Here is a 67055-nt window from a genome sequence, read left to right on the forward strand (position 1 = left end):
AAATTTCTCCAGTTGTTCCTCCGACTGCTTCGGTAGAGTACCAAACGTCAGAGAAATGGAGAAGGGATTAAAGCCTCCATTTGGACTATCTTCATGCGATTCATTTTTCTCCCTCCAAGAACATTATCTCGCAAATCCCAACGGTCAAAGCGTGCGCAATTGCATTTCGAACAACATATCCAAAATTCACAACAATCCAACGGTTGACGAAACCGGGATCGTAGTTTTACCAAGACAGCTCTGGGTTTCTGCGAGAAAGGAAAGGCTACAATGCGAGGGGTATTTCTCTTAGCTCAGACATGTCGGTGAACGAGTCCGAGATAGTCGTTTTTCTGAGATAGGTTTGGTGGGCTGCGGGAAAAAGAAAGGGTTTTGAGAGGAGAAGGAAAAAAAACGAAAATGAGGGAAAGAAGAGGCACCGTCAGTGTGAAAACTGACCTAACGCTATTTATAACTAGGTTTACTCTATTTATTTATTTATTATTTTATACAAGCAAACTTTATTTTATTCTCTATCAAACAAATAAATAAAATACCCTTTTTATTTTCTCTCAAATCATTATTTTAATTAATAATTATATCTCCTTATTTATTTATTTACAAAATCTCATCATTTTTTTTAAACTCTATTTATTTATAAATAACAATCCTTTTTAATCTAGTTTACGAAAATTGGGATGTTACAGAAGTTAACTGGAAATCTACCACAATTTAAATATTGAGCAGTGGAAGAAACAATAATGATATGAGAAAACATTTTTCATAGACTTCATCTTTAGCTTCTTTTAATTATTCTCTATATAAGGCCGTAACTACATATCACTTAACAATTAATTCAGTTGGCATTACATTCTTCAAATTTCATATCCAAAATCCTTTCCATACAAGTTTGAGCTGATCGATCGCCATGTTTAATTGTAGGTTCTGCCTCTTTTTTGTGGTGACTATTTCATGCATATATTTATGCATTGGGTATTCCCATTCAAAGAAGTGTGCGGAGACAGACAAGCAAGCTCTTCTCAAGTTAAGAGATGGTTTCATTCATGGAAGGCAGATTCTATCTTCTTGGAAAGGTGAAGATTGTTGCAAAAAAGAATCTCATGCAACAATTTAACTGGTCATGTAACCACATTGGTGTCGTTAAATACTCCTGCATCATTGGGAGGTAAGATACATTCTTCAATATGTGAACTTCAGCATCTCACTTTCTTAGATCTCAGTGATAATGATTTACAAGGAGAGATCCCAAAATGCATTGGCTCACTTGGTAAATTGATAGAGTTGAAACTTGCATTGAATGAACTTGTTGGTTCCATTCCTCATACTCTAGCAAACCTTTCCAATTTGAAAAAACTAGACCTTCAGGATAATTATTTGGATGCAAATGACCATGAATGGCTTTCTCACCTTTCTAATTTGAGATACCTTGGTCTCTCAAATATCAATCTTAGTAGAGTTGTTGATTGGCCATCATCAATAAGTAAAATCCCTTCTCTTTTGGAGCTTTATTTAGATCACTGTGCGCTACCTCAAGTCAATCCTAAATCTTTTTCCCACTTGAATTTTTCCACCTCTCTACATATCCTTAGTCTTTCGGAAAATGAATTAAACTCTTCAATTCTGTCATGGGTGCTTAATGTTAGCAAAGTCCTCACATCTCTTGATCTCTCATTAAATTCTTTGCATACTGTTTCAAATGTCTTTGCAAACATGATTTCTCTTCAATTTCTAAATCTCAAAGATAATGAACTTGATGGTAGAATAATAAAAAAATTTCGCACTTTGTGTCAATTGAAGCAATTGATCCTTTGTAACAATAAATTGTCTGGCCAACTCCATGACTACTTACCAGAAATTTGTTCTGCACAACAAAATTTAGAGTCGTTGAATCTCAGCTTCAACCCATTCAATAGTGGCCCACTTCATGATTTTTCAAGGTTTTGATCCTTGAAGACACTATCACTTCAAAATACTAATATTGTTGGGCCATTATTATTTGATCTCTTGCCCCATCTTGAAGCTTGGATCTTTGTTTAAACCATTTGAATGGATGATTGCCTGTGTTCGATGTCACTAAATTTGTCTCATTGTTTTATTTGGATCTTTCCCACAATCAATTGATCAGGACACTTTCATATACTATTGGGCAACTTTCTAATCTCAAGTATTTGTTTCTCTCTTCATGTCACGACCCACCCTTGGATCATGATCAGCGCACAGACTATAATTTCCTTAGTCTGTCTAGCCTACCCTATATTAAATAATTTGTAAAAGAACACATAATATATCTAGACAAATATATATATATATATATATATATATATATATATATATAATATCCCATTGCATCCATTTAATATCAAGGTCTCAAGTCACAACACAGACCCTTAACATATTATCCAGGATATCTACTAATAACATTGTTGATTATAAATATTAATCATCAAAGTATCTCTAAACATCTTAAGTACATCATTAATATACCTATAAGAGAGAATCATTTAAATTTCAAAATAAATAAATTCTCTCTAAATTTATTATTATCTTTATCCCTATAGCTGCATTATACTAGAGTCACAAACAAAATATTCATCAGATACAATGGAGGCCTACCAAAAGATAATCAAATTCCTGGGTAAGTCAACAAATCCCAAGAAGTCAGTTACTCCACTATTTGTGTATCTGAGAAAATAAAATAAAACAATGGGATAAGTCACAAAGACTTAGTGAGAGCATAAAATACAAAGCGAACAGGAAGGAGAGCACAACATAGCACGAGTCTTTACATCCAACGAAATTTAAAATGACATTAAATAAATAAATAAAAAAATACACTTGCTTTTAGAAATCAATATATTCAAAGAAATATAATTTTAGAACTACTGATAAACTGGTATTCAAGAATAATAATTTTATAATCAAACTTTCATTCCACTATGTGTCCATATACCAGATTATTTCTTCGTTGTGGTGAACGGTAATTATAAAACTATGGCATTTAGCTCGTAAACTGCATTATCTCTTCCTTGCAACGAACGGAAAATATAAATATACTATGAGTAATTGTCTCATAGACTACATTATCTCCTCGTTGTAGCAAACGACAAATATAAATATACTATGAGAAATTGATTCATAATGCTACATTATCTCTTCGTTGTAACAAACGACAAATATAAATATACTATGAGAAATTGACTCATAGGCTATATTATCTCTTCGTTGTAGCAAACGACAATTAATCAAGAACTCACAATAAATAAAATAAACAAAGAATCCAACATTCATCCTTATGTATCATATCAAAATCTCAAAATAAATTTCAAGATCACAAAAGAATATATATATTTTGGAGTTTATTTGTTTCTCCTAAAAGAACTTAAAAAAATGTCGCTAAGTAGATTAGCTATTCACAATAAATAACACAATCAATGTCTTCCAATGTTGTTAGGAGGATCAACCACAGTATCTAAGCATTTAAGATAAGAGAACAAGAGATTAGAGAAAATCTCCAATTTTAAAAAACCTAAGATTTTGAGGAAACCACGATAATCTCTAATACTTAGTTTCTAACCCTCTTCACACAACTCATAACTAATCAGTGCTATAAAATACTCATCTAATACAATGAGTTATAAATTTTTACCTTAAAGAAATCAAATAAAAAAATTTAAGGAAATTAGTGGTGTTTTCTTTTTTTTCAATCACCTTCTTGTGCTTGGGAATGATACAAGGATGCAATAAGCTTGATAAATTTTGGAACAATGAAAAAAGATGAATGAAAGATTGAGAGATGAAAAATTGAAAAGAAAAGATAAGGTTTGAGTGATGGGGGGTGGGTTATTGAAAAAGAAGAAGAAATTTGAAAAATGGGGGAGGAGTCTCGGGGGTAATTATAAACTGATGGAGGGGGTGGGTTTTTTTTTTTTTTTCCTCTTAAGTGAAACGGTGCGTTTCACTTCAAATAAGTTGAATGGGATCATTAGTGAAGCGCACCTATTAAGCCTCTCTGAATTGGATGTATTGGATGTGAGTCGAAATTGACTTTCATTTAACTTGAATCCAAATTAGGTGTCACCTTTCCATCTGCAGGCATTGTATGCATCATGATGTATTTTGGGGCCGCAATTTCCAACCCGGCTTAAATATCAAAGGAAACTTGAGGTGTTTCAAATCTTTAATACTAGTATTGTTGTTTTGATTCCTGAATGGTTTTGGGACATATCTACTAGTTTGTCATACTTAAATGTTTCACAATAAACTTAGTGGAGTCTTACCAAAATCATTACAAAGTATAAAAGGAGAGGACCCAAGCATATGGGATTTTAGTTTCAACAATTTGTTTGGTCCACTGCCTCCTTTTCCTCAAAAACTATATGGTCTATTTCTCTCAAATAATATGCTCTCAGGGTTTGTACCTTCCTTTTGAACAATGGCCCCAAAGCGTTTAACTTATCTTCACCTGTCTAGTAACTTACTAGCAGGATCACTTCAAAATTTTTGGTAGAAATTTCAAAGTTTGAAAGTTCTGAATTTGGCAAACAGCAATTTATCTGGGAGAATACCCAAGTCATTTGGAACTTTACAACAAATTCTTTAACATTGGTGATCCTGTGATATATCAAGTAGCTTGGTATAAGAAAGACATGATATATGTGATAACCAGGTGTTGAGTGGTGTTATATTGGGCAAACATGTGGTTAAAGGTTAACTAAGCTTAAAAGATAGTACACCTTAAACTTATGATATGAGACATGGTTAAAGTATTGCAGAAGAGAAAAGGATATGAGTCTGATCTAAAACGCTATCTGACTGAAGCAAAACAACTTTTCAGACTGAGCCAAAATAGCTATCAGAGTATAATATTTCATTTTTTCGTAAATAAATTAAAAAAAATTAGTTAAAAAAATAGAGTTTTAAAAAATGGTGAGGTTTTTATAATTAAATAAAAAAAATAACTGTATTAAAATAATGATTTGAAGAAAAAAAAATTAATTTATTCATTTGATAGAAAATAAAATAGAGTTTTTTTTTTATAAAATAATAAAAATAAATAAATAGAGAAAATAGTAGGTTGTAAGTAGCCTAACTATAAAGAGAGACATGTTAGGTCAATTTTACGATAGGGCTATACGCCTCCTCTCTTCTCAATCTTGTTTTCTCTTTTCCCCTCCTACAATCCTCTCTTTTTCATGCATACACATAAACATGTCTTAATAAAACGATGATCTCAGACTCGTAATAAAATGACGCACTCAGACTCGTTAACCGTTGGATCGTCGTAATATTTCAGCACCAGATTCGCGACTCATTTTTTAGCATTCTCACCGTGGAAAATTGTGAAAAAATGTCAAAGCTAAGAGAAATGTCCTTCACATCGTAGTTTTCTCTTTTCCCACAGAGACTCAAAACTTGTCCAGTAAAACTATGATCCCGAACTCGCTAACCGTTGGATTGTCGTGAAATTTAGACACCTGATTTACGATTCAATTCCGCACATCCTAACCATTGGGATTTGCGAAATACTATTCATGGAGAGAGAAAAGTGAATCGCACAAAGACAGTACAAAATGAAGGCTTCAATCTCTTCTCCTCTAACGTTTGGAAACCTTATCAGAGAAACCAGAGGAAAAGCTTGAAGAATGTCAGTGAATCATTAGAGATGCCACTATCACTGCCAGAACACACGTGAGCCCGCTGCTTAGAGGTAATTGATTAGTTTATCGTAATTGAAGTTAGAATGAACATGTGTAGGAATCCTTAGGGGATCAAATTGATGTGTATTTTTGGATGTTTATTGTATTGAAATTCTTTTTGTATGATTATGTGAAATTATTTGAGGGGTTTTACTCCCCGTGAATTGAGAAATATTTTTGTATAATTTGTTTGTGTTTTTTTATAAGATTAACGTGATAAATAATTATATTGAGATCAAGAAATTATGATTGAAAGTGATAAATTAAATATGTGATTAATTGTGAGATAACATGTTGCTTTGAAATTATAATATTGTTATTGAGATTGAGTATAAGTGCAAAGTTAAACACGTGTTAATTTGTGAGATACACGTAAATATGTGATGGTGGATTATGACATTATGAGATGTGAAATTGTTAACATGAGATTTAGTTGTGAATAAGTGTGTGGTTAACACTTGATGTGAAAATACTTGTGTTGTGAGCTTTGAATTATACAATAATCCGACCAGTGTTTACCTTGAGAAAAGTGTTTATGCACAGTGTTAAAGGGAAAGTGTAAGATTCCTAGTTAGGAACCTAAAGTGTTAAATTGTAGCGTAATGTGTTAAATATGTTTGAAACACAAGTGTGAGATCGTGGATATTGTATAATTCATGAGCAATATCTGCTTATAATATTGTTGAAATCAAGTATAAGTACAAATTTGAACATGTGTTAATTTGTAAGATATACGTAAACATGTGATGGTGGATTATGACATTATGAGATGTGAAATTGTGAACATGAAATTTAGTTGTGAATAAGTGTGTGGTTAACACTTGATGTGAAAATACTTGTGTTGTGAGCTGTGAATTATACAATAACCCGACCAATGTTTACCTTGAGAAAAATATTTATGCGCAGTGTTAAAGGAAAAATGTAGGATTCCTAGTTACGAACCTAAAGTGTTAAATTGTAGCACAATGTGTTAAACGTGTTTGAAACATGAGTGTGAGATCATGGATATTGTATAATTCATGAGCAGTGTCTGCTTATAATATTGTTGAAATCGAGTATAGGTACAAAGTTGAACATGTGTTAATTTGTGAGATATACGTAAACATGTGATGGTGGATTGTGATATTATGAGATGTTAAATTATGGACATGAGATTTGGTTGTGAATAAGTGTGTGTTTAACACTTGATATGCTAATACTTGTGTTGTGAGTTGTGAGTTATACAATAACTCAACCAGTGTTTACCTAGAGAAAAGTGTTTATGCGCAATGTTAAACGGAAAGTGTAGGTTTCCTTGTTAGGAACCAATGTTAAATTGTAGCGCAATGTGTTAAACGTGTTTGAAACACGAGTGTGAGGTCATGGGTATTATATAATTCCTGAGCAGTGTTTGTGTGTAAAAAAATGTTTTAGGGGTTGGACTTGAATCATGAAGGTAAGGTCGTAACGGATTCATCAAAGTCTAGATCTTGGGGGTAAAGACACTCGGTTTGAGTGCTCCTTTAAGCCTATGTTGATCCTATATGGTTGGAGCATTCTCGCAAAACAGAGTGACCCTGACTGGTCACCTTATGATCTAACTTAGTGAGAGTGACCTGACATACCCATTGTGTGGTGTGTCTTGTTATGTACTCCTAAGCGCCCAAGGGATGGTAACGGATTCTTCGAAGTCTAGGCCTTGGGGGTAAAGACACTCGATTTGAGTGCTTCTTTAAGCCTATGTTGATCCCATATGGTTGGAGCATTCTCGCAAAACAGAGTGACCCTGACTGGTCACCTTATGATCTAACTTAGTGAGAGTGACCTGACATACTCATTGTGTGGTGTGTCTTGTTATGTACTCCTAAGCGCCCCAGGGAAGGTTTTTCATTAACATGGTACCACATTGCATATAGGCTTGAGTCTTAGTATAATCGTTGCATAACGCTTACTAATTTTTTATTATGAAATTAATGAGTGTTATTACGTCTTGACCCAAGTGTATGATTCATGTGTAATGTGATTTGTGATTGAAAAATGAATTTTAAATGATAAAGTGATGAAATGACATGAGTTGTATTTAGTTAAACTATGTTATAAATACTTCTAAAATTTATTTGTATTACGTCTTTGTTTATTTGTATTTTTCTAAAAATGTGATAACTCACTCCCTGTGTGTTATTTGTGTTTGGATCCTATGATGATCTCGAACCTTGTGTTTGTGGAAGCAGTTGACTAGATGGATGACATTAAAGAGCCACGTGTTAGAGGACGTTGAGGCACAATGCTCTGATAGGATATGACATTGGGGATGAGTTTTTATTTTAATTGCATGATGTTATTTTATTTTATTTTACTTCACTCACTTAACACAATATTTTTGTAAACTTTGACGGCCTTACTTCGAGCCGAATATGTATTTTTATAAGTTTTATTTGATAATAGTGAAGTGAATGTAAACCTTTTACCCATGTGAATTTGTTTATCAGTATTTTTATATGTTTTATTTATATATATATGTGTGTGTGGAGGTAGAGGGTGTCACACTGAGCAACAATCTTATAGGACTATGCTATCAGATTAGACATAAACATGTAAATTACGAATTATAAACTAGAATTCTCACAACAAAGAGAGCAAAACTGACTTGTTGTATTTCAGTAATGATATATTTCGAGAGAGATACAATGAAAACTTATATAGACAAACAGAAAGGCCACTCATTGGGAAAAACAAAAAGCACTCGTTACAAAGCTATGAAGCAAGCAACATGAAGCTGCAGTTGTGTACAAGCAACTTTTAAACCAACTTTACACGCAACCCAAAAGAAAATATATTAATATTAAAAACAAAGGAAAAATCTCAAATTCTAACAAACATATTCCATCAATATGGGCACAATTCAAAGTCTTGTTTGAGGATGTTACATCAACAAATTAGAAAGAGGACTAGACTATTGCAACACACAACGAAAATGAACCAAATCTTGTTCACCACAAGATCAGATTCAATCTAATGATGCTTCACCACATGACATCTAAAATAACTTGAACTTTTGAATTTTTCTCATGTTATTGATTGCTTAATTCAAATGCTTGTAGCTTACAAATTTCTAGATTCTTTTTTGGAGGTGTGAGGAGCATTGAAAGTGGTGCAACATCTTGTCCCTTGCAGCAAGGCTTCTAATGTAATTAACCAATGGAGCATAAATATGCAAAGATTTCACTCCATAGAAACACCATTTGAACAACTAACTTGGAGTCGAGTTCACAAGTGATGTTGAAGATTAATCCAGAAAAGTGTAGATGTATAATTGGTAGTCCATTATCTAGAGAGTTCTACACCTATGGAGATGTTGTAGTGTGTAGAAACTTCTTGAAAGATGTAGAAAAATATCTTATTATCTAAAGTCATAGAAACACCTAGAACATTATATAAATGGATGGTAGATGATAGATGAGTCTAGAAGACTATAGGAATAAGTAGTATAGAAGTGTGTAGAAATCACCTATGTAACCTATATAAAGGCATAAGTTGTAGCAAGCCATGTAATGTAAGTCAAGAAGTTAATAAGCACAATTCAAGTTAAGGTGTCAATTTTCTGAAAACTCATCCTCTTCCTACTCCCATCATTTCTATCATACATTTCTACCATATCCTTCCATAGAAAAAGGCATAACCACGTCCCATATCCTAACAGTGGTATCAGAGCAGTGTTGATCCTATGGCCTTTGCTACATCACCTAGCCCACCAACCTTCAACTATAACCAAACCTTAGTTCCCATATTTAATGGGGAAGCATATGATTATTGGAGCATCCAAATGCAAACTCTATTCATCTCACAAGACTTATGGGATGTTATAGAGAATGGCTATCCAGTCCCAGAAAGCCCAGAAGAATTGGCTACGAGGACAACAACAAAGCAAAAGGAGTACAAGCAAAACAAGCAACATGATGCTAAGGCTCTGCTATTCATCCAACAAGGAGTTAGTAGAGATATCTTTCCGAGAATCATGCAAGCAAAAAATGCAAAGGAGGCGTGGGAGACTCTGAAAAATGAATTTAAAGGCACCCATGCTAAGGCTCTGCTATTCTTTGTGGAAGGATTTTGATACATTAATAATGCGGGAAGATGAATCTATACAATCTTTCTTCTCTCGTGTCTCTAATATCTTCAATCAAATTAGAAGTTACGGGGACACGATTGAAGACAAGAAAATAATACTAAAAATATTAAGAAGTCTTCCCGTAAAATATGATCATATTGTGGCTGCCATAGAAGAATCAAAAGATTTATCTAAACTCACTCTAGTAGAATTAATGGGCTCTTTAGAAGCTCATGAAGCTAGAATGAAAAGATTTGAGCAGCCACTAGAGCAAGCATTCCAATCTAAAATTAATATCTCTAAAAATGATGGAGATAAGAAAAATAACCACGGTAAATTTCCTCAAAAAAGAGGAGGAGCGTTTACTTATCGTGGTAAAAGGAGCGGAAAGCAATGGAGTAATAATGCTTCAAGCTCCTATTGCAAATTATGCAAGAAAAATAATCATGATACAAATGATTGTCGGTACAAATGCAAAAAGTGCAAAAGGAACCTACACTACGAAAAAGATTATTTTTACCAACAAAAAGAAGAAGCAAATTTTCTAGAAAATAAAGAATCCCTTGATCATACTTTGTACTCCGCTTTATCTTCTCAAGAATCAAGGGATGTATGGTATGTTGATAGTGGTTGTTCAAACCACATGACAAAAAACAAAAGTTGCTTTGTGCAACTAGATGAGACAATAAAATCCAAAGTTACACTTGGTGATGGAAATGTTCAAACAATTGAAGGAAAAGGCACCATTGCTGTTAAAACTCAAAATGGTAGCCAAAAATATATCCATGATGTTTTTTATGTGTCAGGTCTTACTCAAAATCTTCTAAGTGTTGGTCAACTTATTCATAAAAATTATAAAGTCATCTTTGATGATGATAAGTGTAATATCATTGATAAAAGAAAGGGCCAAATTATTTCTATCAAAATGGCTCATAATAAAGTATTTCCTCTATTTATGCCATTTAGGCAAAACAATGCATTGAAATGTGAGAATATGGATGAGTCCATACTGTGGCACTTGAGGTATGGTCATCTAAACTTAATGGCCTCAAATTATTAAAACAAAAAAATATGGTGCTTGGGCTTCCTTTTTTTCATCTAACCTTAAAGTTTGTGAAGGCTGCATTTATGGCAAGATGCACAGGTTACCATTTCCAAAAACATCTTGGAGAGCTAAAGCTCCACTTCAATTGGTGCTTGCTGATATCTGGGGACCATCAAGTACCCCCAACTTTGGTGGAAGAAGATATTTTCTCCTCTTCGTTGATGACTACACTCGAATGATGTGAGTGTACTTCATCCAACAAAAATCAGATGCATTCTCTTGCTTCAAGGAGTTCAAGGTCCTAGTGGAAAAGCAAAGTGGGCATTCCCTCAAAATCTTGAGAACAGATCGCGAGGGAGAATTCAATGGGCACATATTCATCAATTTTTGCAATGATCATGGCATCAAAAAGGAGCTGACTGTTCGTCACACTCCACAACAGAATGGTGTTGCTGAAAGGAAAAACAGAACCATTGTGAAAATGGCTCGATCGATGCTACAACACAAGAACCTGCCAAATAATCTATGGGCGGAAGCTGTTAGCACAGCAGTATACATCCTCAATCGTTCTCCAACTAAAGCAGTCTTAAATATGACGCCATATGAAGCATGGTTCAACAGAAAACCAACAGTTGATCATTTTAAAGTTTTTGGATATGTTGCTTATTCACACATTCCAAAGGAGAACCAAGAAAAGCTCGATGAAAAAGGAGAAAAGTGCATCTTTGTCGGCTATAGTGACCAATCTAAAGGTCACCGATTATTCAAACCAGATTCAATGTAGCTGATCATTTCAAGAGATGTCATCTTTGACGAAGGAGCAAGCTGGCAATGGAGTATTGAAGTCAATGAGACGCAAGAAGTAACCAATCTAAGCCCTTACACACTGCCACCATCATCAACACAGCATGACCAACAGCTGAAGCTACAAGTCTACCAGCTAGATGTAAAATCATCTTTCTTGAATAGAGAGATTGAAGAAGAAGTCTACGTGGAGCAACCACAAGAATACAAATTTCAAGGAGAAGAAGACAAAGTATATCGCTTGAAAAAGGCGCTTTATGGTGTCAAACAAGTTGCCCGAGCATGGAACAACAAAATAGACAAATACCTCGTCGAGCATAGATTCCTCAAAAGTCCAAGTGAGTTGTCACTATATGTGAAGATGCAAGGTAATCATTTCTTGATTTTGTGCCTATACGTAGATGATTTAATCTACACCAGCAACAATTCACAGATGATGGAAGAATTCAAAAAGGCTATGATGCAAGAGTATGAAATGACCGATCTTGGACTCATGAGATATTTTCTCGGCATGCAAGTCAAGCAAAGACCTGGACAAATATTTATCTCGCAAGAAAAATATGCGGATGACTTACTAAAGAAGTTCAACATGCAAGATTCCAAACCACTTGCCACACCTATGGCGATGAACGAAAAGCTTTCAAAAGATGATAAACAAAACAAAGTTGATGCAACAGTTTATAGAAGCCTAGTCGGTTCACTAATCTACTTAACCAACTCAAGGCCAGACATCGTACATGCAGTTAGCATCATGTCTAGATTCATGAGTAACCCAAGCAAAGCACACTTTGCAGCAGCCAAGAGAATCCTAAGATATGTCAAAGGCACAAAGGATTTTGGCATTTTGTATGAGCCAGATAGAGACTTTAACTTGACAGGTTATACAGATAGCGGCTGGGCAGGAAGCACAGATGAAAGAAAAAGCACAAGTGGATATGTGTTTCTTCTAGGCAACAAAGCAATATCATGGGTGTCAAAGAAGAAAACAAAAATTGCTCTATCATCAGCAGAAGCAGAATACATGGCTGCAACAAGCGCTGCGTGTGAAGCGACATGGCTCAGAAAAATTCTACAAGACGTAGAACAAAACTCCAACAGTTATTCATTGTGATAATATGTCAACTATTGCAATGACTAAGAATCCAATATTCCACAGTCGTACAAAGCACATTGAGATTAGATACTACTTCATCAGAGAGCTAGTGGAACATGGAGAAATCAAAATGGAGTTCTGCAAGACTGAAGAACAATTAACAGACATCTTCACCAAGCCAATTGCAACAGAGAAGTTCATCAAATTCAGAGACATGCTTGGAGTTCAAGACTTTTCTAGATTAAGGGGGAGCGTTGAAGATTAATCTAGAAAAGTGTAGATGTATAATTAGTGGTCCATTATCTAGAGAGTTCTACACCTAAGGAGATGTTGTAGTGTGTAGAAACTTCTTGAAGGATGTAGAAAAATATCTTATTATCTAAAGTCATAGAAGCACCTAGAACATTAAAGAGATGGATGGTAGATGATAGATGAGTCTAGAAGACTTTAGGACTACGTAGTATAGAAGTGTGTAGAAATCACCTATGTAACCTATATAAAGGCATAAGTTGTAGCAAGTCATGTAATGTAAGTCAAGAAGCTAATAAGCACAATTCAAGTTAAGGTGTCAATTATCTGAAAGCTCATCCTCTTCCTACTCTCATCATTTCTACCATATCCTTCCATAGAAAAAAGGCATAATCACGTCCCATATCCTAACAAGTGATGTGTCTAAGGATTGTGAAGAACTAGATGTTACTGTCGGTGAAGAACTAGATGCTACTATTGACAACACTTTTCTCCATCCATCCTCCTCTGTTGCCTCTGTGGCGGCAACACCTCACTCCAAAAAAACAAGCAAACTGATAAACTGCCACAAACCGAAATAGTAAAAGTATAAATTACTGTCCACATACTTCACATATTACCAGCAAATGCTATTGCTAGACTAATACTACCTTTGTCCTTATATATAATCTGGGAAGAGTAGTATAAATTATTGACAAATTTAATGTTATTAAACAAATTAACTATTTTTCTTAAAAGGTGTGAATTAATTGAAAGGGTCCTATAATGGAGGAGGTAGTATCAAAATCAACACAAGACTCCATTGAAATGAAAAACACTCATGGCATAAATAAAAATTCCTCAATCATAATGATCACGCCATTAGTGAAAAAATTAATTAATAATTAACCTTAGAATATTGTTGCAGAGTGAAAGATTAGAAAAGAAAACATGGGAAGTTTATGTAGAAATGTAGTGTAGAGAATAGTTATATAAAAGGTGTTTTTGGAAATAAAAATTTCAAACAAGGATAGGGGTATGTTTGGTAAGTAGTAAAAATAGCAATGGTCAAAACTGAATAAACAAAATTGAGGTAAAACCTTCGTAATTAGATTGGTCATTGGTCCAAACTCCAATATCAGTATGCTTCCAGTTGCACTGCATTCAGCCATGAGAATTAAGCTTTCCTATTTGGTGAGTTATATGGCCCTTTTCCTTGCATTGCACAATATAATAAAATTTCACTTTTTGTGAGGGTGATTGAAATGATTTCTGGTTTGTACATTCATTTCTATGATCATCGTGTTATTCAAGGTAAGTCTGTGATTGAACTGAAGTGGAATACAACATTTTATTTTCTTCCTTAGTTATTGTTTTTCATTTGTAATTGCTTGTTGTGCAAGTTTTAACTAGTTCTAACTAATGGCTTATTTTTCTGCCTAAAATATATGTTTCATGGGAAAATAAAATAAAGTGAGGACCCCTAATCAACAGTCATTTATAATCCACTAAATACTATCTGAAAGAAAGTTTTGATTTTTCTAGCAAATTAATGAATGGGTATCTGGGTATTGCTCCATTTCTTAAAGAAACTCGATCTGACAGGCCAACATATAAGCTGATTTTGATTATTGGGATCAGAATGGGAAAGATGTATTCTTTTATGGTTTGTCTTATGTCTCTATAACTTTGGGCCATTGTGTTGTTATGATATTTTGGCGTTTGGTACTTGGATTTTTTATTGTCATACTCTGAACTATCTCTGCCAAAGGTGTCACATTAGACAAGTATGTGCACTATCCTAGTGAATTTAACCTTAGCATTATCACATTTCCAAAGAGTAAAAGTTGACATGCTATATAAACATCACATACTGATACTGATATTGATTTTTGGATTAGTGACAGTTCTTTTGGATTATGTGATCTGATTTAGTTGTTGATGGTTCTTGCACTCTCCTTATTTTGTTAAGGTCTACTTTTTCCTTTCCTTGATTCTCTTCCGTAGCATCTTAATATCCACTAAACTTAATGATTATGAGCAGAGACATCATTGCTTGCTTTTTAATAGTGTCATTTTTTAATTTTAATACTTCTTTTGCTTGCAACTTAAAAAAAAGTTTGTGGCTTATAAAGCTTACTGTTCTAGAGATCCAAGATGGAACCAAAATGCTTGTTGTGCATTAATTTTTTTACTGGTTTCCTCAAGAATTCTAAGTTTTCCTAATATAAAATTCATCAAGTTATTTAAATATGACCTTATTTGTCGTACCATTCAATACTACACAGGATAAAATAAATGATTACAGATAGGATTGTCTTTTTGCTTTTTCTTTTCTTTTCTTTTTTAAATATTCATCCAAATAAGGAAAAATGATTAATTAATGTACTTTGTTACAAGAAGATGGTAAGAAGAAGCAAAACTATTATATATAGGGGACACTTTAAGCAAGAATAGGGATGTCATAATGCACACACATGACCTTTTTATAGTCTTGCCTCAGTTTAAGTTTAGATGAAGTGAAGATCTGGTAACTATCTAACTTCAATAAAACTGAAGTGTGTTGACTTTGAAAGGTGACATGGCTTTTTGAGAAAGATGTCAATGGTGTTGCCCATCAACTAGGAAGGGTGACATCATCTTTACCTAAGTCTCTATACTAATTATCATATAATCCCAAGTATTGAACATTTACTCATTAATAAAATGATATATCTAGTAAAAAAACTTTGAGAGAGATTAATTGCTACTCTAAGATCTCTAGATCCCAATCACTATTGTTATTATGAAATACTCTATTCATGAGTACCTAATCCCCATTCCAGAGTGATGCTTTTTTCGTTTCAAGTGGACAGAGTTTGAAAGTTTATTATTGGTTGGAAAGTTGATGCTTTTCTCATTTCTAGTGGACAAGGTTTGAAAGTTTCTAACTGGTTGGAAAGTCAACACTAAATCTTTTACAGGACAAGTTACCTTGGCTCTAGTGTTATTAAAATTTTGAATGAATACATTTTTATTTATACTATCTTAAATGGACATTGACCAACATAAAAGTAACCACTATAGGAAGCCATTCTCCAGAGAATGCAGATCATCCATAATCAAGTTTCACCTTTGATATTGTGTCATTTTCCATCTTTTTCCTAACTCTTTCAACTCACAACTCATTCATTCAAAGGAAAACAAAGAATGCAACATAAAAACTATATTAAACCTTAAGGCTTGTGTCATACCCTAATTTCGTCCGGGGATTATTATTTGATGATATACAACCTTTGATTGGCCGCTTCGAGACACTTGGCGTCCTTTGTTGCACAATGAATGAAGTCCCGAGACGTGTCAGAAATCAAAAGGAAGCAGGCTTGCGCAATCCGTGAAATTCCGTAATGTGGCGGAAATCGAAAAAAAGTGTTTTTGCGCAATTTGTGAGTTTCCGTAACTTCTTCGAAAGCTAAAAAAGAGTAAATACATAATCCGTAAGGATTCGTAACCTTGCGGAAGGAAAATAAGTATCGTTACGAAATTCGTAAAGTTTCGTAACGTTACGGAAAAAGAATTACCAAAAAAAATAGAAGGGGTGCACTTAGTAAAAAAAGGGGGTACAAATAGCAATCTGGCCCACTTGGGCCTTCCAGATCCTTCCTCCAGAAGGCTGTTGCTTCTGGAGGAAGCAACCTTGCTCGCCTGGGCGAGCTGGGTGGCAAGCTCCTCCCCTATTTTGCTATAAATAGGGGGAGGAGTGAAGAAGAAAAGGGTTCAGCCTTCTTGGCACTTCGTATTCTCTTAAATTTGCTGAGGAAAATTGTTTCCGTGAAGAAAATCCAAGCCGAGGCGCTTCCGTAACGTTTCTGTGAGTAATTACGCGAAGATTCTCGACCGTTCTTCAAGATTCATCGTTCGTTCTTCGTTTTCTTCAATCTTCAACGGGTAAGTACCTCAAACCGAGCTTTTCAATTCATTCTATGTACCCGTGGTGGTCCACATTTTGTTTCATGTATTTTTATTCTCGTTTTCATTTGCTTTTTATACCCCCTTTTGACGTGCTTAAGCCATTTATTTAAGTCATTTCTCGCTTAATCTAAAAATAAAATAAATTTCCACCGATCGTTTGAATTGTATCATCCGTTAATTTCGGTTAAAATGAATTCCGACCGTTCGGTCGTGCCGTAACCACGTTGGAAATAAAAAAAAAGGTAAAATAATAATATAATAATCAAAAAATACCTTTTAGTAAAGTAAAGCGAAAAATCAAATCAGACGTTTTCTCTTTGGGATTTCTCATTCTTAATTGAATTGACTAATAACTAAAGTGAAACTAAGGCTAAAATCAACTCGCCTAGTCAAGCTCGTCCACAAAAATAGGGTTTGAAAGTTTATCATTTCAGTTTCTTACCAAGTAAAAAGGATCATTTTTAAGGTCCAACGCCTTAAAAATGATCACAAATTCAAGTAAAAAGAATCGCTTGATTCACTCTTAAGGAAGAACTACGTAGGTCTGATTTCCTCTTTGATGGAGGGTACGTAGGAGCAAAAACCCCGCTTTTGTCGACCTCAAAAAACAAAAAGAAATAAAAGTTAAGGTAACACAATTTCCACAATTCTAAAAAATAGGCTGTTGTCCTTTGAGACAAACGTGAGAGGTGCTAATACCTTCCTCAAGCGTAAATACAACTCCCGAACTTAGAATTTTCATTTTGACCGGTTTCCTTCGGTTTTCCCGACGTTTTCCACAAATAAACGTTGGTGGCGACTCCGCACATCTTTCCTCCTTTGGAAAGCGCACCCGTGAGCCTCGCCCTCGCTCGCCCGCAAAAGGGCACGTTGCGACAGCTTGTTTTATATTTTGAATGGTGAGTCCACTAACAAATCATGGCCTTAACAATACACAATAAGTTTGATAATAGTGTAACAGAAGCAAGCATAACAAGAATAATTCTAAATACTGTACAGTCCAAAAACTAGAAAAAAGAATAGTGTTACTTTATTTTACAAAAGTTTTAAAATACAGTTCCGAATTCCTATTAGAGGTGCATGCTACTGTAATCATGGCCTTAACAGTTACATTTCTCATCACTGTAATTTAAAACCTTCAATTCAAAGAGCATAACAAATCAGGGCCTAGCCATTCATCTCATCCTAATAGCCAGACAAAAGAAAAAACAATACACAATAAGTTTGATAATATTATGACAGAAGCAAGCATAACAAGAATAATTCTAAATACTGTACAGTCCAAAAAAATTTAAAATAGAAAGTTTTTATTTGAATTTGTATTGAAATAGCAGTGGAAATTATAGACTCCTAGTCACATTTTTAAAACCTAAACTACGTGTTCTAGTTAAACATGTAACTTGGTGAAAAAGAGGTTACGGGACCCTTGTTCATAGCATTATATAAAATTAAAACCCACTGCAACTGCAACACAATGAAGACATTACTACTTGATGCAGTACCCACAGGAAAAGCATATTTGAGAAGAAAAAAAAGAAAGGGGAAAAATAGAAAAAATGATGAAAGCCTAAAATGAAGAATCATCATCCCCATTAAAAAAATCAGTAGAACATAGAAGACCCATGGACTCATGAAGCAAAAAAAGGGGAAAAAAGGAGACATGAAAGAAATCTCACCGAGAGATTGTCAATCGGAAATGGTGTGGTGCTGGTAGTGGTGCGGCGGAGCAATGGTGGTGGTGTGGCAGAGCAGGATCGATGGAGTGAGGTGTGAGGGAATGGTTTGTGTGAGAGAAGAAACATAGAGACAAGAAATGGAGAGACGAAGGGTTGGCTGTCTATGGAGGAAAGAAAAAAATAAAGAGAGTGAGGAGTATGGGAAAAACCCGTGTTTTCTACTGAAAATGTTGAAACCGAAAAAATATTGTTTTCATTTTTTGGTTAGTTTGGGAAAATATTTTCAGTGAAAATATTTTCAAAAATTCAACCAAACGCATTTTTATTCCTATTTTCTGTTTTCAGTGAAAATGAAAACAGAAAACAGGCAAACCAAACACCCCTTTAATATCCACTAAACTGAATGATTATGAGCAGAGACATTATTTCTTGCTTTTTAATAGTGTCGTTTTTTAATTTTAATACTTCTTTTGCTTGCAACTTAAAAAAAAGTTTTTGGCTTATAAAGCTTATTGTTCTAGAGATCCAAGATGGAACCAAAATGCTTGTTGTGCATTAATTTTTTTACCGGTTTCCTCAAGAATTCTAAACTGTCCTGATATAAAATTCATCAAGTTATTAAACTGTCCTGATTCGTTAACTGTTGGATCGACTCGAGAATTTTACTGGAGATCCCTAATACATAAATCTACATTTTGACCGTTGGGATCTGCTAGAAAATGTCCAGAACCCACTATGTACTACCCTTTCCACAACCAGCAATACACAACATTTTCTGCACAAGCACAATTTTCTACTGCACAAAATTTGACAGCTTTTTGCTGCACAAATTGGGCAGATTTCGAAATCACTCTTGCCCTCATCCAATTTTGCCCAAATTGGATCCTACAAGTCCTAAATCATGTATAAACCACATCTAAACCAAAGGCAAGCTTTAGACCAAGGCAATTCAAAATCTAGGTATCTAAAACCCCTCAATTTAGTGGATTTTCAAGGGTTAAGAAGTGAAAATGAGAATGGGGTAATTTTGGAGCAAGCTCTCATCTCACACAAGTCTATAACATTAATCTAAACTTGCTCAAACTGGTTTTACGACTAAAACTCCACCGAATCAAAATTTGACCCCTCTACACCCAATTTACCCTAGAAATGGCTCTTGCTTTCACCTTAGTCACTCATTTTTCTCCTTTGCTTAGGCCAAGCTTTCCCACAAGTCCTAAATGACATTTTAAACTAGGATTAACTCACTTTAACCTCTAATTACCACTAAATCCAGATTTAGCTTTTCAAACCCTCAAAGCCTCACGCTTTTTCACTCATATCACTACCATTCTCACTTTTAACCCTAGGTTAGCTCTACCCTCCATCTCTATCAGTTTTCTACCAACGATTTTAGCACACAAGCATCACAAAACATCATTATAAAACCCTAGAACAGAATGGGTATATTTAGCTCACATCAAACATGACAAGTTTAGCAAGCTTTCAACAAATTCCTTCACAAATAACTGCCATAAGGCATAAACCTAGTAGAACTACCCATCATATCTCCCAAAACCCAATACCCACAAAAATTTATGTGAGAAGAAGTCTACCCAAACTTGAAATTCGAAGTCCCACAACGTAGAGGTGCGCTTCACGACTCCGAAAATGGCTTCCTTTTGCGATTTGGAGCAGAAATGGTGAGTAAAGTTTGGAGCTTTGATGGAGGCTTCAGGAGAGGAAGAAGGGGAGAAAAAGCAACGTGAGGGAGAGGGAAAAGCTTCTGAACTTTTGGCTGAGTGAGGAGAGAGAACGTGGCTTTTTAGTTTAAAAAGGCTTCCTTTTTTTTTTTTTTTAAAAGGGTATGCCACATGTCTCCTTTTGAGTGGAGCAAAAAGGGGCCCACTTTTTCTCTTGATGTGACTCATACTCAGCCACAAGAAGAGAAAAATCTGACCTTTTGAAATGCTAAAATCCTGCATCGGTTTGCGTGTCGTTTCTCTGGTTCCAGTCCCTCGCGTTTCTCTGCATCCGTCGGGGCCAGTTTTTGAAAGTAAGCAATATATATCAAAACATTCAGAATGAAACCCCGAGTGTGGTTCAGAGGTTGGTTTTGTTAAATTTTAAGTTGCACGCAAAACAATAATTTTTTTAGACTAATTAATTGAGAATTAATCTATAACTATCTAGTTATGGATTTTTCTTCGTTAATTAGCCTAACCCGTGTATCTTTCCCCCAATATACCTACTTCTACCAGGAGTATATATGTATATATATACACTAAATAATACTTATATATATAATCATTCAAAATGCATCCTTTACAAAATTTCGGATAGAAATTTCCAGGATGTCACAATATTCCCACCCTTTAAGGAATTTCGTCCCCGAAATTAACTACTCTATGAACAAACTTGGGTACAATTCTCTCACCCTATCCTCTAACTCCCAGGTTGAATCACCCTCGTCGGGTCCCCACTGCACTTTCACCAACGCGATCTCCTTCCCTCTCAGCGACTTCATTCTTCGATCAGTAACCTTCCGAGGTTGTGCTTTATAGGTGAGGTTATCCTTCACCTATACCTCATCCACTGCAAGTATATGGGATGGATCCGGGTTGTATCGTCTCAGTTGAGAGACATGAAACACAGGGTGCAAGTTCGATAAACTCGGGGGTAAGGCGATTTGATAAGCTACAGGCCCAACCTTCTTCAAAATCTGATACGGACCTAGATACTTGGGCGTCAACTTCCTAGATCTGCCATGCACATGGTCAGTCATGACAAAAAATCAATTGAGGAATACTTGCGCAAAATCAAAGGCTATGTTGATGAATTAGCTGGCGTGGGCATTCCGATTCATCACGAGGAGTATGTTGATCCGCTCCTCGAAGGATTACCGTCAGATTATGCGCCAATCATCTTTGTTATCAAGAGTAAGAAGCGTACTCCCTACATTGTAGAAATTGAAGCTCTTCTTTATGGCCATGAGACTCGTCTTACATGCTACAATCGAGATGCTTAAACAACCAATTATGCATCACTAAACTACACTCAAGGCTACTCGAATCCAAACACCTACAAAATCGGTGGTTATCGAGACTCATCTGGCCGTGGCGGTTGTCGTGGTACCTTTTCTAATCGAGGTACTGGACGTGGGGGTGGTGGCTTTAGTAGAGGCCGCAATGGTGGTCATTTTGCTAACTTCCAGTGCCAAATTTGTCTCAAATATGGGCACACTGCAAATGTTTTCCATTTCAGGACTGATGTTAGCTTTCAACCGCATAAGTCCCTTTCTCTTTTTTATCCTACTACAATGTTGCTCATTCCTTATTCAAGTGAGCCACCTAGAACCTCCAACACTTGGGTTAATCCCAATTCTAAGTCAATAGGCTCAGGTCATAATCAACCCAATGCCATGCTCACAAACTTAGCCTCTCATAGGACTGCTTCAGCTGGTTCTACTTGGATACCAGATTCTGGAGCTAGCTTTCATGTTACTGGTGATTCTTAAAACATTAAGCAGTTCACTCATTTTGATGGCCCAGATCAGATCTTTATAAGTAATGGTAAGTATCTCCAAAACTGGTTCCTCAACCTTTATTTCTCCTATTGATATTGGTATAACTTTTAAACTTCATAAATTGTTACATGTCCTTTCTATTTCAAAAAATCTGTTAAGTGTGAGTCAATATGCCAAAGATAACTGGAGTCTCAATTTCATTCTCTCTCTCACTTTCACTCAGTTTATCGACAAAGGATTTTCAAGTGTTAGAAAGAAGGAAAAGGGATTGGAGTCTCAATTTCACTGTCTTTGTGTGAGGCAAATTTGTCTCTCTGCAGATATTATTTTGTAAATCCGAATGGTAGGAATCTTCAAAATTGAGTTCTGAAGGCGGTATCAAAATTTTAGGATGATCCAACGGTTAATAGGTCTGGGATCATAGTTTTACTGGAATAAGTTTAAGTATATGCGGGAAAGATAGAGTTTTGGGAGAAGAAGAATGGAGAATGAATTTGGGAGGAAGAGAGAGCGTAGAAACATATCTTAAATATAAAAACTGATCATCTCTAGTTATAAGCCTATTATTTACTCTTTTGTTTTAATTTTATTATTTTATAAAAATGAACTTTGTTTTACTTTTTCATTAAATAAATAACCAATTAAAACATCCATTTATTTTCTAAAACATCATTTTACTCTATTTATTTTTTAATACTATGAAACCCTTATTTTAATTAAAAAAAACTTTTTTCTCTATTCTATTTAATTTCTAAAAACTCTTTTAATTTTAAAATTAAACTCTTCTTATTTATTTTACAAAAAATGAGGTGTTACAGAAATCATGCATCACGAGCGATATTAGTCTTTTTAACTTAATGAGTTAGGGGACACCTATGGTCTCTGATCTAGGACAAAAAACAAAAGCATCTACAAATAACATTAAAAACAAGCAAGTATAATATTGATTCATCCAAACTTAAGTCATAAATAAATAACACTACAATGATAATCATTCAACGCATTGATTCTTAGAGTTAATGTTTTAATTGCTTAACAAAAAATCTAAATAAACTTGGACATCATTGTTTTTCACAGCAAAAACTTGTTCGTGAATAATAATCCGTGAATGCTAATTAGTAAGTGTACTGAGTCACACAAGTAATATAAAACGGTAAGAACCGAGTATCGAATCACATGAAACTTGTTTCATTTAGAAAATGTGCATTCAATAAGTAAACATTTGTGTAAAACAAGCATTAATCTAAAGGGGTTTTTGTCTACAATTCTAATTAACTACAAATTTAAAATATCTAAAAGCGAGAGGTAAAACCAGTTAAGTAAAAGCGTTGGGTCATTCTACTGAACCTACTTTGATGTTACTAAATATTTTTTTTCTATTTAATGTTGTTTTAGTGTTCTTATGCTGAAAACAACTACCCAAACCAAGATCCCTCGAGTGAATGAGCCTAACTCTATTTAAACTTCGTCCTTAATCCCTCAACAAACTTGGTTTAAACGAGTTGCATTAAGGTTACAACATAATATAAACTAAATCACTACACTTCGTCCCCAGACATACATTTCTCTAGCCTGCTCTATCCAGTTCTAAGGTTTTAAAGCACTTCCCAGTACTAAAAATCCTAACTTTACATACAAATGGGTGATCAAGCCACAAGCATGCAAGAAATAAGTGTAGATAGAAGCAATGAACACCTAAAAACAACTTTAAATAAATAGTTAGAGAATATTACATCAAATGTTCAGCAAAAATCCCCAACAAGAGGTTTAGTCTTCCATTGCAAGCTAGTAACTTTTAGCACAAAGGATAGATTTTTGAAGAAAAACTAAGGTTACAAATGGATGAGGATGTCTCCTCCATCCCTAGAACCCTAAAATCACTCGTAAAACCTAAACTCTCTTAAAGGCTGGAGCTTTGCTCTGTTTTTCGTCTCTCTGGGTGTGTCTCTTCATTTTCCTCCCTCTGTATATGATGTCGCTCTATTTTTATACCAACTTAAGTGTTTCAAAGGCTCCTTGACGTTTCAGATTTTGAAGGCTCGCTCAGCGTCATTTTCTCGCTAAGCACGAGTTAGTGAATTCTCGCTTAGTGAGCTGGGCGCGCTGAGCGCGAGAAGGGACAAACGACTCGTTGGGCAAGCTTGCGGCGCGCTGGGCGCGGGCATCTGAGACAGATCCTCTTCTAGGGTTTCCCCATGCGCTAAGCGGGCTGAGTGCCTTGTTTAGTGGATGTCACTCGCTAAGTGCATATGCCTAGCTTAGCGAGACACCAACTGCTAGATCTTCTCTTCATTTGGCCTGAAACTGAAGTTGATTCACAATAATTCACAAAAATGGGAGTATCTGTTGAGAAAAATCAAACTAAACATGAAAATATGTACAAATCCTACCAAAAGAACCATAAATTGAGGAAAAGATGCTAATTTCATATAACCATTCAATACAAAAGTTAGTTGTAAATGACGACTAACAATCATGTGATGATGATATTTTCCCAGACTTGTCAACTAAGTCATAAATTTATACATACAAGTAAATAATAGTTAAATATTGTTAAATAAAGTGAAGCAAATTTAATATAAGATACATATAATATCATCCGGCTACACAAAACAATATTCAAGATTTACAAGTCAATCCAAAACCAAAATGTTATTTGGAAGCATATGGATAATATTGACCTCAACATAAAAGTGCTTACATGAAATAAAATCAATATGAGATATCCTTAGTCCAATAACCTTAATTACAACATCAACACTTGAATTGAAAAGCATGAACTGTAGAGTTAAAATACAATTTGAATTAGAAAAATATAATTATTTTTGTTTATAGAAAAATATATGTATAATATAAATTATTTACTTAAGTAACATATATTAATTATATATATATATATATATATATATATGACATGTGTGGGGAAGGGTGGGTAATATAATACACTTAGCCACACTTATTCTCACAAAAATTTGCAGGTAAATACCCAGTCTCATTCTCAGTCCTAATAAGTGATTAATTATCCTCTCCACTTACGAATTATTTTGTGGATACCTATAATATTTGGATCCATTTTGTCATCCCTAGATGTATAAGATTTCTTGCTTTTTGTTCGATGTTATTTTCTTCTTTGTTCCTTCTTGTTGTAAGCTACGGATACCAGTGTAGCATATGTGAAGGAGTTTTTAGCATATGTTTCCATGGGAAAACTTGCCCATTCTAAGAAGCCAAACCTTTTGTAAGCTACAATTTATGATAAGGAAACAACCATAAGGAGCAAGTGGGAATGAATTTAGCCTTTCCTTCCATAGATCCACGAGATGCTTTTTATACAAATGGGTTATCCCAAAACGGGATATTACATTGGTATAAAAAACATCTCATGGATCTATCGGAAAAGATTGGTTCATTACTCGCCAATAAATAATTAGCTTTAGCATTGGAAAGTCATGAACTATTCAAAGCCGGTTACTAACCAAAGATCGCCAATAATAAATGAAGATCCGATAAATAAATATGATGGGGGAATAATCATAAAAAACACAACAACAACATTGGAAAGTCATGAACTATTCATAAATGTTTTTACACAATACATATACTCCTTTTAGTCTTAAATATAAGAAAAAAACATGACACACTTACTAAGAAAGTTAGAATTCACCCAAAGGTAAAAACATGACACACTTACTAATTGTATTAATTTCAATTAAAAAGTATTTTTTTTGGCAATTTTCATTCATTGAAACTTGGTATCAAGGGTAAAAAAAGTCATTGAAACTATCACTTCAATTAAATGAAGGATATTTTAAAGTTAGTAACATGAAATAAGGTAAAATTAGTTGAAATTTTCTTATATTTGAATGCAAGAAGAATGTATTTTTTTCTTCTTATATTTGAGACAAGTTGAAATATGGATAGTTCATCACTTTCCAATACTGCTGCTGTTGCGTTTCTGAGGGGTATTTCTCATACATATTTACTTGCTAGATCTTGAACTCCTCTTATTAGATTTCCCTTTCCAAGTGGACCATCCCCAAGAATGATCCTACCAAATTTTAATGAATTTCATTCTTACATTAGGGTTCCAAAGTACTCAAGCTCCTAAGTGATTCATGGCTACTTTCTTATATTTTGGATGATTAATCTATAATGGTTAAGCTACAATTTAATGAATGTTTCTTTGGAGAACAATTTACTTTCTTGAGTTTTTTTTTTGAATTTCTGTTGTCACAACATTATCTACTACTTGTGGACAGTACCATGAATGTTATGAAGAATATTTGCTGTACTTTTTTTTTTTGTTCAAGCTACCATCACATTAAATTTTTCATTAGTATTTGGCAATATAATGAACACAATTTTCTAGTTAAGGATGAATGTACGGTTATTATATAATTGTCGGGGGTCATTTTTTTCATTTAGTTATATTTTTTAGTGATTAGTTTGTCATCACATAAGAATAAATTAGAACAAAATCAAGAATAATAAGCTTATACTCAAAATAGTCCTTAATTACGTAAATTTAAAAAATCATCAATATAAAATTTTTAATTAACATTTTAGTCAAAACATTGTGTGCTGAGGTGAAATGTCCCTTATACATATGGATTTGTCATGTTAGCAATGACACATCACATACGTAACCAAAACATAAGATATTTAATAATTGAAATAATATGTCACAATATTTATACTTTTGGGACTAAATTGATTTTTTTTCAAAATATAAAAATTAAATTGTCACCAAATATAAAATACAACCAAAGTGACTGTATACCTAAAGTCTAATTGACTATATTTAGTGGGGCTGATATTTAAAATATAAAAATAAAAATATATATTAATTTTATAATCTTCATGAAAGTGTAGAGTAAATAAAAATAATTTTAATGATGAATAATGAATATTTTTTTTTTGGTTTAGTATCACATTAACTAGGACTATCTGAACAATCCTCTATGAAAACTTAATCATATTTAAAGTTTATCTTCCTTCTTCAATATTGTATTTTATGAGATCAAACCTAAATCTTCTTCTACAAATTCAATGTGTGTAATCAAAGCAGTTATATATTAATAAATAATGAACATAAACAGTACTAGTAAAATAAAAAAAAACAAGGCAATAATCTTACGAAAAATATTAATAAAATAGTATAAAAGTTAAAGTAAATAAAAGTAATATTATAAAAAGGAAAATAAATATAATAAAAAATCACACATAATAATAAAAATAAAGTAATTATGAATATTACAAAATTAAAATAAAAATATTTACATTTTACACCCGTCTAGTTTACGCTAATAATAATAATTTCGTTTCGGCATAGGCTCACCGCGATGGTCACGTCACGGAAGCCAAACCTCGAACGACCTTCTCAAAACTTAGATCCTCCGCAACTCTGAAACCCTCAAACCCTTGCAAATTAACCAACCATTCCTCCGAATTTCACTTCCCTTTTATCTTCAATTATCATTATTGTTATTATTATTAGTTGCAATCGCAATTGCGAAGTGAATCGGAATCAGAACAAAAAGAAAAATCGAATGGTTTTTCTCTAATTGAAATTGGAAATGAAGGCAGGGAGTGCTGCCAAGTTGATCGTCGACGCTCTGCTTCAGCGCTTCCTCCCTCTCGCACGGCGTCGTATCGAAACCGCGCAAGCTCAGGTACATAACTACATTTATACTTTTTTTTTTGGAAATGAAGTTTCAATTTCGTGTTTTTTGGATTCGGTAACTAACTGGTGTGAGTGAGGGTGCACCGTAGGATGGGCAATACCTGCGACCATCTGATCCGGCCTACGAGCAAGTCCTAGATTCGCTTGCAATGGTGGCGCGCCACACTCCTGTTCCGCTGCTGGAAGCCTTATTAAGATGGAGAGAGAGGTTAGGGCAATTAATTAACTCTTCCTCTTTTGCTATTTATTTCTATTAATCTTAGTTAATTAATAATTTGTTATTAGTGTTTTTTGTATTTTTCATGTTTTTTTAACATAACTAGTATAGTTTAGTTTAGGCTAAAATACACTCTTGGTCCTTTATCTTATTTTTTCTTTTCTGTTAATCTCGCTAAGTTTAAGATGTTTCGCTTAAGTTAAGTAGTGAGACTAAATTGGGTTGTTTGTGCAACTGACGAGACATCTCTCACTTTGTCACTCGTTGTGACCAAGTTAGGGTGTGCATTTGGAAACCGTTTGATTTGTGTTAAGTTTTACACTTTTCGATGCGAAAATGGAGAAGCAAGGTGATTGTGTGTTCGATTGACGAAAAGCGTGCGTTTAGTTGAACCCAACTAATATCGAAGCACAAGCTTAGTGTGTGTTTGGGTTACAATTGAAAAAGTGGATTTTGTTGAACTTAACTTTGTATACTTAAGTTTAGTTAAAAGTAGGTATAATGTAACTTAAATTATGTTTGCTACTTTCCATGTTCAACGATAAAGCAATCGAGGAGTAGCTTTGGGCTAAACCTCAGTTTGGGTGAAAGTCATGTTCAACTCAATTTGAAAAACAATTTGCCAAACAAACAGTTGCAATTTTCTATGAGGAGTGCACCTCAGTTTGGGTGGTCAAATGCCAAATCAAACACACCCATAGTGTGGTAAACAGACAGAAAGACCAACTCGGTCTTAACACACTTTAAGGGATCAAAGTGAACATTTTTAATCTTAATGGATTAAAGTGAAAAAAAAACAAGATGAGAAACCAAGAGTGTATTTTTGCCTTTAGTTTATGTTGTGGAACTTTGCTTGTGCATGAACTTATACATCTCCAACCCTGTTGTACTTAAGTAACTAACTTAAATGATTATTTTTTGTTTTTTATTTTTTCCCTGTTGTAGTGAATCTCCGAAGGGTGCAAATGATGCATCAACGTTCCAAAGGAAGGTTTGTGTGCAAGAATTTTGATATGTTAATGAAATAAGGAATGCCTAGGAAATTTTGAATTTCCGCACACAAGCTTAACTTTTTGTTTTGAGAACTGTGGTTAGTTGGTTCTGAGGTTTATGATAGCGTGTTTTTCATGGAATTTAGCTTGCGGTGGAGTGCATTTTTTGCTCAGCGTGTATCCGCTTTGTAGAGTGTTGTCCGCAAGAGGGGCTTACTGGTTTGTACATTGTTTGTAGCTATTATGTTATTGTGTTTGTTTTTAATATATTATGTGCATTTATTGTCCCATGAGTATTTATTTTTACTCATAACCTTTGCACGCTTTCGTTACAGAGAAGCTGTGGTCTGGGCTTGAAAATTTTGTTTTCGACTGGTTAATAAATGCTGACAGGTAATGCTGTGGTAGATGGTAGTAGGACCACTGTAGCGTGCTCATAGTTAATATAAATATATTTTATAATAAAACTATAGTCACTGCCAAAGCAATTGGGCCAGTCACTGAATTATGTAATATAGGGTTCACCAATCAAATACCATTCCACTTTTTTTTCAGTTCAGACTGTGGAAGTCAACATTAGGTTCTTTATTGCTAAAACTGTCAGTATTCTGGATTGTGCCAACTTTAGGTTCTTAATTGCTCATTTTTATGTAGATTGTGTCATTTTTGTGGGAAAGAAACTAAGAAAGAAAACCCCTAACCTATATGTTTGAAGAGTTCCTTCTTTTTATAAGTGCAATACAGAATGAGAAGCCCCTTTGATAAGTTCATGGGTTGAATCTCCCATGAAGCCTGAAGGACAAGTTTTTGAAATAAAAAAATGTGAGGAGAAAAACTTATGATTATACGTAAAAGCTTCAGCATTTCAATTCAGCTAAAATCACCAGAAACCTGAAAAGCACTGTCTCAAAGGATCTTGTTGAAATTATAGCAATTTAGGTAGGGAAGAAGGACGGAAGAGGATAGGGATTCTGAATAAATTAACTTGTGTATAACAACCTGATAGGTGATATGATGTGATGATTAATTATGATGAGATGTGATTTGATACAAAAGACGTAACACTAAACTCTATTTATGCTAATAAAAGATTCCTAATCCTAATTAAATAAGGAAACAAATAATGAAATATAAGGAAATATTGAAACCAATCCTAAGAGATCATATAAGATACTTTTAAGATATTCTAACATGAATAATCATATTCTGAGGTATTTCCAAGATATTCTTTTTATAACAGATCTTACACTATTTCTTCAACCAAAACCTCTTAGATGAATATAAAGCTGGCTAAACCCACTGCTCCTGATAAATTGTTGAAGTCCATTCCTAAGCTGCTATTAGTTGTAGAGTAGTTAGTCTTCTACTTGTGTAGTACTTCTGTTATTGGTTACATCGTTAAGAGTTTGACTTCAACCCCCCTTGCCCACAGTTACCAGCCACAACTAAGGTGGTAATAGACAGATTGAGAGAGAAGTTTTGTGTAACAGAGAGAGAAACTGATATTATTGAATATCACAAAAGTTAGTTACAGAGAGATATTTATACAACTCTAAACTAAGATAGTACAGCTGTTAATAGCAAAGAGGGAGTTGCATTTAGCAAAAGCTAACAGCTCTTACAAAACTGTTTTAACAATTATACATATATATACTCTAATACCCCCCCTCAAAAACTCAAGAGGAAGAGTTTTCAGAGAAAAAACTCTTCACATTGAGTTTGCCCCTGAGAAATTCAAATCAAGCTGAAGAAAGAGGCTTGGTCAGCATGTCTGCCCACTGATCCAGAGCTGGAATATGTAAGATGAAGAGTTTCTTAGCCAGAACCTTTTCCCTAACGAAAAAGACATCAATCTTCATATGTTTGGTGCGACTGTGGAACACAGGATTATGAGCAATTGACACAACACTCTGATTATCACAGTAAAGAACAGGAGTGGTAAAAGGGACTTGCAACTCTGTTAGTAAGGCATGAATCCATGTCAACTCAGCCGAGTTTTGAGCCAAACTACGGTACTCAGCTTCAGTGCTGGACCGGGCAGTGACCTTCTGTTTGCCAGACCACCAAGATATCAGATTTGGACCAAGAAAGATGACTGCCTCTTAGGTGGAACGCCTGTCATTCATGTCAGACGCCCAATCAGCATCACAAAACGCACAAAGAGCCAAGGGCTTGGTAAGAGAAGCAGGCTGAAGAAGTAACCCATGAGACAAGGTACCTTTGAGATACCTTAAAATCCTTTTAACTACTGCCCAATGAGATTCAAGAGGCTTAGCCATAAACTGACAGACTTTGTTGAAGCTGATTTTAGGTTTAGTTAAAGTAGCATACTGTAGTGCACCCACCACTGATCTGTATAGAGTTGGATCTTGAAAAATATCAGCACCATGCTTGGATAACTTGCAACTAGAAACCATGGGAGAGGAAATAGAATGGGCTTCTGCCATGCGGGTTTTGTGAAGTAAATCACGAATATATTTACTCTGAATCATAACTATAGAGTTATTAGGCAGATACTTGATCTCTAGGCCCAAGAAATAATCCAAGTGACCAAGTTGCTTGAGAGAAGGCAGTGTGGAGTTTAGTAGTTAACTGCTGAATGAGAGAAGTAGAACTACCTGTGATGATAATATCATCCACATAAACCAGAAGATAGACAATGTGAGATTGATGCTTGTAGATAAAAAATGAAGAATCACATGTGCTGCCCACAAAGCCAAACTGAAGAAGAGTAGACTTTAACCTATCAAATCACTGTGTCTTGGGGTTTGTTTTAACCCACAAAGAGCCTTGTTGAGTTTCAAACAAGAGACCTATCCCCAACTTCAAAACCAGGAGGCTGTCATAAACATTGATTCCTTAAGTAGCCCACTTAAAAAGGCATTGTTTACATCCAGCTGAAACAGCTCCCAACCATGTGAGAGAGCAACAGTGAGAATAGTACGAATTGTGATAGGCTTTACCATAGGGGAAAAGGTCTCATGCAAATCAAAACTATGGACTTGATGGAAACCCTTTGCAACCAACCTTGCTTTAAATTTGTTAATAGAGCCATCGGTATTTTCCTTAACTCTAAAAACCCACTTACATCCAATGGCTTGTCTGTTGGAAGGTAAAGGAACTAAGGCCCAAGTTCTGTTTTTCATAAGAGCATCATACTTCTGTTGCATGGCAGCAAACCAATCTGAATTCTCAAGGGCCTGTTTTACAGTTTTAGGCTCAGAATGAACAAGAAATAAGGAAGGATGAAGTCTAGGATTGTGAATCCCAGACTTGGACCTTGTTTGCTTAGGATGAGTGTTAAACTGTTAATTGGGGTAGGGTTAGCAATAGGAACAAACTCAGAAGGTGGTAAACTAAAGGTGGTGGACTCTAATGTTTGAGGATGCAAAGAATTGGACTCAGGTTGAAGATTCTTGAGAGACAGAATGTGATACTGAAGGAGGGTTGACTAGAATAGGAGAAAAACCAGGGGGAACACTAGGTGCAGGAGAGGAGTGGGAAGGAGACAGTTGGGATGGTTGAGGAGCAGGACTAGCAGATGGTGGAGACAGATTAGGACTAAGACTAAAATAGGAATCAAGACTCTTTAATGAGTTAGGAGAGGAGGGAAATAAGTCAGAGTAGGGAAACCGTAATTCATTAAACAAGACATCTTTAGAAACGTAGATTCTGCCAGTTGAAGACAGACACTTATAACCTTTGTGAGAAGAGGAATTCCCTAAGAACAGACACTCTTGAGAATGAAAGTCAAGCTTGTGTGCATGATAAGCCTCAATAAAGGAAAGCATGCACAACCAAAGTTTTTAAGGAATTGAAAATCAGGGTCCTTGTTGAACAAAGTGACATGAATAGCAAAATTGAGGGAAGCAGTGGGGAGTCTATTAATTAAGTAGACAGCAGTTGTAAAAGCATAATCCCAAAATTGTAAGGGTAAGGAAGCATGATGTGACAAAGTAAGACCCAAGTCAACAATATGTCTATATTTTCTTTCAACCACACCATTTTGGTGATGACTGTGGGAACACATAAGTCTGTGAGAGATGCCATGAGAGGCTAGAATGGTAGAAAAGGGTCTGTACTCACCTCCCCCGTCAGACTAGGGACTTTTGATTTTAGTATTTAAGTTGTAATTCAACCATGGACTTAAAGGTTTGGAAAACAGATAGAGTTTCAGCTTTAGATTTAATAGGAAATATCCAAGTGTATCTCGAAAAAACATCAATAAAGGATACATAGTATTTAAAACTAGCATAGGAAGTTAAATGAGAAGGTCCCCACAAGTCTGTAAAAATAAGCTCCAAAGGAGAGTATATTTTTTTTTGGAAGGCGAAAAATATATATATATTATTAATAGGCAAACTAGTACCAGTGGTACCAGAAATAAAGATTACAAGGCACCAAAGTGCTGCCCTCCAAAATAACAACCCACCCTAATATAACAAGATTATAAAAGCCCAGTCAAACTATCCAAAGGAATTCGATATATTGGAAGACCAATGGTTGAAGCTAATATTAAAATCTTTTTCTTTAGCCTTTAGCCAGGACCAAACTAAAAAGATAGCATGATCCATGACTTTATATGGATCAAAAGGTTTTCCTTGGAAAATCAGTTGGTTCCTATGCTGCCAAATAGAGCTAGTTAAGGCAATCCACCACCCACACCTTGTATTATGATTCACAGGTTCCCCAAAGCCTTCACAAAATTGAATAAAGTGGCACTTAGGGGTTATTGGAAGGGGACCTACTACCCGGATCCATCTCATGGATTCCCACCACAAATCTTTTGTCAGATTACAATTGAAAAATAGGTGACCCACATCCTCCTGTACACTTCCACACAAAGGGCAGTTATCTTCCTGGATAGTGATATTTCTTCTTAGAAGATTGTCCTTGGTGGGGAGTCTATTTTTAAGAAGCCTCCAATAGAAAACCACTGCCCGAGGGGGGATTTTCAACTTCCAAATTGTCTTATAGATCTTCCCATCTGAACTTGTTGTGCTGGGGTTAATGCATAAACTGTAAGCTGATTTAGTAGTGTATTGACCATGGGGTTCAGCCAACCACAGCATAGAGTCTTTAATATGCCTCTGAATAGGAATAGAACAGATTTCCTCCATAAACTGCACAGCTAAATCACTTTCATGATCAAATAAATTCCTCCTCCACCTGAGGTCCCACCCCCAACTATCATGATTAAAATCACCCATGTTTGAGATGAGAGCTTTTTGCTGTCTACTAATCAGAAAAAGCTGATTATATTTCTGCTCAAGAGTGTAGTCTGCCCCTAGCCACTTGTCTGTCCAGAATTTGATTCTTTCCCCACACCCAACCTTCCAAGTCAAATGATATTTGAAAATATCGGGATCCGACTGATGGTATAACTTTCTAAGGTCCCTCCACCAATGGGAATATCCCCTCTTGTCTGTATTAAGCTGGAATTCTGACCAACCACCATATTTAGAGTTTAAAACTCTTACCCAAAGCTGCTGCTGACCAGATGCAAAAGCCCATATCCATCTACCCATCAAAGCTACATTGAATTTCGAAATATCCTTTATTCCCAGACCCCCATCATTCTTGGGCAGACAAATATCAGCCCATTTCACCCAAGGAATTTTGTTATGAACATTGTCTCCACCCCACAGAAAATTCCTTTGTAAGGATATGAGTCTTTGGACTAGCCTTTGAGGTATCTTGAAAAAGGAGAGAAGGTAAATTGGAAGAGCATTCAGGACAGAGTTGATAAGGGTAACCTTCCCCCCATGGATATATCTTTTTGGGCCCATTTGGATAATTTAGATTTGAATTTAGTAATGAGAGGCTCCCACACCAGCTGGCTTGAAGGATTGGCACCAATAGGGATGCCTAAGTAGTGAAAAGGATAATCCATTTGTCTACAATTCAGGGTATGAGCTGCTTCCAAACCCCAATTAACTCCACCTCCTATGATCCCAAATTGACTTTTAGCAAAATTAATCTTTAAGCCAGAAGCCAATTCAAAGCCTCTAAGTAGAGCCTTTACAGCATAGACATTCTCCCAAGCAACCTCACCCACAAAAACAGTATCATCAGCATATTGCAATATATTGATAGGTTCCTTCCTCTTTCCAACTAAGAAGCTTCTATAGAGATTTTTCTGGGCTGCTTCCCTCATCATACCAGTGAGTCCTTCCCCAACCCAATTATGTTGAAAAGCAAGGCGGCTAAAGGATCTCCTTGTCTCAAGCCTCTTGAGGGGCTAAATTCCTTAGATGGGCTACCATTAATCAAAATTGATATGGTTGCTGATTGGAGGCAAGCTGATATCCATTTTCTCCATTTTTGGCAGAACCCCAACCTAAGCAACATATAATCCAAGAAGGACCAAGATACAGAATCATAGGCCTTTTCGAAATCCACCTTGAAAATCATTACTGGCTTCTTGCTTCTCATTGCTTCCTCCACCACCTCATTAAGGATCAAGATACCATGAAGAATATGCCTTCCTTTAATGAAAGCTGACTGTCTTTCATCAATGAGATCATCCATAACAGACCTTAATCTGTTAGACAACAGCTTGGCTATCACTTTATACATGCAACCTATCAAAGATATAGGTCTATAATCATTTAGGGACTGAGGGTGATTCATTTTGGGAATTAAGGCCACAAAGGAAGCATTGCTGCCTCTAGGAAAGCTTCCATGAGCATAGAACTCATCCACAAATCTTCTAAACTCTGGATTCAGCACATCCCAGAATTGCTTAATAAAATTGAAGTTAAGGCCATCTGGCCCAGGGCATTTATCCCCTCCACAACTCCACACTGCTTCTTTGATCTCTTGGTCAGAGAATGGGTCAGTCAGCTACTCCCTTTGCCCCTGAGAAATAGATTTGAAGTGAACCCCATCCAAGGTAGGTCTAGAGTGCATCTGTTCAGTGAATCTGTTATGGAAGAAATTAGCAGCTTCATTTTTCACTGTATTAGGTTGCTGGACCCACTCCCCATCTATAAGGATACCTGGGATAGCATTGTATGCTCTCCTGAAGTTTATTAATTTGTGAAAGTAAGCAGTGTTGTAGTCCCCTTCCTTCAACCATCTGGCCCTAGATTTTTGTCTCATTAAAGATTCAAAAGCATTTGAGGCATTCCATAACTCCTGTTGAAGTGAATTTCTGTCCTTAAGCTCTTGATCAGACAGATTTCGATGAGAGGCTAGATTCTCCACCTCATTTAGTTTCTGCTGAATATTGAGGATCTTCTTGGCATTAATATTCCCCTCTACCTTGCTCCTCTGTTTTATAACAGCTTTTAAGTTTTTCAACTTATTCTTAAGGACAATACCCCACCAACCCCCCTGCTGATCATTATTCCAAGCCTCCCTCACCATTTTTTGATACCCCTTCTGCTGCAGCCACCAGTCAAACACCCTAAAGGGCTTTGGACCCCAATCCACCATGCTAGTTTGCAAGATGGTTGGGCAATGATCAGAGAGATTCCTTTGAAGGACAAGTTGGCAGCTTTCAGGCCAAAGAGATAGCCAATTCTCTGAGACCAAGAATCTATCAAGCCTGCTTTTCACACAGCCATTAGGCTTGATCCAAGTAAAACTGTTCCCAGCACATTTAATTTCCTGAAGCTCCATATCAGAAATCCACTGATTAAAAGTTGAAATGTCATATGGATCTGCCCTTCTTTGAGATAAGCTGATTCTTTCCTCTGAACTTCTAATGTTATTGAAGTCCCCAAGAAAACACCACAATCCACTAGGATTAGAGGCCTTCAGCTGCCTCGGATCATCCCATAAAGCTTTCTTCCCAACCAGATCACAGGGAGCATAAACATTGACAATCATCATCCTCTGATTATTATTGGTGCATCTCCCTTCAAGCATTAAAAAACTTCTACCTTTCTCCCTCCTATCCACCTCAAAAATGGAGTTATTCCACATACATAATAGGTCACCAGCAGCCTGCATAGAAGGAACATAATCCCACTGAGCAGTCGAGTCCCCCCAAATGGCCTGGCAAATACTCTTATTAAAATTCTCCCTTTTGGTTTCTTGGAGACAGACAAGGTCCACTTTGTGTTTTACAATGAGCCTTCTAACAGCAGCCCATTTGATTCCCCTCCCCAGACCTCTAGAGTTATAGGAAAGAATGATCATAATTGTTGAATTTTAATTCCCTTCTCTGCTGCCATCATATTGTCCTTATTCTCCATATCCAACAACAACCCCTTAACCTTGTTATCATCTTCCCCATAAGTCAAGCCCATTTCCTTCAAAAGGGCACATTGCATCTCTATAGAGTCCTCGTGTAATGAAGGCAGAGGGTCAGTTTTAGAGGCTGGGTTGAAGTCCACAATTGGTTTCTCAATCTGTTGGACCTTGCTATTACTTCTCAACACCTCTTTTCTTCTCACATAAACCTTTGTGGCAGAAAGGGTTGGGCCACTTATCCGTTGGCCCATTTCCTTAGCTGCCACCTTTAAGTCATGTTGACCAGAGGCAGCATAGACCTTGCTGGTATTCGTGATATTCAAAATGCTGTTGTGATGCAGAGTTACCTCAAGTGGCCATGCTTTTTCGTGCCCCCCTCTATGACTTTTTCTGTCTTGCCCAAAATTTCCCCAAGGGTGTTAACCCCCTGACCCTCATCTGCATGGCAGTCTGTGATGGGGGCCTTTTCATTTAGGTTACTACCCTGCAGAGCTCTTTCGTCACAAGCACTTAATGCTAAACCATTTTCGGAAATTTGACCGTTGAGTGTTTCCTGCGCATTCTCCACATGAAGACAATGTTGGCTTTGCACGTTGTCATTCTGGGATTGGGCCACGTCATCGCTGAAGGTGGCGGACCGGTCCCTACCGATACGACCAAGGGATTGTACCCAGTGGTCTCTGCGAGCGTTAGGCGAAGGAAGCAGATTCCTTTGATCAAAGAAGCCACCGAGGACCTCGTCGGAGACTCCATCGGAGAACTCATCGCAGAAGGTGGCCCCAGGAATGTCGTCACCCACTGTTACAGGGGTGTTTGGCTGGGTCGAGAATGGAGAAGGGGGGAACCACGGGTTGTTTCGATTGAGCTTCTTCGATACTCCCAGGCTGGTCGCATCCTCTGCCACGTGTAAGACGTAATGTGCTCCATCAATGGTGGCCGGCACCGTCGCCTAAAACAGAGGTTTCATCTTCGTCCTCATGAGTATACGCGCCACATCCATCCTCTGCCTAGCCTCCACATACTCATCCACTTACACCACCTCACTGACATCCACCAAGACCTTCGCCATGTAATCCACCTCCCATACTGTCGGAGGAAGGCCCCATAGGAGAACCCACGTGAGCCTATGGGTCGGACGTATCTTCGGAGACCATTTCTGGAGCTCCGAGATAGGGGTGGACCCGTTCTCCTTCTCTTGGTGTATGAGTCGAGCGGCCCTGGATTCCTCCATGTGAGGGAAGAGAACCCAATCGTCGACCCAGTAGCAGGGATTAACGTCATCTTCCACCACCCATTTCAATTCCTCCTCCACCCTTTCAAACATGCCTCTGTTATTCAATCTTCCTACCCAAGCCTTATGAAGCCACTCAGTGTTCTCCTTATTCGAGCACAAGATCATTGGTCTATGATTGTCCTTTTCGGCGCGATGTGCACCTTCCACCAGGTTCAAGGAGCTCGTTTGACCAGGTTCGAACTCCTTAACCACCTCAGCATATGAACGAGGTCTTCCTTCTTTAACACTGGTTCTCTTGTCCATCTGAGCGCCTTTGTACACCTGTTGAGCATCCCCCATACCACGAGTAACAGTGCCAGTTTCCTGTGTGCAAAACACCTTCCCCCTGTCGAATTTCGGTCTATTAACGAACAACTTCTGCCCACCTATGAAGATGTTATTATCTAGTCGCCTTTCCAAACTCTGCACATCCACCACCTCTTTAAACCTGACAAAGCCAAACCTATGGCCTAGTTTGTTTTTGGTTCTGGGGATAAAAACCTCCCATACCTTTCCCCATTTCTGGAAAATCTGCCACATGTCTTGCTCCATTATCCCTTCAGGGAATCTGGAGAAGTAAAAGGTCGTAACATCATCCTTATTTCTCCATGTCATCTTCTTTTCTTTCCCTTGGCAGCTGTTCCTTTCCATTCTACCTCTACTAGCCGCCATTTTCGTTTTCCTCTTGCGTGATACTTCAACCCAGTCTCCATGATTAGTGATATCGTCAATCAGTTCCTCCTTCCTTGTATTCCATCTTTCTACAGTTCTTCTATATTGATTATGGCCTCCATTGTTACTGTTCCATTTGGTGTATCCGGTTTGAGCTTTATCCTCAGACATGTGTCGTGAAGAAGATGCTCGTTGATGTCGCACCCTCACACCATCGTTCCACCGAGAGGTCCTTCTAGTGCTCAAGGTTCTCCACCCATGGTCTTCCCTTTTCTCACCCTTTCTCTCTCTTTGTGTTCGGACTCTCTCTCTCGGTCTACCCACTCTCACACTCCCCCACTCTCTCTCCTTCACATTCTGAATGGACTCTCTCTCTCTCTCTCTCTCCCCCTCGCACTTCCTCGCTCTCTCTCTTTCATCTCACTGGAGTTATTTAGTAGATGATACTAACTCTTTTCCTACCAAATTTATTATGACTCAGGTTTAAGCAAGATAGAAGTTGCATGGCCTCCAACCCTGTCTAAAGATTCAGTATGAGACATTTGATTTCCATTTTTGGATACCCAAAGGAGAGTATATAGAAGTAGAAGAGTGAGAGGGCAATCTATGAGATTTTCCCATACAACAGGAGGAGCAAAAGTCTGAAAAAGTTTTATTAGATGAGGAAATATTACAATGTTTGAAGACTAGCTTCATGATATGGCTATTAGGATGACCCAACCTAGCATGCCACAAACTAATATTGCTAGGAGATGAAATTACAGAATTAGAAACTACATTGGAAATTTGATTGGCAGCAGTATCAACTGCACTAGACAAGGAACTATCTGTGGCTGAGCTAACAAGAGGAGTTGAAGTGGTCAATAACAAAGATGAATGGTCTTCAAGCTTGAGATTATGAAAGGAGTAAAGACTATCAGCACCAACAACTCCCTGAAGAAGGACTCTATTGGTCCCCTGAGATTTAACAAGACATAAGTGAGGATGGAACTCAAACAAAATAGAATTATCTTTAGCAAATTGACTCACTCAACAAATTTTTGTTATTGAAAGAACATTCAATAATTTGTGAAGTTTAAAAGTGATTTGAGAGTCATTAGGGGACACAAATGAAGAGGAACCAGTAGCAGAAATACTTAAAGCTTCACCATTTCCCATGAAAATCTGATCAGGTCCATCAAAGTGAGTAAATTGTTTAATGTTCTAAGGTTCACCAGTTACATGAAAGCTAGCACCAGAATCTGGAATCCAGGTGGAGTTAGCATTTCCATGAGGTGGAATTGGTGAGCATAGCACTTGGTTGTGTTGAGGCTGGAGCAGTAGTTCCAGATTTGGAATTGGGATTAATCTAAGTATTGGAGGTTCTGACAAAACCAGAGTAGTAGGGAATAGGTTGAAGTGCTGCTGGATCAAAGAAGGTGAGTGATTCATGAGGTTGAAAACTCATGTCAGACCTAAAGTGACAAACATTTGCAGTATGGCCATACTTAAGGCAACTTTGACATTGAAAATTGGCCAATTTGCCATCACTGTGATCTCTGTTGGAGCCACCGCTGTTGTGACTGGCAACACCACTACGGTCACCGCGGTCAGCGAAACCACCATGATTACCACCACCGCGGCCATACAAACCTTGAGAACCACCAGAATCACCAGATAAGTACGAATTGGAGTTCAAATAGCCTTGAGTATATTTCAAGGATGGAGAACTGAGCCCCTGAGTTTCTTTGTTGTAACAGACAAGACGAGTTTCATGACCATAGAGTAAAGCTCCAATCTCAGCAATGGATGGCGTACACTTCTTGCTTTCGATAACTGAGATCACTGATGCATAATTGGATGAAAGTCCTTCAAGAAGCGAATCAACATGTTCCTCATGACAAACCGACACTCCAACACCAGCGAGCTCATCAACTTAGCCTTTGATCTTATGCAGATATTCATCAATTGATTTGCCTTCAAATGAAACTGCACACATCGCAGTTCGCAATTGACGCGCACGAGACTTCGTCTGAAGACTGAAGTACTCATGAATCTTTTCCCAAACTTGATAAGAATGGTTCGAACCAAGAACACGTGATAGAACCAATTTTGAAAGAGTAGATTGGAACTAAACAAGGAGTGTTTGGTCCTGAACCTCCCATGCTTCATACTCAGGATTGACATGATCAGCTTCACGATCTTCTTCATTGAGATAACGCGGTGGAACAACCGGATTCATGACAAAACGTTGCAGTTTATGCGATTTGATGACAGGCTCAACATGCTGTCGCCAATGGAGATAGTTCGAATCATTGAGCTTCTCAGTGATGGAATTAGGAAAGGACCGAGAGATGAAACTCAAAGATGCGGAAACCATGGATGAAAGGATCTAGAACTTGTGAAGAGAAGAGCGCTTCGAAAAATTGGCTCTAGATACCATAATAGACAGATTGAGAGAGAAGTTTTGTGTAACAGAGAGAGAAACTGATATTATTGAATATCACAAAAGTTATTTACAGAGAGATATTTATAGAACTCTGAACTGAGTACAGCTGTTAATAGCAAGGAGGGAGGTGCTGTTAGCAAAAACAGAACTGTTTTAACAGTTATACATATATATAGGTGGGCTAGGGGTGACCACATTTAAGGTAGCTTTCCAACAGAATTCATATCATAAACACAGCTTAAATGTTCTTGAGGTGTTCTAAAGTCTGTAGTAATTGAATAATCCTCAGGCAACTCTTCTTTTCAATTTGATTTTTGGGCTATTCAATATTGGGTATGTTTTCAATATAGTTAAGCTGAATTACAGATAACGTTATATTGAAAGAATTAATATATTTATTCTCATTCAGACCAAGAATATGTTGTTTTTGAAACAAAATATAAAGTTTCATGATTAAGTTTCCATAGACTTTTTAATTCTCTTATTCTTCTATGAACTTTGGTGTGAACTTAGTGAACTCTTGTTCCAGGGTTGTTAGCCAGGTTGAATATCCCTCACTGGTTGATCTGAGGGGGCTTCTTCTGGACTTAGTTGCTCAACTCTTAGGTGCTCTGTCCCGTATCAGGTATCCAACTTATCAGAGTTGTATTTAAATTTTATCCAGCATGAAACAAATATATTTGATGATTATGAGGTTAATACATTTAATGAATACATCTTCATATCAATCAGATTCATTTGTTTTTGACACACACAAATTTTTGCTGGGCTTGATGAGTTATATAGATTTTTTTTTTTGTTTTTGATTCTGGAAGGGCCATATAGATAATTTATACATTGAAATCTGAATGATCTTAATTTTTTTAAATACGTAGTTTTCTTCTTTAGGTGTGTCATGGCTTTTAAGGAGGTGTTGTACTCAGTCCTGACCAATGTAGACTATTGGTTTTTGCGGTAGAAATTCAACAGTTTTATGATTTAATTCTTAAGTGAATTATAGTATGGACCAAATACCTTTAATTGTTTTCTCTGATTTATTAGTTGATGCCTTTAATACTGATTTTGAATAAAACAATGGCATATAGATTCTACTCAAAAAAGCAAATAGGGTTACTAATATACTGACACTTAGAAATTCTCTTGAGATGTGAATCACCTTCTGGTGCGCTTAGTGCTGGCTTTCCTTGTTAGAAAAGTGAAATTGGATGCCTATGGGCTTGACTTCATGAATAAATATGATTTTATTGGGTCTTTGTTGCCTTTTCATTCTGTATTGGGATTGCTAATGTTCTATCAGTACCTGTCATTCATTTGATGGCTTAGTTGCTGTAAGGCAACCAAAAGTGTATCTGAAAATATTTTGAGAACATAAAATCTAGTTATTTGCCAATTTAGAAGAAATGAATTTGATACTTCAGTTCTCTTATCAGATGTGGAGTTGTCTCCCTAAATATTAAAGATTGGTAAATTTTACATGTTTAACTTTTGGTGTTTTTGTGTATGTGTTAATTTTAAAATTTGATGGGTGAGTCTGGTTCAGTTCTAGTGGGATAAGGCTGTTGTTGTTGGGTGATTCTGCTTCAGTTCCTTTTACTATTGTTCAGTTTGTCATGGCTTATAATATGAAGCGGAGCCATTATTTTATTGTTTTGTGCCTCGATTGAAAAACTGTTTTGTATTTCATGGTATTCCTTTCTTGTTTTTATAGGTTTAGTTCTGTTACTGAGCGGTTTTTCATGGAACTCAACACCCGTCGAATTGATACCAGCGCCACTAGAAGTGAAACACTAAGTATCATTAATGGGATGCGGTACCTGAAGCTTGGGGTATGTGTAACAATTAAATGTTTCATGTAAAATATTACATGATATTAGTATAATTTAAATATAAGCTCCTTCTCAGGTTAAAACTGAGGGTGGATTAAATGCTTCTGCTTCTTTTGTTGCAAAAGCACACCCTATAAACCGTCAGGCTCATAAACGGAAAAGTGAGCTTCACCATGCTCTATGCAATATGCTTTCAAACATCCTAGCACCTCTTGCAGATGGTGGGAAAAGCCAGTGGCCACCTTCTGGTGTAGAGCCAGCACTAACATTGTGGTATGAAGCTGTTGGACGTATAAGAGTTCAGCTCATGCATTGGATGGATAAACAGAGCAAGCACATTGCGGTATGTGGTTCTCTTACCAATTTTATTATATTTCATGTCTTCTAATGCTAATTTTGCTGAAGTTTTTATTTCATTTTGTCATCTAGGTTGGGTATCCATTGGTAACTCTTCTTTTATGTCTTGGTGATCCTCAAATATTTCACAACAACTTAAGTCCTCACATGGATCAACTCTACAAACTTCTTAGGGTAAGTTCAAATTCAATTCACACACGTTTAGTTTACATTTGAATTGTGGCAAACAATAAACTTTACAGAATTTGTTATATAAGAGGTTAAATGAGATTTGGTCTTGAATTTTTTAATTAAAAAGTTATCTCGCATACCATGCATGGTAAAATGCTCATGTTTCAGCTAAGTATTACTCATCATTGCTAAACTTACTTTTTTGCATGAGAAAAGAAAGATAAAATATATATTTTAAAAAAATGTTTTGTTTTCTTTCCTTTCCTTTTACGTACTTCTCTCTCTAGGTATGGGGATCCTTCTCCTAAATTTACTTTGTTGAGATTAAAGTTTTATTTGATTCAATGTGGTGTATCTACATAAAAAGATTTATATGTTTACATTGAATTTCTAATATGTAGTTGTCTTTTTGTACTCTTAACATTTTTGCAATAGCTAACATTTGTTTTATGTAAAGGGAGGAGCATCTTATCATCTACAAAAGTGGGTGGCATGCTCACAAATTGATTTCTTTTTCATAAGGAAATTAGATAGAAAAATTTACATGGAGTGCAAAGTCATTCTTGGGCAAAGCTTAACGACCCAACATAGAGTTTTGGTTATGGATGTAATGTGAGAGTGGAGAAGAGAATAAGGACAAAAGGCCAAGATAGAGTTTCAAAGATCAACTGGTGGCAATTGAAGGTGAAAAAAAAGAAGCTTTTGGTGAATATTTATGGAGGAAGGGTGTCAGGAGGCATATGTAAGTGTAGATGATGTGAGACATAGTGGCATAGGGATTAGGAAGTTAGCAAATGAGACTCTTGGTGAATCAAGAGCTGGACTTTAAGGTAAAGAATCATGGTGATGGAATGCAAGTGAGCAAGATAAAGTAAGGGTTAAAAGGGATGTTATAAAGCATGTCCTTGTGTAAGAATGCTAAAAATTGGGGGAAAATGTGGTAGCTAAGAAGAATACAGAAGTTGGTTTGATGGGTTATACCACTTCTTAGGCACCAAAAGATTTACTTGCTTGCTAAAAGTAGGGAAAGAAAACCAAGAGACTGGATTAAGTTACATGCATTAAGGATGGAGAAGGCTTCTCAGAACATTTCAATTACTGGTCCAGCAATATTAGACAACAATTTTTTAGTACTAATAGAGGTCTACTTTAGCTATCACTTATGTTTTTCTTTGGGTTATATAGAGTGGTTCCTTTTCAGACCTTTTGTCTGTTTATGGAACCATTACTATGGCTACCCCTTATGTATTTCAGTACCTCTGGTACTCTTTATATATATAATATATTATCTTTGCTGACCAAAAAAAAAAATTAAGGATGGAGAAGGTTAAGTCTTGGTTATGGAACGAGACATTAAGGAAAGATGGACAAATTGCTTTCACAAGCTATTTAATGAATGACTCAATTTTTTGCATTTGGATGGCTAAACACAAGGGATGAAGACCAAAATTATACCTTTTATTGATGAATTTGAAAGCTTGAGGTTAAAAAACCATGGCAATTGGCAAAGTGGTTGGACTGGATGATATACTTATTATGGTAAGAAAGGGTCTAGGTGAGAAGGGTGTTGGTTGGCTTACAAAACTGTTTAACAACACTATAAGGTCTGAGAAACTGTCAACATAATATTATAGTGTTGTTTGATTCATGCAGACATGATTTACAATAGGAAAATATAATGTTGCTTGATTCGTGTGGCTGGCCCCACCTAGTAGGAAAATACTTGGTTATAGTTATTTATTTTTGTAAATAATTGTTAAATATATGAATATAAATTTGGGGCATGATTGAATATATGAATATATAAAAGTTTTTTTTCTTCCTTTTTTTGTTTGGTAAAAGAATGAAATTCAAAATAATCATTTGCATCCAATTCAATTAAATTGGATGGCTACACATAGGAATTTTTCTTTTCTCTTTCCCGATGAGATTTAGAATTATTAATAGATTAATAGAAAAGAAAAAACTGATTCCTAAATGATATGATCTATATTCATACTTTATATATATTGTACATATTCCAAATCTGTATTCCATCATCCTCATTTAGGGTGTCCTCAAAGGCGTTTGGTCCAAGGAATAGGTAAGTCAGAGAAGAGTGGATAAAATGTCCTTTCTTTCCCTGGTGATAATGTGAAATTTATCTTAACATTTTTAACTCCTAAAAGCATCTCCAATGGGGGTTTCTTAAGTGAAAAAACAGTTTCTAACAGTTTCTTCCCCATTGGAGCAAATCTATGTGGCAAGAAGAGTTTCTTAAAAATAAGATTTGTATCTTCTATAAGAAACTGCTTTTTAGCAATAAAAAATAATATTTATCTGACACATAACAATACCATAATTAAATCATAATTAAGTGAAAATAAAAAATATAAAAGTGAGTTTCTTGAAGTTTCCTTGAGTTTCTTACCATTGGAGCAAAATTGTGTATGGATTTCTTACAATGACATGACACTATGGGGACCACAAAAAGTAACTTAAGAAACCCACTTAAGAAATTTCCATTGGAGATGCTCTAAGATGTATAAGTGGCGAACTACAGTTCATAGTTACTTCATTATTTCTGTCCATTGTGTTTTTTTTTTTTTTTGAATTATATTAAGAATCTATTCCCTGGTTGGTCATGCAGGATAAGAATCATCGTTTCATGGCTTTAGATTGTCTTCATCGAGTTTTAAGATTTTACTTGAGTGTCCATGCCGCAAACCAGGCCCCAAATCGGATATGGGATAACCTAGACAGTGTAACTTCTCAACTTTTAGCAGTTCTAAGGAAAGGATTGCTTACTCAGGATGTTCAACATGATAAACTGGTTGAATTCTGTGTAACTATTGCTGAACATAACCTTGATTTTACCATGAACCATATGATACTAGAATTACTCAAGCAAGACAGTCCTAGTGAAGCAAAGGTTATTGGGCTTCGTGCATTGCTTGCCATAGTCATGTCGCCTTCAAGTAAGCATTTTGGTTTGGATATATTTAAAGGTACAATTAATCATATGCCAAGAATAATTGTACATGGTTATGTTTAGAGGTTCATTTTCTGCGGTAAAGCTGACAGTTTTGTTGAATAAGCAGGTCCTGATATAGGCCACTATATTCCAAAAGTGAAAGCTGCAATTGAGTCAATATTAAGGTCTTGTCATAAAACGTATAGTCAAGCACTTTTGACATCATCACGGACCACAATAGGTAATTGCTTCTATTATATGCTAGCTGGATTGAAGGTGTTTAAGTATAAGCATGACAGTGAAAAGGCTGAATCAAACCTCAAATTGAATTGTGGAAAGCATATTTCTTTACTTATGAGTTATGGGATTTTTAATAATTTTTTTTGCTTTAATCATATTTTATGTATTCAAGTCTGCTTCAAAATTTTCTTTTTATTTTATGATGTACAAATACTTTTCTTTGTGCTTTTGTAAAATATATAAAAGGAGCAAGGTAGAGGCATTAAGAATTGAAGATAGTGGAGACAGGGAACGAGAAAACTGGGGATAGAAATGGTGAATGTAATTATCCAAAATATATGATCAATTAAGCATATTTAATATTTAATAAAATTATATTATTATACTTTTCTATTGACAAGAACGTTACAATATTTATTTGATTAGCATTCAAGTGTTATATTCTTGACAAAAAACAGATTCAATAGCTGAAACTTTTAGGAGAGCTTATTTCTTGATATGGTATATAAAGTGTATTGTGTATATAATCAAATTGTTAGGAGTTAAATCCTTACTACTCCGTTTTTTCCTCCCTATTCTTCACAATTAAATTTAAATTAGCACAAGGTAAAGTGGCCCTATGCATTGTCCACACTTCAAGCCTGAGTTTATTTTTGGGAGTTGAGTTTTGGAGGAAAAGGGAAGAGGGTAAAGTTTTCATTTCTAATAAGTATTCTCTACTTTGATAACTTTTCAAAATAAAAGAAATTCAATGATAACTTTCCATAATTCATTATCCCAATTTTTTGTTTATTTTATAAACACTATATAACTCTATTTAAAACTATAAAAATTGCCTCCATTCTCTTTACCTCTAAAATGTCATCCTGTACATACCCTAAAGGGATCTTCTGTGAAGGGGAAGTGCTAGAGATAAAACCCATTAACATGCCTGCTCATAATGGCTGAAGCTTTATCGTTGATTTAGTTCTTGACAATAATAATAATTGCATATTGCACAACTTTGGTTTTCTCTTTTAATTTTGATACAAATCATGAACCTAAGGGCAGTATCCTTGTTATAATATTAGCATATTTAGCACATATATTTTGTTGGCTGTATTCATTGGATCATTTTTAATTAGCAAGTAATTAGCTCCCTGGCTGATTGTATCCACACTAAAAACAACAGATCCGTGTGCAAACCTAGATTCAATTTCATTTAGAACTCCTTGAATAAGAATCCCTAAGTACTACTTTTTCGCACGATAATTTGTCTTATCTACAGTTTATAAAATTTGAACTACTCATGATAAAAGAAAAAGAAAATTCAAAGCAATTATATTTTTTCCTCCTCAAAGAAGAGGACAACATCTCTACTTTTATGTTTGATTGATTTCTAAAATTTTAAAGTGAAATGAAAAGTTGTAACTTAATTCTAGATTTATATATATGTTGCCTTGGTAGTCTCGTGGTCTTGTGTTTTAAGAATATTTTTTCTTTCTTTTTGCAATGCTTTGGCAAACAATGCATAAAAAGATGAGTACTTTTGATTCTGAAAACAGACTTCTTTACAAGCGTATATTTGAAAGGACCGCCTTGGCTATTTTACTATTCACAACTAATGTGTTTAGGCTAGGAACTCATCTTCAATAGATCTTCTTCAGAGAGATTGGGGAATATAAGTGTCTATTTTTTTTTTCACTTTGTTTTCTTGATTTCAAGGGCTGTTTTTTATTATCTGCTTCTCCATTTGTCTTCTGTCTGCTGACAAGTTTCTTTTCTAATTTAAAAATAAATAATTGATGTTTATATATATTAGAGTAACTACTTTTATGGTAGTTAGTTGCGTCTGTTATCGGACTTTATGCAGAGTCAGCTAGGCTATTACAGCTGATGAGTAGTTAAGCATTTAGATAGTTAGCATTTCCTAATTATAAATATATTTATGGCCTTCCTTGCATAGTTAATCAATTAACAGTTACTTTCTCAGTAATAGAACACTTAATTCTTTGAATTTTCTCTGAATATTTTCTCACACTTCTCTCACTTTCTGTCTCTTTCTTGCACAGTACTGATTTCTATGAATGTTAGTTAACTTCACAATTACTTTGGAACACTACTGAACTTGATAAAGTACAAGCAGAATTTGAAGAATAAATATTTTTTAGATTTTGAGGACTTGAAGTCAATTATGAGAATTGAAGATATTTTCAGACTGGTCTGTCTTTCAGAGTTTCAGTACATTTCTTAATTATGCCTATCAGTATTCTAAAAAATGGTAGGATTGAATTGATGCAAACTGGAAATCTACTCATTTGCATAGTATGGGAGTTTCTTTGTAGTTTTTTTTTTTTTTTAATATAGAATGTTGTATTATCTGGTTAACTGGTTGACTATTGAATTTCTGCCCGTCATGACACCACAATAACTATGTTGTAGATGCTGTAACCAAGGAAAAGTCTCAAGGGTATCTATTCCGGTCTGTGCTAAAGTGCATCCCGAATCTAATAGAAGAAGTTGGGCGGACTGATAAAATTACTGAAATAATACCACAACATGGCATAAGTATTGACCCTGGTGTTCGTGAAGAAGCAGCGCAAGTACTAAACCGTATTGTGAAGTACCTCCCCCACCGTCGTTTTGCAGTAATGAAGGGAATGGCCAACTTCATATTAAGACTTCCTGATGAATTTCCTCTGCTCATCCAAAACTCATTAGGGCGCCTGTTGGAACTCATGCGCTTCTGGAGATCTTGTCTAATAGATGATAGGATACAACTTGAAGCAGATGCAAAATCTCTAGGGCATGAAACTGTGAGATTCAGAAAGTCTTCCATTCAACAATCAGGTGAAGCAATTGAGTTTCGCGCATCAGAAATTGATGCAGTTGGCCTCATATTCCTTAGTTCTGTTGATAGTCAAATTCGGCATACAGCATTAGAATTATTGCGTTGTGTTCGTGCATTGAGGAATGATATTCGGGACCTGAAGATACATGAACAACCAAATCATACTTTGAAATATGAAGCTGAACCAATATTTATTATTGATGTTCTGGAAGAACATGGGGTATGCATTAGCCTTTATTATTTTTATTTTTATTTTAAGGCTCAATTTTGTCAGGATGATATTTTATCTTGTTATGGGCTACACTCATTTATTTTATCTTATTTATTCTTTTATTTTGGGTTCAATCATGTCATATTAAGCTTTTGTCCCCTTAAAGATTTAAATACCGTGGCATTACAGGATGAGATTGTTCAGAACTGCTATTGGGACTCAGGGCGACCATTTGATTTGAAACGAGAACCTGATGCCATTCCTCCTGAAGTGACACTTCAATCTATAATATTTGAGAGCCCTGACAAGAACAGGTGGGCTCGGTGTCTTAGTGAGCTAGTCAAATATGCTGCTGAACTTTCTCCAAGCTCTGTTCAGGAAGCTAAGTAAGTATATGCTTCCTTTTTCTTCTTCTGTCTTCAGTGAAGTCCAAGCTCTGTGGAACTAAGTATATTTTAAAGGAAAATCATGGGCAAAGAGATCCAGAGAGCAATCAAAAGGAGACTGGTCTTTTTGTTTAAGCCAAGAAAAGATACTAAATTTCTTTATGTTTGATCCTACAACGCCCCTATAACTATTGTCAAAACCCTTTACATAGGGTAGGAGCCTAATAAATAAAAGGCAACCCTTAAATAAATATTTTTTCAATAGAAGAAAGTGGAAGGGATTTGGAAGATAAGGAATCCTCCAATGAAATGGGAGAATGAATAACAAAGACAAAAGAGAAAAATCAACAGAGCAAGTAACCTTACACTTAGAAGTCAGCCATTTAATCTTGCTTCAAATCAGCTGCATTGCCAATGACACATCCTTAAAAATAATAGCATTATGCGCCAACTAAATGCTTATCTTGGCAAGTTACTCTCTTGATAAACAAGGCTAGGGTCCTCTTCAAAGCAAACTACTTTCAGCTCAGGTTTCAGATACACCATAATAAATGCAGGAAATATCAGTTATCGGTTATGCAGAAAGTTTGAATAACTTAAGAGACCTAATGAGTATTTAGGTGGTATATGGCTCAACATTTTTTGGGTTTCTCTTAAAAATATTTAAGCCAAACACAATTATAGAAAAGCTCTAAAAATAAAAGGATCTTTGTTTTTCAATGAAGGATCTTTGGTTTAAGAAAATATTTTCTATTTTCATTTTCAAATTTTCAACTATTAGAAAACTTGTTTTCTTTTTAACTTTTATTTTCAATTTCTAAAAATTACTTTCACTTTAAAAAATTCAAGTAGGTTTATTGTAACTTTCTATTCCATGGGTGTTTGATCAATTTGGATTGCTTCACTTCCCTTCCCAAAACAAAAGGGTATTATTTGGCAACAAGCAAGTATCAGCATGAATCTGCTAGCTGCAGACATCAGATCTGCAACGATGAGGATGAGCACGAAAACTGAAATTGAAGATTTGTCTCTTTTGGATAAGCAAACCAAACGAATTTTCCTCTCATCCACTAACTCTTTTTGTTGCCACAATCAGAGTTCACAAAAATAGAAGAATACTCAAAAAGAAATCATCTTGCTGCAATGCCATTGCGCCACCATGTGAAAAAACCGCGCTACCATACTGCCATAGCGCCGCCATAACCGTTATTTGATAACAATGAATTAGAATAAGTTACTACAAAATATTATATAATTCTTAAATAAAAATTTATAACAAATCTTAGAATGTGGGTTATGGACTGAACTCAACCCTACAAAGGCCCCCCCCCCCCCCCCAACTTATATTCACTATTATGGCCATGTCACTAGTCTATGTCAAATCTCCAACACCCCCTCTCACACTGAGGACTTGACATTTTGAGAATGAAGTTTGCTAGATTGGACATCTATGGGTTGTTTGATAATGGCCCGATAAGCCCTAAAATACTTGCTATAGGCTCTTATACCATCTAAGAGTTTGGGTTATAGGTCTAACTCAACCCTATTAAATCAATTTTTACGGTGAGGGTTACCCCCCAACTTATATATTCTATTATGGTCATATCATTAGTCGATGTGTGATCTCCAACAACAAACAATCCCAAATTAGAAAACCCCTAATTTTAATCGAAATCCTAAAACTACTCATCCAATCTACACCATCTATTCAATGAATAAGGTAAAAATTTGAAAAAGGATTTGAATGAAAACACTTTAGAAGGATCAAGAGTCCAAATCCTCTTATCCGATTACAAGATAAATAAAGAGTTGATGCAATCCAAAAGAGGCATGAGTTCAAACTATTCCTTGTCATTTAAATTACAAGAAAAGTGGAAATTTTCTAGAGAAATGGAATCTTGAATGTTATAAAAATTGTGGTAAGAGAGCTACGTACTGAAGCTGGATGATAGATGTGGGTAAATTTCTCTCAACAGACAAATCTCCTACAATCTTAGTTAGCCCTATCCAGTTTTCCTCCCAAAATTTAACATGAGAACCATTACCACTTCCAAGAGAAGCAAATATGTAAAGGAACACATAGAAGAAGGTAAAAGAAGGCATGGGCAGTAACGGACACATTTTTCCCCTTAATCACTTGCATCCTTCTTCATTGCAGATTGTTTTACTTTCTCCTGTTGAAATAAATGACTGGGATATATATTGTCTTGGTTTATTTATATTTTTGGTTTTTGATAGAACACAATGGTATCACTTGATTTATGTAGGCAACAACATCTAGAAGGAAAAAGGCATTGGTTTATCTTAAGATGTGGGTTTGAGCCTAACTCAACCCCAAAAGCTAGCTCATAGGGTAAGGGTTGCCTCCCAATTATATATTCTATGCCCAGCACTATTGGGCTTGATGCATGAATGACATGGTGGGTGTCCCGTTTAATGGATCTAAGATTGGTTCTAATACTATCTTAGGATGTGGGTTTAGGCCTAACTCAACCCCAAAAGCTCATGGGGTGAGAGTTGTCTCCCTTTTATATACTCTATTTTGGCCTTATCTCTAGTCGATGTGGGACTTGAGTTTTTCTCAACAATTTATATAATTGCTATTTAAAAAAACTTACTTGCATTGAGTGATTTATGATTCATTCAGTCTGTTTTTAATTGCTATCCAAAACTTAGCGAATATCACTTAAATTTGGGCAGGAAAGAGGTCATGCAACGTCTTGCTCATATCACACCTGCTGAATTGGGTGGAAAAGCTCATCAGTCACAGGATGTAGATAATAAACTGGACCAGTGGCTTATGTATGCCATGTTTGTCTGTTCATGTCCACCAGTTGCTCGAGAGTCTACCAAAGATCTTTACCATCTTATTTTCCCTTCATTAAAATCAGGATCTGATGCTCACGTTGTAAGAGCCCCTCACTTAACTTATCCATTAGTCTATCTTCATAAGCAGTCTATGTCAAAGCATGAAGAGTTGCATGCATACTTGATGTATTTAGTACTATTTTTCATGTTTTCTATCCCAAATGAATAAACAATAAACTTGGAATATCTTTTGTTATTTTTTGTTGTTACTATATTCTAATTTCTGTTTCATATGATTAAAACTATTTTTAGTTCCTTGATTGAATAGTAAGACCAATCAAATCTCCAATTTGAATAAAGAAATTGAAGATAAAGTTGGATGTGAGTTATGTAGAGTACATGCTATGTTGTCATAGTGCTTCTTTATTTTACTTCTAAATATAATTTTGTGGTGACAGGTTTGGAAACTTTTATACACTTAAGTATGAAATATTAATCCTTCGTTTTACCTATCTTGATCTCATTGTTTTCCTTTATAGTTCTTCTAATTGATGTATGAGGGTAGGAGATGTATTTAGAACCGTAACTGCCTATAGTTTGACCAAATTTCCCATATCCACACTCAATTAAACCTGATAATTTTAAACCATTGATATATCTTTTTGAAGGAAGTTTATGCTTTACTTTTGTAGTTTCTCGCAATAAATTGTTATGAACCAACTATCTCAAAAGCTTAAATTGTTAAGTGAAGACAAATGAAGGATTTTATATTATATCTAGTGATGTTAAAAAACCAAACTAAAATTCTTTTCATTCGATTTCTTGCATTTGTACCTGTTGAATATTATTTGTGAGATTTTACCATTGAAAGAAATCCTTTTTATATTTGCTTGTTTCGAGTCTTTTGCTCTGTGGTAGAGGTATTAGGAGAATTATTGGCTGTTAATCACTGCAGTTTTATTGATATAAAGGCATTTAAATTTTCAACTGGCAAATTTTTTATCCATCACTTCTGTCGTCCCTGTTTATTGCTAACAAGGTTTCTGATATAGCTTGCAGCGACCATGGCTCTTGGCCGCTCACACTTGGAAGCATGTGAAATCATGTTCAGCGAACTTTCATCTTTTATTGATGAGGTTTCTTCTGAGACAGAAGGAAAACCAAAGTGGAAGGTATTGTTATGGATCTGTAAAATTTTGTTTTTATATCTGTCAGCCATTGAGTACTTGAGGTAGTTAGTCATCATAAATTATAATTATAAATGACAAGGATAATATGGTAGTGAATAGTGATAGAAGTTAAAAAAAATGAATTCTTAAACCTTTCCAGCATATTCAAACAATGTTATAGACAATATCCATATTTCAACTTAAAAGTCATGAAACTATGAAATCTTTTGTTGTAGTATTATTTAAGATGCTTCTTCTCCTTGATTTTTGAATTAGAGTTTGGCACTTACAACTTTTATTTTTATTGGTAGAGTCAAAAGGCTCGCCGGGAAGAACTTCGTGTCCACATTGCAAATATTTATCGTACTGTTGCAGAAAATATATGGCCTGGCATGCTAATGCGGAAGCCAGTGTTCCGCCTCCATTATCTCAAATTCATTGATGAGACAACCAGACTAATCTCAACATCTACTGAAAGTTTTCAAGACATGCAACCATTCCGCTATGCACTTGCTTGTGTTCTACGATCATTAGCCCCTGAATTTGTTGATTCAAAATCAGAGAAATTTGATGTTAGAACTAGAAAGCGGCACTTTGATCTTCTTCTCTCCTGGTGTGATGATACAGGCAGTACATGGGGTCAAGATGGTGTCAGTGATTATAGACGTGAAGTTGATCGTTATAAGTCTTCTCAACATGCAAGATCAAAAGATTCTGTGGATAAAATATCGTTTGACAAAGAATTGAATGAACAAGTTGAGGCAATCCAATGGGCATCCATGAACGCAATAGCATCACTTTTATATGGACCGTGTTTTGATGACAATGCAAGGAAGATGAGTGGTCGTGTGATATATTGGATTAATGGTTTGTTTTTGGAGCCTACACCAAGGGCTCCATTTGGTTTCTCACCAGCTGATCCAAGAACTCCATCATATACCAAGTACCAGGGGGAAGGTGGCCGGGGAAATGCTGGTCGTGACAGGCTTAAGGGGGGCCATCGCCGTGTTTCATTAGCAAAATTGGCTTTGAAGAATCTTTTGCTTACAAATTTGGACTTGTTCCCCTCCTGTATTGATCAGGTAAATTCATTTTCATGCTACATTGTGCATTATATCCTAGTAGTCATTGTTTTCCAAGTAAACATGCACTTGCCTCTAAGAGAATCGATCCTTGATATGTATCTGAACCTTGTGACCTAAGAGTTAGTAATTTGATCTTTTTTGTCTCCATTCTTCTAAATAAAAATGAATTTGTACACATGATGTAAAATTAAAAATAGATTGTCTACTCTTCTAAGTCTAGAGGACTCTTGGATGAGGAAACATGTATAGATGTGCAAAGTCATTCATGAGCCTGCACCTAATAGCATAAGCTTTTAGGAGACATAGTTCATTCCTTACAATATTTTATTTTTATTTTTATTCTTTACTAGCAATATAATTGACATTGTATTTTACAAATATTTACTCTAAATATTAGATAATTTTGATTTTATTATACAACAGTATTTTAATACAAAACCATTCCTAATTTTAAACTTTATTATATTTAAAGTTTTGATAGTTTCTATTTGATTTTATATGGTCCGAATTCCTTCAAGAAATCAGTGGGAAGCAAAATATAGATTAGTGTATTTTACTGAGTGCTTATAGTGTATTTATTTTTCATAGCAACTACATTAAAAAAATATATAATCATTAGAAATTTTGTGATTGTGAATATTTATAAAACAAGGATAATATTTAGAATATATGTATTTGTTGAGAATCAGACAGAATGCGATGTTCTGCATTTTTGTAATAATTGTAGTTTATAGGCATATAATCTCTTATTTAAATGAAACTGAATATGTGTAATTAATACAATAAGCCTATATAAAATCACACCCGTGTTGTATTCAAATTTCAAACACACGGTTTCAGTCAAATTATGCCTCTGTTTCTTCCACTTTAATAGTATTAGTATTTTTTTATTTTTATAATATATACTAATGCTTCTTCAATGAATGAATAAATTTCTATAACATGTTTGGCAAGCACTTAGCAACATTATCTCCAACTAAACTTGGAAGGAATATAGAAAAGAAGTAGCCAGCTGGTGGGGGAAAGAAGGCAGCTTCTTGGCATTAACAGTTGAGTGGGAAACAAAAATACGCCGTGATAAACAAAATTCTGCATTTTTTACCTGTTAGGCTATTAGAAGACGAAAAACGAGCAGGAAAGATTTTTCTTAATTGAAATCGGGGAAATGCAATGTGTCATTAGAGGCAGACTCTTTATTAGGATATAATAGATGAACTTACGATTCAAGCTCTCCTTATCTCTGGGATGTGAAGTGATGAACTGCTCCACCTGGTCATACTTTACCAACAAGCCAAGGCCCAATGACTTTTTGAAGAAATCAAGCACATGAAGAAACCTAAGGGAAGGAGAACGCCGGGTTTTGAAGCACTTTTGTAATTGTTTCAGTTTACTTTTTAAAAGGTCTAGGTGTAGTCAACTTCATTGTAAACTACATAAGTGTAGTCCCATAGCTCTCACCATTTTAAATTGTGATGCATTAATCTGAAAGGCATTAACATATGCCACCAAACTCAATCATACCACCTGTTTTGGTCATCGTTTGTCTGGAGAATGGCCAATTTGTATGTGGTCTCCATATGACACTATGCCCTGTTCTTAATTGTGTATGATTTTCTTTTGATATTTATTCAAATTTTAAGATTGCAAGTTTGAGACATCTTCAGGAAGCTGTAAACCTGGAAGGCAAATAACATGAATGGGGAGGAAAGATCACTTTGGTCTATATGCAGTTTTGTTAAATTTTTTCCAGATCTAATTTCCTTAAGCCATGCCCTTCTGATCTTTGGCCGAGCTATTCATTTTATCTATTTGATTTCCTGCTTTTCAGATAATTTTTTCCTTGTATTATTTCTCTTGTGGAGTTATCTGTTTTGTCATGCTGGCATTATAGCTTATACAACTTATTGATTTCTGCAGTGCTACCACTCTAATTCTTCTGTAGCCGATGGGTACTTCAGTGTACTGGCTGAGGTCTACATGCGCCAAGAGATACCAAACTGTGAAATACAGAGATTATTGAGTCTGATCCTTTACAAGGTAGTAGACCCATCAAGACAAATTCGGGACGATGCCCTTCAGATGCTGGAGACACTTTCTGTTCGTGAATGGGCTGAGGATGGCATTGAGGGCTCAGGAAGTTATCGAGCTGCTGTTGTTGGTAATCTTCCTGATTCCTACCAACAATTCCAATACAAGCTTTCCTGTAAACTTGCCAAAGATCATCCTGAATTAAGCCAACTTCTTTGTGAGGAGATTATGCTGAGGCAGTTAGATGCTGTTGATATAATTGCACAGCATCAGGTCTTAACATGCATGGCTCCATGGATTGAGAACCTTAATTTCTGGAAACTCAAGGAAGGATGGAGTGAAAGGTTATTGAAAAGTCTCTACTATGTAACAGGGCGGCATGGAGACCAATTTCCCGATGAAATTGAGAAACTTTGGAGCACAATTGCAAGCAAAAATAGGAATATCAGCCCTGTTTTAGATTTCTTGATCACAAAAGGCATTGAAGATTGTGATTCAAATGCATCAACTGAAATAAGTGGTGCATTTGCTACATACTTCAGCGTTGCAAAACGGGTAAGTCTATATTTAGCACGAATATGCCCTCAACGGACTATAGATCACCTAGTTTTCCAATTGTCTCAGCGACTTCTAGAGGATAGCATTGAGCCGGTTACAAGTAAGGGTGATGCCAGTGCAAATTTTGTGCTAGAATTCTCACAAGGTCCGGCTGTGGCCCAAATGACATCAGTTATGGATAACCAACCACACATGTCTCCATTGCTTGTAAGAGGTTCTCTTGATGGTCCACTAAGAAATGTTAGTGGGAGCTTGAGCTGGAGAACGGCAGGCATGACAGGCCGGAGTGTATCAGGCCCATTAAGTCCAATGCCTCCAGAGTTGAATATTGTCCCAGTAAATGCTGGGCGATCAGGGCAGCTCCTTCCAGCCTTGGTTAATATGTCAGGACCCTTGATGGGTGTTAGAAGCTCAACAGGGAGTTTGCGTAGCCGCCATGTTTCACGAGACAGTGGAGATTATCTTGTTGACACTCCAAACTCAGGTGAAGATGGACTGCATACTGGGAGTGCTATGCATGCTGTGAATCCAAAAGAACTTCAATCAGCTCTGCAGGGACATCAGCAGCACTCACTTACGCATGCAGATATAGCACTGATTCTTCTTGCTGAAATTGCATATGAGAATGATGAAGATTTCCGCCAATACTTGCCTCTACTCTTTCATGTTATCTTTGTTTCAATGGATAGCTCAGAAGACATTGTACTAGAGCATTGCCAGCATTTACTTGTTAATCTGCTATATTCCCTAGCAGGCCGCCACTTGGAGCAGTATGAGGTGGAAAATAATGATAGGGAGAACAAGCAGCAGGTTGTGAGCTTAATTAAATATGTACAATCAAAGCGAGGAAGCATGATGTGGGAGAATGAAGATCCAACAGTTGTCAGAACTGAGCTTCCAAGTGCAGCACTTCTTTCTGCCTTAGTTCAGAGCATGGTGGATGCCATCTTCTTCCAAGGAGATCTTCGGGAGACTTGGGGAGAAGAAGCACTTAGATGGGCTATGGAGTGTACATCAAGACACCTTGCCTGTCGTTCACATCAGATCTATAGAGCACTTCGACCTAGTGTAACAAGTGATGCTTGTGTATCCCTTCTACGGTGCCTCCATAGATGTCTGGGAAATCCTGTACCTCAAGTTTTGGGATTTGTTATGGAAATTTTGATGACATTGCAAGTTATGGTGGAGAATATGGAGCCAGAGAAGGTGATACTCTATCCTCAGCTATTTTGGGGGTGTGTTGCTATGATGCACACGGATTTTGTCCATGTCTACCGCCAGGTTCTAGAGCTTTTCTCTCATGTGATTGATCGTTTATCTTTCCGTGATCGTACAACAGAAAATGTACTCCTTTCAAGTATGCCCAGAGATGAACTTACTACTAGTGATTTAGGAGAATTTCAGCGCACAGAATCTAAAAGTAGCTATGAACCTCTACAAGAGGGGAGTTTGCCAACATATGAAGGGGTGCAGCCTCTTGTTCTTAAAGGACTTATGTCAAGTGTCAGTCACAGTGTCTCTATTGATGTCCTCTCTCGTATAACAGTTCATTCATGTGATTCTATATTTGGTGATGCTGAGACTAGACTCCTGATGCACATCATAGGATTACTCCCCTGGCTCTGTCTTCAACTTAGCAAAGACATAGTGATAGGTCCAGCTTCACCACTCCAACATCAATATCAAAAGGCTTGTTCTGTTGCTGCCAATATTGCAATTTGGTGTCGAGCAAAATCTTTTGATGAATTAGCTACTGTATTTATGATTTACTCTCGTGGTGAGATTAAGAGTGTTGATAATTTTCTGGCTTGTGTTTCACCACTTCTATGCAATGAATGGTTTCCAAAACATTCAACTTTGGCCTTTGGACACTTATTAAGGCTTCTGGAAAAAGGACCGGTGGAGTATCAACGTGTGATTCTACTTATGCTCAAAGCTCTCCTCCAGCACACACCAATGGATGCTACCCAGAGTCCACATATTTATGCAATTGTATCCCAATTGGTAGAAAGCACTTTGTGTTGGGAGGCACTAAGTGTCTTAGAAGCCCTTCTACAAAGTTGCAGTTCATTGACTGGTTCTCATCCATATGAACCTGGTTCATTGGAGAATGGAATTGGTGGAACTGAAGAAAAGTTGCTTGCTCCACAAACCTCATTCAAGGCCCGCAGTGGCCCTCTGCAGTATGGTTTTGGATCAGGACTAGGCTCAGTTTCTACTCCTGGACACGTTGGGTCAACTGAGTCTGGGATGTCACCAAGAGAGGTTGCTCTGCAGAATACTCGCCTGATAATTGGTCGGGTATTGGACAGAAGTGCGTTAGGTAAGAGAAAGGACCAGAAAAAGCTAGTCCCTTTTGTGGCCAATATTGGTAACCCATGATTGTATAATTCATTTGCTGTATATATTCTGTCCAAAGATGTAGGGTTTGCTACAGGGTAGAGGTTGTACATACTACATAGGCTGGGATGAGAGTTTGTAACATTCTGTGTAGTTGTAGACAAAAATCATTTTGATGTCAAATAGCATGCACGATTTAACTTTGATGGTAACAACGGCCATTGCTATGCTGTTCTTCAGTTGTTCCCTCTTGTCCTATAAGATTTTGCTCCTTTTTTATATGCTTTTTTCTTTCACTAACAGTCTGCATAGTTTGGAGGATCCAGTTATTCAGTACGTTGTGTATAATAATCAGAAAAAGGACAGTTTATTTTTTATTTTTTACTATGCTATTAAAAAACCAAATAATCTGGTTAGTTGCCAATGGTAATTATTAAATATTCAAATATTCATAGTAGACTGTATAAGCCATTTGGGGCAATGTGATCGATTAGTTTTCCTTATTTATTTTTTATACGTTAATTGGAGATTGTTCTCAAGTGTTATGGCAAACCAAAATGAAAAGGTTGAATTTTCTATTATATACCATAAGATAGATTTTGAAATTTATAGTTACTATTGGATAATGCATGGCACAGATGTTAGGTGAGACAAGAAGATGAAGGAAAACCAGACGGTGCAGTTATTAGGAATTAAGTTAAGGATATAGGGTCGAAATCTAAATGGGAAGCAGAGTGCTAATTGAGGGGTAAAGAGGCATGAGTTAGTCTTAGTCACATGGACAGTTTTGGAAAAATATTAATCAAGTGACAAAATTTTATTGATTTTTAAGAATTTTTTTTTAAAAAAAAAAGTCGGATTCCGATTCATAGATCTCTCCGTTCGAGAAATAAAAATAAGAGAATCAAACTATTTCTTCTGATTCTTTTTTAAATTGGATAAATATTGGTTGATTGTGTATATTATTATAGTTCGATGATTCAGAGTGTTACTTAAAAAGATTTGAGTTTCAACATAAACTTTTTCAAAGGTTGGGACTATATCTCATATGAACCAAATTTTTAGGGTGCTGATATGCATTTTTCTTTAAATTAAGTTAGTTCTTGAAACATAAAATGTGACTTTACGGTGATATTTATAACATCCCATTTTTTCGTGAAATAAATTAAAAATGTTTTTCATTTAAAATAAATAGTTTTAAAAAAAATGATGAGATTTTTGTAATTAAATAAATAAGGAGAAATAATTTTATTAAAATAATGGTTTGAAGGAAAATAAAAAGGATATTTGATTTATTCATTTGATAGAAAATAAAATAGAGTATTTGTTTATAAAATAATAAAAAATAGAGTAAATAAATAGGCTGAAAGTACCTAGCTATAAATAGAGACATGTTAGGTCAGTTTTTAAATGACGATGAAAGTCTGTGTGCTTTCTCTTCCTCTCAATTTCGTTTTTCCTTCTCCTCCTCCCAAAATCCTCTCTTCCCGCATACACTCAAACCTATCTTAGTAAAATGACGATCTCAGACTTGTTAACCATTGGATCGTAGTGAAATTTGAGCAGCAGGTTCGGAACTCATTTCCAAACATTCTCACCGTTGAAAATTGCAAAAACATGTAGGAGGTGATAGAAATTACCTTCGCATCGTAACCTTCTCCTTTCCCGCAGAGACCCAAAACCTGTCCATTAAAACTACGATCTTGAACTTGTTAACAGTTGAATCGTCGTGAAATTTAGACACCTGGTTCACGATTCAATTCCTCACACCTTCACTGTTGGGATTTGCAAAATATTATTCATGCGGAGAGAAAAGTAAATCGCATGAAGACAGTACAAAATGAAGGCTTCAATCTCTTCTCCTTCTCTAACGTTTGGAAACCTTATCAGAGCAACTAGAGGAAAAGCTTGAGGAATGTTAGGGAACCGTTAGAGATGCCACTATCACTACCGGAATACACGTGAACCCGCTTAGAGGTAAGGGATGAGTTTATCGCAATTGGGGTTGGAATGAACATGTGTAGGAATCCTTAGGGGATCAAATTGGGAAGCATATGTGATATGAAGTTTTGATGATGTCAAAGATGAGCGCGATTTGAGTCAAGAATCCAGAAATTCAAGAAGAACAATGTACTTAGTTCCTAGGATCTTAGAAAGAATTCCTTAATTGATGCTGCACAGGTTTGACTAAAGGATATTTTACAAAAGCTTTTTGAGATTTCAAAAATATGATATTTTCTCTCTAATAATCGATTACCAGATGTTGTAATCGATTATCAGTGGCCAAATTGATTTCTGAAACAATTTTACAAATTTTGAATTTAATTTTAAAAGGCTATAATCGATTACCAGAAGTTAAAACTGTTTGTAACAACTTTTAGAAATTTGAATTAAAATTTTAAAAGCCTGTAATCGATTACAACATTTGTGTAATCGATTACCAGACATAAAAATTCAAATTTCAAGTCTGAAGAGTCACAACTCTTCAGAAACTAACTGTGTAATCGATTACCAGTAAGGAATCTTCGAAAATAATTGTCAAGAGTCACAACTATTCAAGAAGTTTTTGAATGACCATCAAAGGCCTATAAATAGGTGACTTGGGATACGAAATTCCTTAGAGTTTTTCTGAACAACATTGTCTTATCCTCTCAAAACCAAATTGTCTCATCACTCTCAAAATATTCTTTGGCCAAAACACTTGCAAATTCAATAAGGAATCTTGATCGACCTTCAATTGTAATATCATTCTCTTAAAAAGAGAAAATTCTTCTTCTTCTTATTCAAAGAGATTTGTTCAAGAGACTGAGGGTCTCTTAAGTTGTAAGGGTATCTGAACACAAGGGAAGGGTGTCCCTGTGTGGTTTGGAGTTTGTAAAAATTTTTTTACAAGATAGTGGAAATCTCAAGCGGGTTGCTTGGAGATTGGATGTAGGCACAGGGCGTGGCCGGATTAGTATAAAATCCGAGTTTGCATTCTCTCTTCCCTTAAACTTCTTTTATTTATTGATATTTATCTTTTGCTTTAAAGAAGTTTATTTTGAATTTTCTTTTGAGTACTTCATATTAAGGGTGCAGTGTTAATCCAAAAAGAGAGTTAAATTTTAATTGGGAATAGTTTTTGTACTTAATTCAACCCCCCCCCCCCTTCTTAAGATAACTGAGGTCACTTGTTCAACAAGTGGTATTAGAGCTTGACTCTTGTATAAAGTTTAGAAGCTTCAAGAATAATGACATCATCAAACTATTTATTTCCCGAAGGGAATTCTATAAATAGGCCTCCTATTTTTAATGGCATGGGTTACCATTATTGGAAAACCCGCATGCAAATTTTTATAGAGGCTAGAGATCTAAATATCTAGGAAGCCATAGAAATTGGGCTCTACATTCCCACTATGATTGCAGGAAATACAACCATAGAAAAACCTAGGCAAGAATGGAGTGAGGAGGAAAAGAAATTAGTTTAATACAATTTAAAAGCCAAAAATGTAGTTACATATGCTTTAGGAATGAATGAGTACTTTAAGGTATCAAATTGTAAAAATGTAAAAGATATGTGGGATACCCTACAGGTAACACATGAAGATACAACAGATGTAAAAAGATCTAGGATAAATACATTGACACATGAATATGAATTATTTAGAATGAATCCAAATGAAAGCATACAAGACATGCAAAAGAGGTTCACACACATAATTAATCATCTTGCATCTTTAGGAAAAATATTTCCAAATGAAGATCTTATCAAAAAAGTTTTGAGATGCTTAAGCAGGGAATGACAACCCAAGGTAACAACCATTACTGAATCACGAGATCTATCTAACATGTCTCTTGCTACTTTGTTTGGAAAGTTACAGGAACATGAAATGGAATTGATGAGATTGAATCAACATGAGGAGAATGATAAGAAAAAGAGAGGAATTGCTCTTAAAGCTTCATCATCAACCCAAGAAGGAAGTGATAAGGAGGATTCAATCGAAATAGACGAAGATGATGATCTCAGTCTATTTGTAAAAAGATTCAACAAATTTCTAAGAGTCAGAGGAAATCAAAGAAGATCAAATTTTAAATCAAAGAAAAGGGCAGAAAATTTATCCTTTATTCCAAAATGTTATGAATGCAATCAGCCTGGACATCTGAGGGTTGATTGCCCAATCTTCAAGAAAAGAATAGAGAAATATGAAAAGAAAGTCTTTAATGAAAAGAAGACTAAGAAGACCAACATTACATGGGATGACAATGATATGGACTCATCTGAAGATTCAGAAAACGAAGTTGTAAACCTGAGTCTGATGGCCAAGAATTATGAAAGCGATGAAGAGGTAACATCTTCTGAAAATAACTTATCCATTTCATTTGATGAATTACAAGATGCATTTACTGATTTACATAAAGAATCAATTAAACTTGCAAAACTGGTTTCATCTTCTAAGAAAACAATTTCAAATCTAGAAAAAGAAGTTTTAAAATTAAATGAAGAATTATAAAATCTTAAAACTGAAGTTATAACTTTAATATCAAATGATACAATTCATTCTTCTACCATGTATGATAATATAGAAGTATCTAATTCATGTAATTGTTGTAAGAAATATATAGAAGAAATCAAAGATTTAAAAACTTCTCTTGCCAAATTCTCTCTATTGGCAAAAATAATTTAGATATTATATTAGAAAAACAAAGGTGTGTTTTTGATAAAGCAGGACTAGGATATAAACCTGATAAACAGCAAAAATTTCTTTGCATTCACACAAAGATATAGTTCTCCTTTCTTAACCTGTTTTTATTGTGGAAAGAAAGGACATGGTACACCTACATGTTATTTTAAGAAAAATAACAATAATATTAAAATGATATGGGTCCCAAAAGGATCTTTTATTAAAACTAACACACAATGACCCAAGAAAATTTGGGTACCTAAGTCATAAATATGTTCATATAGGATTCCTTGAAGAGGAGTTGGTACATAGATAACGGATGCTCTAAACATATGACGGAAGATGCATCGAAATTCACTCATATTTCTCCCAAGAAAAGCGGACATGTGACTTATGGCAACAATAATAAAGGTAGAATTCTTGGAGTTGGAAAAATAGGTACGAATTTGTCTACCTCTATTAAAAATGTTCTACTTGTTGAAGGTCTTAAGCACAGTTTGCTAAGTGTCAGTCAATTATGTGATAAATGCTATCTAGTATCATTTGACTCTCATAACTATGTTATTGAAAACAAGCATGATAGGAATATAAAGCATATAGGCTATAGCACAAATAATGTTTACATGATAAATTTAAATAAAAAAAAAAACCATGATCAATGTTTTCTTAGTAAAGATGATGATCCTTGGCTATGGCATAAAAGGATTGCCCATATAAACATGGAACATTTAAATAAACTAATTTCAAAAGATTTAGTTATAGGTTTACCAAAACTCAAATTTGAAAAAGATAGATTACGTGATACATGTCAACAAGGAAAACAAGTAAGGGTTTCTTTTAAATCTAAGAATATTGTGTCAACAACTCAACCCTTACAACTGTTGCATATGGATCTTTTTGGTCCTTCTATAACTATGAGTTTTGGAGGGAACTATTATGCTCTTGTTATTGTTGATGATTACTCTAGATATACATGAACATTATTTCTCACTCATAAAAGTTATGCATTTCATGCATCAAGAAACTTGCTAAAGTTATTCAAAATAAGAAAAATCTTAAAATTACATCTATAAGGAGTGATCATGGAGGAGAATTTGAAAATAAAGATGTTGAATCATTTTGTGATGAACATGGCATTGAACATAATTTTTCTGCACCCAGAACTTCTCAACAAAATGAAGTTGTTGAGAGGAAAAATAGATCCTTAGAAGAAATTGCTAAAACTTTACTAAATGATACATTTCTTCCAAAATATTTTTGGGTTGAAGCTATAAATACTGCATGTTACATCATGAATAGAGCTTTAATAAGACCAATCTTGAAGAAAACTCCATATGAGTTATTTAATGGAAGAAAACCTAACATTTCACATCTTCATGTATTTGGATGTAAATGTTTTGTGCTAAACAATGGTAAAGACAATTTAGGAAAGTTTGCTGCTAAATCTGATGAAGGTATTTTTCTTGGTTATTCATTGCAAAGTAAAGCATTTAGAATATATAACAAAAGAACTATGATTATTGAAGAATCCATTCATGTTTCTTTTGATGAATCTAATGATATTTTTCCAAGAAAAGATGTACTAGATGATATTTCAAAATCATTAAAAGAAATGCATATTCATGGAGAAGATCACAAAGGTAAAGGAGATGGAAATAATGAAGATTTTCACATTGCTGAAATTAAAGCAAATGCTAATCTTCCAAGAGAATGGAGATCTTCTAGATATCATCCTCTTGACAACATCATTGGTGATATATCAAAAGGGATAACCACTAGACATTCTCTCAAAGATATATGCAATAATATGGCTTTTGTTTCTATGATTGAACCTAAAAATTTGAAAGAAGCCATACCTGATGAACATTGGATAATAGCTA

At 35.5% G+C, this 67055-nt stretch overlaps 1 protein-coding gene across 2 annotated transcripts; it reads left to right on the top strand.

Annotated features, from left to right (window-relative positions):
• The first annotated feature begins 27392 nt into the window (after positions 1-27392).
• On the top strand, positions 27393-60726 carry LOC100783681 (protein furry homolog). 2 transcript variants are annotated; one of them, XM_006603875.4, is made up of 17 exons: positions 27393-27757; positions 27858-27976; positions 28931-28976; positions 29124-29196; positions 29313-29370; positions 42082-42177; positions 43261-43378; positions 43455-43721; positions 43808-43909; positions 46536-46893; positions 46987-47100; positions 49521-50149; positions 50330-50526; positions 53227-53434; positions 54387-54506; positions 54815-55585; positions 57506-60726. In XM_006603875.4, the coding sequence occupies exons 1-17, from the start codon at positions 27662-27664 to the stop codon at positions 60554-60556; spliced, it is 6423 nt and encodes a 2140-aa protein (XP_006603938.1). In that variant the 5' UTR covers positions 27393-27661; the 3' UTR covers positions 60557-60726. The 2 variants fall into 2 exon arrangements, with proteins under 2 accessions (XP_006603938.1, XP_006603939.1); XM_006603876.4 differs by having other exon boundaries at positions 46536-46863.
• The last annotated feature ends 6329 nt before the right edge of the window (positions 60727-67055 follow it).

The sequence above is a fragment of the Glycine max genome, chromosome 19 (genome assembly GCF_000004515.6).
Source record: "Glycine max cultivar Williams 82 chromosome 19, Glycine_max_v4.0, whole genome shotgun sequence".
Classification (NCBI taxonomy): domain Eukaryota; kingdom Viridiplantae; phylum Streptophyta; class Magnoliopsida; order Fabales; family Fabaceae; genus Glycine; species Glycine max.

What these genes read in the sequence shown, in the direction of transcription:
- LOC100783681 (XM_006603875.4), top strand. Translation starts at nt 27,662, where the DNA reads ATGAAGGCAGGGAGTGCTGCCAAGTTGATCGTCGACGCTCTGCTTCAG. An exon ending in AACAGAGCAAGCACATTGCG is followed by an intron (nt 43,722 to 43,807) that starts GTATGTGGTTCT and finishes TTTGTCATCTAG; the next exon opens with GTTGGGTATCCATTGGTAAC. An exon ending in TGGTTTGGATATATTTAAAG is followed by an intron (nt 46,894 to 46,986) that starts GTACAATTAATC and finishes TTGAATAAGCAG; the next exon opens with GTCCTGATATAGGCCACTAT.